This window comes from Triticum urartu, chromosome 6A (genome assembly GCF_056163025.1).
Source record: "Triticum urartu cultivar PI428250 chromosome 6A, HENAU_Tu73, whole genome shotgun sequence".
Taxonomy (NCBI): domain Eukaryota; kingdom Viridiplantae; phylum Streptophyta; class Magnoliopsida; order Poales; family Poaceae; genus Triticum; species Triticum urartu.
The window spans coordinates 580,939,982-581,012,070 of NC_141878.1; the positions used below are offsets into that span (position 1 = coordinate 580,939,982).

General features: G+C 45.4%; 2 protein-coding genes and 1 pseudogene across 2 annotated transcripts; all 3 read left to right on the forward strand.

Annotated features, from left to right (window-relative positions):
* The first annotated feature begins 31,221 nt into the window (after positions 1 to 31,221).
* Positions 31,222 to 33,144, forward strand: LOC125515348 (bidirectional sugar transporter SWEET13). The gene is made up of 5 exons (XM_048680800.2): positions 31,222 to 31,480; positions 31,842 to 31,878; positions 31,980 to 32,352; positions 32,450 to 32,569; positions 32,654 to 33,144. Exons 1-5 carry the CDS (start codon positions 31,429 to 31,431, stop codon positions 32,942 to 32,944), a joined length of 873 nt encoding a protein of 290 aa, XP_048536757.1. The 5' UTR covers positions 31,222 to 31,428; the 3' UTR covers positions 32,945 to 33,144.
* An 8,831-nt stretch (positions 33,145 to 41,975) lies between these two features.
* On the forward strand, positions 41,976 to 45,694 carry LOC147966609 (F-box protein At2g02240-like). The gene is made up of 4 exons (XM_087530888.1): positions 41,976 to 42,044; positions 43,356 to 43,439; positions 44,182 to 44,430; positions 45,572 to 45,694. The coding sequence occupies exons 1-4, from the start codon at positions 41,976 to 41,978 to the stop codon at positions 45,692 to 45,694; spliced, it is 525 nt and encodes a 174-aa protein (XP_087387014.1).
* A 1,272-nt stretch (positions 45,695 to 46,966) lies between these two features.
* On the forward strand, positions 46,967 to 48,644 carry LOC125512973 (E3 ubiquitin-protein ligase PUB23 pseudogene; annotated as a pseudogene).
* Positions 48,645 to 72,089: the final 23,445 nt, after the last annotated feature.

Here is a 72,089-nt window from a genome sequence, read left to right on the forward strand (position 1 = left end):
AGTTTTACAGAAAAGGAATATCAAATGGAGTCCAATTGACGTGCCAATTTTTGACGATTTTTTATGGACCAAAAGAAGACCCCGGAGTAAAAGAGTTGGGCCAGAAGAGTCCCGGGGCGTCCACGAGGGTGGGGGCGCGCCCAACCCCCCCCCCCCCCCAGGCTCGTGGGCCTGCCTCGTGGATGCCTTGGGCACCTCCTTGACGTGAGACCGACGCCAAAATATCCTATAAATACAGAAACCTCAGAAAATTAACCAAGATCAGGAGTTCCGCCGCCAGAAGCCTCCGTAGCCATCGAAAACCAATCTAGGCCCTCTCTGGCACCCTGCCGGAGGGGGCCATCATCACCGGAGGTTATGGAGGAGGATCCCGGAGGGTCCATCATCACCATGAAGGCCAAGGACCAGAGGGAGAACCTTTCCCCATCTAGGGGGAGACCATGGAGGAGGAGGCACAAGGGGGAGAACATCTCCCCCTCTCTCTTGGTGGCACCGGAGTGCCATCGAGAGGGGAATCATCGTCGCGGTGATCGTCTTCATCAACATCACCATCCTCATCACCATCCTCATCACCATCCTCATCTCTTTTACGTGGTCCACTCTCTCACACCCCACTGGAATCCCTACTTGAACATGGTGCTTTATGCCACATATTATGATCCAATGATGTGTTGCCATCCTATGATGTTTTGAGTAGATATCTTTTGTCTTTGGGTTGATTGATGATCTAGATTGGTATGAGTTGTATGTTTTACTTTGATGTTGTCCTATGGTGCCCTCCGTGTCGCGCAAGCATGAGGGGTTCCTGCTGTAGGGTGTTGCAATACGTTCATGATTCGCTTATAGTGGGTTGGTGAGTGACTGAAACACAAACCCGAGTAAGGGGGTTGTTGCGTATGGGATAAAGAGGACTTGATGCTTTAATGCTATAGTTGGGTTTTACCTTAACGATCTTTAGTAGTTGCATATGCTTGCTAGAGTTCCAATCATAAGTGCATATGATCCAAGTAGAGAAAGTATGTTAGCTTATGCCTCTCCCTCAATTCGTATGTAACTTTTCGAGTAGATGATTTTTCATATAAAAAAACTTTTTAATCCGAGTTCGTATGCAAAAGTTATGCCCATTTTACTAAATTCCAGAGAGATTTTGCAAATAAAGTAGAAATTCATATTTGTAAATTTTCCCAACTAGACCACATATCATATGGGAAACTTATTTTCTTTTATTTTTTGACATTTCCATTATTTTCTTTTATTTTTTTAAAACTGAAAAGGCGGTCCAGGGGGGTGCATTTAGCACCAGGGTTACTAATGGCGCACCTGATGTGTGGTGCGCCATTAGTAATATATTACTAATGGCGCACCTAGTGTCTGGTGCGCCATTAGTAGTTTTAAAAAAAATAAAAAAAATTGTTAGTAATGGCGCACCACGGGATAGTGGCGGACTATCCCGTGGTGCGCCATTACTAACAAATTTTTTTTCAAAACTACTACACTATCCCGTGGTGCGCCATTACTAACAATTTTTTTTTCAAAACTACTAATGGCGCACGGTGGGTGTGGTGCGCCATTACTATGTCAACTAGTAATGGCGCACTATACCATGGTGCGCCATTACTAACAAAAATTTTTATTGTTTTTCAAAACTACTAATGGCGCACCAGACACCAGGTGCGCCATTAGTAATATATTACTATTACTAATGGCGCACCTGTATCTGGTGCACCACTGCTAATAGCAGTGGCGTCATTAATGTCCATATCATTTATAGCCCTTTTCCTAGTAGTGTGATCTTCACCTTTCCTTTTTACATTTTATCCTTTGGCAAGCACATTGTGTTGGAAAGATCCTGATATATATATATATCCAATTGGATGTAAGTTATCATGAACTATTATTGTTGACATTACCCTTGAGGTAAAAGGTTGGGAGGCGAATCTATAAGCCCCTATCTTTCTTTGTATCCGGTTAAAACTTTGAACCCATAAATATCACGTGAGTGTTAGCAATTGAGAAAGATTAAATGATAGTTGAGTATGTGGAGTTTGCTAAATCAAAGCTCTGACATAGACTCTTCCTGAAAATAAGATGAATTGCAATTGTTTGATGACTGAGAATATCGTTTGTTAGTTTCAAGAGAGTTTATGATCTATACTTTAACATGTGAATAGCTTGTTACTTGATCATGAAAGTTTTATGAAAATGAGCTACTGTTATGATATATAATGATGCTAGAAAAAGTGATTGGAACTATCATTGATGAAACTTATGAACTTGCTAGCATTCACACTTCATAAATTATTTCTTTTATCATTTACCTACTCGAGCGGACGAGCAGGAATTAAGCTTGGGGATGCTGATACGTCTCCAACGTATCTATAATTTATTAAGTATTCATGTTATTATATTATCAACCTTGGATGTTTTATATGCATTTATATGCTATTTTATATGATTTTTGGGACTAACCTATTAACCTAGTGCCTAGTGCCAGCTTCTGTTTTGTCCTTGTTTTTGAGTTTTACAGCAAAGGGATATCAAACGGAGTCCAATTGAAGTGCCATTTTTGATGATTTTTTATGGATGAAAAGAAGACCCCGGAGTAAAAGAGTTGGGCCAGAAGAGTCCCGGGGCGTCCACGGGGGTGGGGACGCCCCCCCCCCAGGTGCGTGGGCCTGCCTCGTGGACGCCTCGGGCACCTCCTTGACGTCAGACCGACGCCAAAAATTCCTATAAATACATAAACCTCGGAAAATTAACCGAGATCGGGAGTTCCGCCGCCAGAAGCCTCCGTAGCCATCGAAAACCAATCTAGGCCCTCTCTGGCACCCTGCCAGAGGGGGCCATCATCACCGGAGGGCATGGAGGAGGATCCCGGAGGGGCCATCATCACCATGAAGGCCAAGGACCAGAGGGAGAACCTCTCCCCATCTAGGGGAGGCCATGGAGGAGGAAGCACAAGGGGGAGAACCTCTCCCCCTCTCTCTTGGTGGCACCGGAGTGCCATCGAGAGGGGAATCATCGTCGCGGTGATCGTCTTCATCAGCATCACCATCATCATCACCATCCTCATTTATTTTACGCGGTCCACTCTCTCGCACCTCGTTGTAATCCCTACTTGAACATGGTGCTTTATACCACATATTATGATCTAATGATGTGTTGCCATCCTATGATGTTTTGAGTAGATATCTTTTGTCTTTGGGTTGATTGATGATCTAGATTGGTATGAGTTGTATGTTTTACTTTGATGTTGTCCTATGGTGCCCTCCGTGTCGCGCAAGCATGAGGGGTTCCCGCTGTAGGGTATTGCAATACGTTCATGATTCGCTTATAGTGGGTTGGTGAGTGACTGAAACACAAACCCGAGTAAGGGGGTTGTTGCGTATGGGATAAAGAGGACTTGATGCTTTAATGCTATGGTTGGGTTATACATTAATGATCTTTAGTAGTTGCGGATGCTTGCTAGAGTTCCAATCATAAGTGCATATGATCCAAGTAGAGAAAGTATGTTAGCTTATGCCTCTCCCTCATATGAAACTGCAATAGTGATTACCGGTCTTGTTAACGATTGCCTAGGACAATTCCTCACACCGATCCACCATTATTCGACACTCGCTATTTATAATATTTAGTAATATATTCTAACTTCATGATAACAGCACCTACTTTTATATTTTAGCTCTCCGATATCATACAAAGTTATCCTCTTCATACCCACAACATAGTTTTATTTCTCGTTGCTAGTTGGAAGAAAATGTTCGGTATACATAGAGTCGTATCAGCGGCAGATAGGGCTTGAGAGAATATGGATCTTACCTTTAGCTCCTTGTGGGTTCGACACTCCATACTTACCACTTCCACCTTTGGAAATTGCTGCGATGATTCCCTACACTTGGGGACTATCATAGTTGTCTTCGATCGATTTTCCATTAATGTTTCAACTATGAACATAGGAAATGTCTGACGACGAAAAGGATTTCGGTATTTGCAAATACTGCGAAGACGAGCGCAGCCTGTGCGACAGAATCTTCCTAGATGATGATAGGCGCTTCAACATCAAGCTGGACGAGAACTTCGAAGTGGATACAGTAATTAAGCATGACATCTACTTCATTTGCTTCAACTTATAATTTATTTATTTTACTATTCTACTAGCGTATCCCCTGACATGCAAGAGTTTTTGTCTTGGATAAGATAGGTTTCAGTCGTATGAAAACTACTATGGAGGTAAAAAGAGTTTACTTGAAGATCGAGCATGGTTGTATTTTCCACGCAAAATTATAAAACGCAGACACCTACACCTATTTTGGATGCAAAACTTGGCAAGCACTATGCAAGCCTTATGCATTTGAGCCTGATATAGTTATCACCTTTGATATTCGTCCGGAAGATGATATTGAAGGTAATATTGACATCTGGGTCGATGTGCAGACGACTCCAGTTATACCGTTATGTGAGTTTCTCAACCATATTTATGTCTTTGATATTGTTTATTCAAAAATAGTTGACAACTAATTTCTATGGACAGCTTATTTCCGTTCAAGCAAACATGTCCAGCGCTTGGTAGACAGGACCTACTACTGTCCCGGGGCTGAACTAAACTGCGAGGAGATAAGTCATTATGTCTCATGGCTTGAGGATCTTCATACTGTCAAGACAAATTATTTTTCTGGACTTAAAAATCTTAGTACTCAAAAGTGCGACCAATAGTGTTTGTACTGAACTACGGTCACATCTATTTAGGAAAGATGGTAAGATTTTTACTATTTGTCCTCAGTGCATCTTTTGCATATATTATTTTTTAAGCTAAACTTCATTGCTAAGTATGGTACTATACTATGTTCTTCAACAGGGACTCCTGATGAATGTTGTGCCTCATTGGAACAAGACTAAATGTCGCATGAGAATTGTTAGCTTACGGCCAAGATATCCTAAAATGCACTTTAGTGCATTCGGGATTTCTAATAGCGAGGAATGCTTAATAGTGAAAGACTGGAGCAAAATTGTGAACGATCGCAGAGAAGTACTAGGGGCTAGTAATCAGAAGCGCAGGCCACGATTAGGAGACAGATTCATCTGCATGCTCCAACTTGATGAAGCAGGAGTGCTACACATGTTTTATGTTATTTTACCTGAGAGAGAGCAGCAGGAGTGATTAGCTATCTAGAAATGAGTTTAAGATGATGATGTGCTACACTATGACTATGATGATTAAATAGCTAGTGTTGGTGGTAATGACTATGATGATTATTATTACCTAGTGTTGGTGGTGATTAGATAGCTACTGCGGCTAGTGTTGGTGGTGATTAGCTAGCTAGAATGAGTTTGAGATGATGTGCTACACTATGACTATGATGATTAAATTACTACTGTTGGTGGTAATGACTATGATGATGATTAAATAGCTTGTGCTGGCGGATTAGATTCAAGTGGAGGCAACATGTGGTGCACATCGAAAGTACTACTAGTCCAAACTAGATCAAGTTTGGATTGGTAGTATACTTTTGACATGCACCACACATTTCCTCCACTTGAACCTAATCCACCTTCATTTGACACATTGTTATGGACATAATGATATAAACCTCATAATTGGTATTTTACCAAAATTTGTATAACGGCGTATAAATACACTCAAAATGAAAAAAAAAGAATACTAGTAGCGATGGATAGTAAACACGCTGCTATTAGCTAGATTAGCAGCAGCACGGGAGAGAACAAACGTTGCGGCTATGTGTCTTAGTAGTAGCGCGTGTCGCACGCGCTACTGCTAAGTAATAGTTGTAGCGCCTTATTAGTAGCACGGTGTCCCGTGCTACTAGTGGGCATTAAACCCGCGCTACTACTAGGGTTTTCCCTAGTAATGATAGGTACGTCACCTAGCGGTGCATCAAGAACATAATTCTTCTATGCAGCACAGAGGATAATCCTCAGATCAGAAACCTATTCTGCATCATTGCTACTATCATCTTTCAACTTATTTTTCTCTAGGAACATATCAAAAAAATAAAACAGGGAGCTATACGCGAGCTATTGATCTACAACATAGATATGCAAAATACTATCTGGTACTAAGTTCATGATAAATTAAAGTTCAATTAATCATATTACTTAAGAACTCCCACTTAGATAGACATCCCTCTAATCATCTAAGTGATCATGTGATCCATATCATCTAAACCATGTTCGATCATCACGTGAGATGGAGTAGTTTTCAATGATGAACATCACTATGTTGATCATATCTAGTATATGATTCACGCTCAACCCTTCGGTCTCAGTGTTCCGAGGCCATATCTGCGTATGCTAGGCTCATCAAGTTTAACCTGATTATTCTGCGTGTGTAAAACGGGCTTGCACCCTTTGTATGTGAATGTAGAGCTTATCACACCCGATCATCACGTGGTGTCTCGGCACGACGAACTGTAACAACGGTGCATACTCAGGGAGAACACTTATACCTTGAAATTTAGTGAGAGATCATCTTATAATGCTACTGCCATACTAAGCAAAATAAGATGCATAAAGGATAAACATCACATGCAATCAATATAAGTGATATGATATGGCCATCATCATCTTGTGCCTTTGATATCCATCTCCAAAGCACCATCATGATCACCATCATCACTGGCTTGACACCTTGATCTCCATCGTAGTATCGTTGTCGTCTCGCCAACTATTGCTTCCATGACTATCGTTACCGCTTAGTGATAAAGTAAAGCAATTACATGGCGATTGCATTTCATACAATAAAGCGACAACCATATGGCTCCTGCCAGTTGCCGATAACTGTGTTACAAAACATGATCACCTCATACAACAATTTATATAATCACATCTTGACCATATCACATCACAACATGCCCTACAAAAACAAGTTAGATGTCCTCTACTTTGTTGTTGCAAGTTTTACGTGGCTGCTACCGGCTTCTAGCAAGAACTGTTCTTACATACGCATCAAAACCACAACGTGGTATAGTGATTGCTTTTTGATCTTTAGAAAGAACCCTGTTCATTGAATCCGATTCAACTAAAGTTGGAGAAACTGACACCCACCAGCCACCTATGTGCGAAGCACGTCGGTAGAATCAGTCTCATGAACGCGGTCATGTAATGTCGGCCCGGGCCGCTTCATCCAACAATACCGCTGAATCAAGAAGCAACTAGTGACGGCAAGAAATATGTATATACCCACGCCCACAACTCTCTTGTGTTCTACTCGTGCATATAACATCTACGCATAGACCTGGCACTGATAACACTATTGAGGAACGCAGTATTTCAAAAAAATTCCTACGATCACGCAAGATCTATCTAGGAGATGCATAGCAACGAGAGGGGATAGTGTGTATACGTACCCTCGTAGACCGAAAGCGGAAGCGTTGAGTAATGCAGTTGATGTAGTCGAATGTCTTCGTGATCCAACCGATCAAGTACCGAACTCATGGCACCTCCGCGATATGCACACGTTCAGCTCGGTGACGTCCCTCGAACTCTAGATCCAGCTGAGGCCGAGGGAGAGTTTCATCAGCACGATGGCGTGTTGACGGTGATGATGAAGTTACTGACGCAGGGCTTCGCCTAAGCACTACGACAATATGGCCGAGGTGGAAATCTGTGGAGGGGGCACCGCACATGGCTAAGAAATCAACTTGTGTGTCTATGGGGTGCCCCCCTCCCCCGTATATAAAGGAGGGGAGGAGGAGGAGGGCCGGCCACAAGGGGCGCGCCCATGGGAGGGATTCCTACTCCTAGTAGGAGTAGGTTTCCCCCTTTCCTAGTCCAAGTAGGAGAAGAAAGAAGGAGAAGGAGAGGGGGAAGGAAAGAGGGGGCACTGCCCCCTCCCTAGTCCAATTCGGAACAACCCATGGGGGGCGCGCGGCCTCCCCCTTGTGGCCCTTCTCTCCTTTCCACTAAGTCCCATGAAGGCCCAATACTTCCCCCGACGAATTCCCGTAACTCTCTGGTACTCCGAAAAATACCTGAACCACTCAGAACCTTTCTGATGTCCGAATATAGCCTTCCAATATATCGATCTTTATGTCTCAACCATTTCGAGACTCCTCATCATGTCCGTGATCTCATCCAGGACTCCGAACAAACTTCAGTATATCAAATCACATAACTCATTACTACTAGGGAAAACCCTAGTAGTAGCGCGGGTAATTGCCTAGCAGTAGCGCGGGGGCCGGCGCTACTGCTAGGGCGCTACAGCTAACTTTAAGCAGTAGCGCGGGTGGCACCCGCGCTACTGCTACTTCTAGTAGCAGTAGCGCGGTTGCCACACGCGCTACTACTACTTAGTTGTACCGTGTTTCAAGGCCCCGCACTACTACTAACTAATTGAGAATTAAAAAAATCCATCCATGGCGGCTGCTTTTGTTGGGCATAGTCCTCTCCATCCATGGCTGCTACTTATCCTGGAGGGGATGAAGTTGTCTGTGGTGATGGTGCTTCCCCACCCAACTTGTGCCCGTACCTCTCGTCTACTGCTGCTACAAGAGAAGAGAAAATTATTAGAAAGAGGAATAGAGAGAAGTAGGAGGAGGAACTCACCGGTGGCCGCCGGAGTTGGATCTGACGCCCGAAACCCTAGATGAAGCTCGATGACCTGCTGCTGCTTGTCGTGGGACCCTTGACCCGATGAGGAGGTGCAAGTGGCTGTGTCCATGGCGGATCTGGCCGCCGCCATGGATGACGCTCTGCTGGTTTCCGTCTCCTTCCACCAGCGGAGAAGGAGCATGGAGGGGGAGGGGAGGGGTCTGCAGTGCCGTCGAGGATGGATGATGGAGGGGAAGGGGGAGAGGAGGTCGCCGGATTTTTTTAGTGCCGCCGAGGTGCGAGGCCGGCAGTGGCGGTGGGTGAGGAAGGGAATGTCCAGTGGGGGGAGAAGGGAATCAGAAGAGTGTGGGTTTGGATTTGGGCCTCAGCAAGCTATGTGTACATATGTCTTGGTGGGTCGATAGTAGTAGCGCGGGTTTATACCCCTCGCTACTACTATGGCATGTCCCGGGTGGGCACGGTAGATACCACTTAGTAGTAGCGAGGGTTATAAACCCGCGCTACTACTATCAACTTAGTAGTAGCGCGGGTTTATACCCCTCGCTACTACTATGGCATGTTCCGGGGGCGCACGGCAGAGACCACTTAGTAGTAGCGAGGGTTAAAAACCCGCGCTACTACTTGTTGGAAATATGCCCTAGAGGCAATAATAAAATGGTTATTATTATATTTCTTTGTTCATGATAATTGTCTATTGTTCATGCTATAATTGTGTTATCCGGAAATCGTAATACATGTGTGAATACATAGACCACAACACATCCCTAGTGAGCCTCTAGTTGACTAGCTTGTTGATCAAAAGATAGTCATGGTTTCCTGACTATGGACATTGGATGTCATTGATAACAGGATCACATCATTAGGAGAATGATGTGATGGACAAGACCCAATGCTAAGCATAGCTCAAAGATCGCGTAGTTCGTCTGCTGTAGCTTTTCCGAATGTCAAGTATCATTTCCTTAGACCATGAGATTGTGCAACTCCCGGATACCGTAGGAGTGCCTTGGGTGTGCCAAACGTCACAACGTAACTGGGTGACTATAAAGGTACATTACAGGTATCTCCGAAAGTATCTGTTGGGTTGGCACGAATCGAGACTGGGATTTGTCACTCCGTATGACGGAGAGGTATCTCTGGGCCCACTCGATAATGCATCATCATAATGAGCTCAATGTGACCAAGTGGTTGATCATGGGATCATGCATTACGGCACGAGTAAAGTGACTTGCCGGTAACGAGATTGAACGAGGTATTGGGATACCGACGATCGAGTCTCGGGCAAGTAACGTACCGATTGACAAAGGGAATTGTATACGGATTGATCGAATCCTCGACATCGTGGTTCATCCGATGAGATCATCGTGGAGCATGTGGGAGCCAACATGGGTATCCAGATCCTGCTGTTGGTTATTGACCAGAGAGGCGTCTCGGTCATGTCTGCATGTCTCCCGAACCCGTAGGGTCTACACACTTAAGGTTCGGTGATGCTAGGGTTGTAGAGATATTAGTATGCAGTAACCCGAAAGTTGTTCGAAGTCCCGGATGAGATCACGGACGTCACGAGGAGTTCCGGAATGGTCTGGAGGTAAAGATTTATATATGGGAAGTCAAGTTTTGGCCATCAGGAAGGTTTCGGGGGTTACCGGTATTGTACCGGGACCACCGGAAGGGTCCCGGTGGTCCACCGGGTGGGGCCACCTATCCCGGAGGGCCCCATGGGCTGAATTGAGTGGGGAACCAGCCCCTAGTGGGCTGGTGTGCCCCCCCTTGGGCCTGCCCTGTGCCTAGGGTTGGGCAACCCTAGGGGTGGGGGCGCCCCCCACTTGGCTTGGGGGGGAAGCCACCCTTGGCCGCCGCCCCCTTGGAGATCCATCTCCCTAGGGCCGGTGCCCCCCCCAAGGCCCCTATATAAAGAGGGGGATGGAGGGCAGCCGCACCGCTTGCTCTTGGTGCCTCCCTCTCCCTCCGTAACACCTCTCCTCCCCGCTTGCGCTTGGTGAAGCCCTGCCGGGATCCTGCTGCATCCACCACCACGCCGTCGTGCTGCTGGATCTTCATCAACCTCTCCTTCCCCCTTGCTGGATCAAGAAGGAGGAGACGTCTTCCTAACCGTACGTGTGTTGAACGCGGAGGTGCCGTACGTTCGGCACTAGGTCATCGGTGATTTGAATCACGTCGAGTACGACTCCATCAACCCCGTTCTTTTGAACGCTTCCGCACGCGATCTACAATGGTATGTAGATGCACTCCTCTCTCCCTCGTTGCTAGATGACTCCATAGATTGATCTTGGTGATGCATAGAAATTTTTAAAATTCTGCTACGTTCCCCAACAATGGCATGATGAGCTAGGTCTATGCACGAGTAGAACACAAAGCAGTTGTGGGTGTCGATATTGTCAATTTGCTTGCCGTTACTAGTCTTATCTTGATTCGGCGGCATCGTGGGATGAAGCGGCCCGGACCGACCTTACACGTACGCTTACGTGAGACTGGTTCCACCGACTGACATGCACTAGTTGCATAAGGTGGCTGGCGGGTGTCTGTCTCTCCCACTTTAGTCGGATCGGATTCGATGAACAGGGTCCTTATGAAGGGTAAATAGAAATTGGCAATTCACATTGTGGTTTTGGCGTAGGTAAGAAACGTTCTTGCTAGAAACCTATAGCAGCCATGTAAAAACTTGCAACAACAATTAGAGGACGTCTAACTTGTTTTTGCAGCAAGTGTTTTGTGATGTGATATGGCCAAAGGATGTGATGAATGATATATGTGATGTATGAGATGATCATGTTCTTGTAATAGGAATAATGACTTGCATGTCGATGAGTATGACAACCGGCAGGAGCCATAGGAGTTGTCTTTATTTATTTATGACCTGCGTGTCAACATAAACGTCATGTAATTACTTTACTTTATTGCTAAAGCGTTAGCCATAGTAGTAGAAGTAATAGATGACGAGACAACTTCAAGAAGACACGATGATGGAGATCATGGTGTCATGCCGGTGAAAACGATGATCATGGAGCCCCGAAGATGGAGATCAAAAGGAGCAAATGATATTGGCCATATCATGTCACTATTTGATTGCATGTGATGTTTATCATGTTTTACATCTTATTTTCTTAGAACGACGGTAGCTTAAATAAGATGATCCCTCGTAATAATTTCAAGAAAGTGTTCCCCCTAACTGTGCACCATTGCGAAGGTTCGTTGTTTCGAAGCACCACGTGATGATCGGGTGTGATAGATTCTAACGTTCGAATACAACAGGTGTAAGCCAGATTCACACACGCAATACACTTAGGTTGACTTGACGAGCCTAGCATGTACAGACATGGCCTCGGAACACAGAAGACCGAAAGATCGAGCATGAGTCGTATAGAAGATACGATCAACATGAAGATGTTCACCGATGGTGGCTAGTTCGTCTCACGTGATGATCGGAACGGCCTAGTTAACTCGGATCATGTTTCACTTAGATGACTGGAGGGATGTCTATCTGAGTGGGAGTTCATTGAGTAATTTGATTAGATGAACTTAATTATCATGAACTTAGTCTAAAATCTTTACAATATGTCTTGTAGATCAAATGGCCCACGTTGTCCTCAACTTCAACGCATTCCTAGAGAAAACCAAGCTGAAAGACGATGGCAGCAACTATACGGACTGGGTCCGGAACCTGAGGATCATCCTCATGGCTGCCAAGAAATATTATGTCCTAGAAGCACCGCTAGGTGACGCACCTGTCCCACAGAACCAAGACGTTATGAACGCTTGGCAGTCACGTGCCGATGATTACTCCCTCGTTCAGTGCGGCATGCTTTACAGCTTAGAACCGGGGCTCCAAAAGTGTTTTGAGAGACACGGAGCATATGAGATGTTCGAAGAGCTGAAAATGGTTTTTCAAGCTCATGCCCGGGTTGAGAGATATGAAGTCTCCGACAAGTTCTTCAGCTGTAAGATGGCGGAAAATAGTTTTGTCAGTGAGCACATACTCAGAATGTTTGGGTTGCATAACCGCTTGACTCAGCTGGGAGTTAATCTCCCAGATGACGCGGTCATTGACAGAATCCTTCAGTCGCTTCCACCGAGCTATAATAGCTTTGTGATGAACTTCAATATGCAGGGGATGGAAAAGACCATTCCTGAGGTGTATTCAATGCTGAAATCAGCAGAGGTGGAAATCAGAAAGGAACATCAACTGTTGATGGTGAATAAAACCATTAAGTTCAAGAAAGGCAAGGGTAAGAAGAACTTCAAGAAGGACGGCAAGGGAGTTGCCGCGCCCGGAAAGCAAGCTGCCAGGAAGAAGCCAAAGAATGGACCCAAGCCCGAGACTGGGTGTTTTTATTGCACGGGAACTGGTCACTGGAAGCGGAACTGCCCCAAATACTTAGCGGACAAGAAGGCCGGCAACACTAAAGGTATATGTGATATACATGTAATTGATGTGTACCTTACCAGTACTCGTAGTAGCTCCTGGGTATTTGATACCGGTGCGGTTGCTCACATTTGTAACTCAAAGCAGGAGCTGCGGAATAAGCGAAGACTGGCAAAGGACGAGGTGACGATGCGCGTTGGGAATGGTTCCAAGGTTGATGTGATCGCCGTCGGCACGCTGCCTCTACATTTACCTACGTGGTTAGTTTTAAACCTCAATAATTGTTATTTAGTGCCAGCTTTGAGCATGAACATTGTATCAGGATCTCGTTTAATTCGAGATGGCTACTCATTTAAATCCGAGAATAATGGTTGTTCTATTTATATGAGAGATATGTTTTATGGTCATGCTCCGATGGTGAGTGGTTTATTCTTAATGAATCTCGAGCGTAATGCTACACATATTCATAGTGTGAATACCAAAAGATGTGAGGTTGATAATGATAGTCCCGCATACTTGTGGCACTGCCGCCTTGGTCACATAGGTGTCAAACGCATGAAGAAGCTCCATGCGGATGGACTTTTAGAGTCTCTTGATTACGAATCATTTGACACGTGCGAACCATGCCTCATGGGTAAAATGACCAAGACTCCGTTCTCAGGAACAATGGAGCGAGCAACCAACTTATTGGAAATCATACATACTTATGTGTGCGGTCCAATGAGTGTTGAGGCTCGCGGTGGCTATCGTTATGTTCTCACCCTCACTGATGACTTGAGTAGATATGGGTATGTCTACTTAATGAAACACAAGTCTGAGACCTTTGAAAAGTTCAAGGAATTTCAGAGTGAGGTTGAGAATCAACGTGACAAGAAAATCAAGTTCTTGCGATCAGATCATGGGGGAGAATACTTGAGTCACGAATTTGGCACACACTTAAGAAAATGTGGAATAGTTTCACAACTCACGCCGCCTGAAACACCTCAGCGTAATGGTGTGTCCGAACGTCGTAATCGCACTCTATTGGATATGGTGTGATCTATGATGTCCCTTACCGATTTACCGCTGTCATTTTGGGGCTATGCTTTAGAGACTGCCGCATTCACTTTAAATAGGGCTCCGTCGAAATTCGTTGAGACGACACCGTATGAATTATGGTTTGGGAAGAAACCTAAACTATCATTTCTAAAAGTTTGGGGATGCGATGCTTATGTCAAGAAACTTCAACCTGAAAAGCTCGAACCCAAGTCGGAAAAATGCGTCTTCATAGGATACCCTAAAGAAACTGTTGGGTATACCTTCTACCTCAGATCCGAAGGCAAGATCTTTGTTGCCAAGAATGGGTCCTTTCTAGAGAAAGAGTTTCTCTCGAAAGAAATAAGTGGGAGGAAAGTAGACCTTGATGAATTATTATCTCTTGAACCGGTAAGTGGCGCAGCTCAAGAAAATGTTCCTGAGGTGCCTGCACCGACTAGAGAGGAAGTTAATGATGATGATCATGAAACTTCAGATCAAGTTACTACTGAACTTTGTAGGTCCACGAGGACACGTTCCGCACCAGAGTGGTACGGCAACCCTGTCTTGGAAATCATGTTGTTACATAACGGTGAACCTTCGAACTATGAAGAAGCGATGGCGGGCCCGGATTCCGACAAATGGCTGGAAGCCATGAAATCCGAGATAGGATCCATGTATGAAAATGAAGTATGGACTTTGACTGACTTGCCCGATGATCGGCGAGCCATAGAAAATAAATGGATCTTTAAGAAGAAGACAGACGCGGATGGTAATGTGACCATCTATAAAGCTCAGCTTGTCGCTAAGGGTTATCGACAAGTTCAAGGGGTTGACTACGATGAGACTTTCTCACCCGTAGCGAAGCTGAAGTCCGTCTGAATCATGTTAGCAATTGCCGAATTCTATGATTATGAGATATGGCAAATGGACGTCAAAACGGCATTCCTTAATGGTTTCCTTAAGGAAGAATTGTATATGATGCAGCCGGAAGGTTTTGTCGATCCTAAGAATGCTCACAAGGTGTGCAAGCTCCAACGCTCGATTTATGGGCTGGTGCAAGCATCTCGGAGTTGGAACATTCGTTTTGATGAGATGATCAAAGCGTTTGGGTTTACGCAGACTTATGGAGAAGCCTGCATTTACAAGAAAGTGAGTGGGAGCTCTATAGCATTTCTCATATTGTATGTGGATGACATACTGTTGATGGGAAATGATATAGAATTCTTGGAAAGCATAAACGACTACTTTAACAAGTGTTTTTCAATGAAGGACCTTGGAGAAGCTGCTTATATATTAGGCATCAAGATCTATAGAGATAGATCGAGACGCCTCATTGGTCTTTCACAGAGTACGTACCTTGACAAGATATTGAAGAAGTTCAAAATGGATCAGTCAAAGAAGGGGTTCTTGCCTGTATTGCAAGGTACGAGATTGAGCACGGCTCAATGCCCGACCATGGCAGAAGATAGAGAAAAGATGAGTGTCGTCCCCTATGCCTCGGCCATAGGGTCTATCATGTATGATATGCTGTGTACCAGACCTGATGTAAACCTTGCCATAAGTTTGGTAGGAAGGTACCAAAGTAATCCCGGCATGGAACACTGGACAGCGGTCAAGAATATCCTGAAGTACCTGAAAAGAACTAAGGACATGTTTCTCGTGTATGGAGGTGACGAAGAGCTCGTCGTAAAGGGTTACGTCGATGCTAGCTTCGACACAAATCTGGATGACTCTAAGTCACAAACCGGATACGTGTATATTTTGAATGGTGGGGCAGTAAGCTGGTGCAGTTGCAAGCAAAGCATTGTGGCGGGATCTACATGTGAAGCGGAGTACATGGCAGCCTCAGAGGCAGCACAAGAAGCAGTCTGGGTGAAGGAGTTCATTACCGACCTAGGAGCCATACCCAATGCGTCGGACCCGATGACTCTCTTCTGTGACAACACTGGAGCTATTGCCCTTGCCAAGGAGCCCAGGTTTCACAGGAAGACCAGGCATATCAAGCGTCGCTTCAACTCCATTGGTGAAAGTGTTCAAAATGGAGACATAGAGATTTGCAAAGTACATACGGACCTGAATGTGGCAGATCCGTTGACTAAACCTCTCCCTAGAGCAAAACATGATCAACACTAGAACTGCATGGGTGTTCGATTCATCACAATGTAACTAGAATATTGACTCTAGTGCAAGTGGGAGACTGTTGGAAATATGCCCTAGAGGCAATAATAAAATGGTTATTATTATATTTCTTTGTTCATGATAATTGTCTATTGTTCATGCTATAATTGTGTTATCCGGAAATCGTAATACATGTGTGAATACATAGACCACAACACGTCCCTAGTGAGCCTCTAGTTGACTAGCTCATTGATCAAAAGATAGTCATGATTTCCTGACTATGGACATTGGATGTCATTAATAACGGGATCACATCATTAGGAGAATGATGTGATGGACAAGACCCAATCCTAAGCATAGCTCAAAGATCATGTAGTTCGTTTGCTGTAGCTTTTCCGAATGTCAAGTATCATTTCCTTAGACCATGAGATTGTGCAACTCCCGGATACCGTAGGAGTGCCTTGGGTATGCCAAACGCCACAACGTAACTGGGTGACTATAAAGGTACATTACAGGTATCTCCGAAAGTATCTGTTGGGTTGGCACGAATCGAGACTGGGATTTGTCACTCCGTATGACGGAGAGGTATCTCTGGGCCCACTCGGTAATGCATCATCATAATGAGCTCAATGTGACCAAGTGGTTGATCACGGGATCATGCATTACGGCACGAGTAAAGTGACTTGCCAGTAACGAGATTGAACGAGGTATTGGGATACCGACGATCGAGTCTCGGGCAAGTAACGTACCGATTGACAAAGGGAATTGTATACGGATTGATTGAATCCTCGACATCGTGGTTCATCCGATGAGATCATCGTGGAGCATGTGGGAGCCAACATGGGTATCCAGATCCCGCTGTTGGTTATTGACCGGAGAGGCGTCTCGGTCATGTCTGCATGTCTCCCGAACCCGTAGGGTCTACACACTTAAGGTTCGGTGACGCTAGGGTTGTAGAGATATTAGTATGCAGTAACCCAAAAGTTGTTTGGAGTCCCGGATGAGATCACGGACGTCACGAGGAGTTCCGGAATGGTCCGGAGGTAAAGATTTATATATGGGAAGTCAAGTTTTGGCCATCGGGAAGGTTTCGGGGGTTACCGGTATTGTACCGGGACCACCGGAAGGGTCCCGGGGGTCCACCGGGTGGGGCCACCTATCCCGGAGGGCCCCATGGGCTGAATTGGGTGGGGAACCAGCCCCTAGTGGGCTGGTGCGCCCCCCCCCCTTGGGCCTGCCTTGCGCCTAGGGTTGGGAAACCCTAGGGGTGGGGGCGCCCCCCACTTGGCTTGGGGGGAAGCCACCCTTGGCCGACGCCCCCTTGGAGATCCATCACCCTAGGGCCGGCGCCCCCCCCCCCAAGGCCCCTATATAAAGAGGGGGGATGGAGGGCAGCCGCACCGCTTGCTCTTGGCGCCTCCCTCTCCCTCCGTAACACCTCTCCTCCCCGCTTGCGCTTGGCGAAGCCCTGCCGGGATCCTGCTGCATCCACCACCACGCCGTCGTGCTGCTGGATCTTCATCAACCTCTCCTTCCCCCTTGCTGGATCAAGAAGGAGGAGACGTCTTCCTAACCGTACGTGTGTTGAACGCGGAGGTGTCGTTCGTTCGGCACTAGGTCATCGGTGATTTGAATCACGTCGAGTACGACTCCATCAACCCCCTTCTTTTGAACGCTTCCGCATGCGATCTACAAGGGTATGTAGATGCACTCCTCTCTCCCTCATTGCTAGATGACTCCATAGATTGATCTTGGTGATGCGTAGAAAATTTTAAAATTCTGCTACGTTCGCCAATACTACTATCAACTTAGTAGTAGCGAGGGGTAAAAACCCGCGCTACTAGTAAGTAGCAGTAGCGAGGGTTATAAACCCTCGCTACTAGTAAGCGTCTGCCTATAAGCTTTTCCCTACTAGTGCATAATACAAAACGTCATCGAACGTTAAGCGTGCGGACCCTACGGGTTCGAGAACTATGTAGACATGACCGAGATAAATCTCCGGTCAATAAACAATAGCGGAACCTGGATGCTCATATTGGCTCCTACATATTCTATGAAGATCTTTATCGGTCAAACCGCATAACAACATACGTTGTTCCCTTTGTCATCTATATGTTACTTGTCTGAGATTCAATCGTTGGTATCACCATACGTAGTTCAATCTCATTACCGGCAAGTCTTTTTACTCGTTCTGTAATGCATCATCCCGCAACTAACTCATTAGTCACATTGCTTGCAACGCTTATAGTGATGTGCATTACCGAGAGGGCCCAGGGATACCTCTCCGACAATCGGAGTGACAAATCCTAATCTCGATCTATGCCAACTCAACAAACACCATTGGAGACACCTACAGAGCATCTTTATAATCACCTAGTTACGTTGTGACATTTGATAGCACACAAGGTGTTCCTCCGGTATTCGGGAGTTGCATAATCTCATAGTCATATGAACACGTATAAGTCATGAAGAAAGCAATAGCAATAAACTAAACGATCATAGTGCTAAGCTAACGGATGGGTCTTGTCCATCACATCATTCTCTAATGATGTGATCCCGTTCGTCGAATGACAACACATGTCTATGGCTAGGAAACTTAACCATCTTTGATTAACGAGCTAGTCTAGTAGAGGCATACTAGGGACACTATATTTGTCTATGTATTCACACATGTACTAAGTTTTCGGTTAATACAATTCTAGCATGAATAATAAACATTTATCATGATATAAGAAATATAAATAACAACTTTATTATTGCCTCTAGGGCATATTTCCTTCACTAAGAACCCCAACTGACTTGGTTGGGGCGAAATCATTAGGAGAGTATACAAACTTCATGAAATATCGCTTATCTCAAAAAAAAGGAAACGCTTGGATGATTTATTAATCAGATTGCATAAAAAGGAAAACCTTGAATGATTATTAATCAAATTACATTGCTTTGTTAGAACTTTGTGTGCTCAACATAAAAAAACTTCTTGCTTTTGGAAGGATATTACACACCTTCCATTCCAATGTAAGTATAATGATAATCTTACCTTAGTTTCCGATGTTAAGGGAGAATATCATTATTATGATATAGAAAAAATTGAAGAATTTGCTACCTTTAGTGGTGCTTATGAAATTGCCTCTTTGCTTGAGAATGTTGGAAGTGGTGATGCTACTACGAAATCTGAAAATTTTGCTATACTTTGAAAATTTCAATAGTAATCCTTATCTTACTAATGAGATCAAAAGGATCACCTCTATTAGAGGAGAGACTAATGTTTTGCAGGAACCAATGGAAGAAGAAAATATTATGAGCTCACTAGATGAAAAGGGGGAGGGGAGTGAACAACAAAAGGAGGAAGAGCGGATTAGCTACCCATGCCCACCTCCCGATGAGAGTAACTTTTTAACTCATATGTTGTTTGATCATTCCCTTTTTGATGGTGTTGATGCTTATGGAGATGATGCCCCTCTGAATGATACCTATTGGTATGAACTTGTTATTTTTTTTTTGAGGAACCGGCAGGAGCACTGCCTTTTCATATAAGAAGGAGAATAAAGTTTATGTACAAGAGTGTTCCGGTTTTCCGAGAGAAACCGGACAAAAACCCATAGAAACTAATCAACCGATACCGGCTGCTACCTGTGCTCGGCCAAAGGCCAAAGTCCTTTGCTTGATGTCGTCAAAGGCAATAGCTGCTACCTCTAGGTGCGTGAGGCGAGTTCCATTGAAGATGCAGCGGTTTCGCTCCTTCCAGATGTTCCAGATGGTGTAAAGGAAGCGGCCGCTCCGCCTTCTTCCGTCGTCCTTGGGCAAATTGGTGGTGAACGAATCCCACCAGTCCTAAATCCCCATCGAAGGGGGCAACGTGGGCGTGGCACCAGAATCCTCTCCCGTCCACACTTGGACGTGAGACCAAACTGCGGCGGCAAACGGGCAATCCTTACAGAGATGAGTGGCCGTCTCCGGTGCCCCAAGGCAAAGGGGCAGCGAGGGTCGTGCGGCCAGCCACGAACAGCTAGCATGTCGGCCGTGAGGATTTTTCCGTGGAGCACAAGCCAGGCGAAGAACTTGCATTTTGGCTCAGCGTGTGCCTCCCAAATCTTGGCTGGGGAAAACCTAGGATATGATGCAGAGAACTGGGCCGCGTAGGCCGAAGCAGCAGAGTATATGCCATTTGGGGTCCACCGCCAAGTGATGGAGTCCTCCCGGTCCGGGTTCAACTCAACCTGAGAGATAGCTGATGCGAGGGCAATGAACTCCTGCAGATGGGTAGGCGATGAAAGACGGGCCACCGATCTGATCCAGTTCTCCTCCTGGAGCTCCTTCATCACAGTTCTCCTCTTCCTGGTGGCAATTTTGTACAGCTCCGGGAAGGCCCGGGACAGGGGGGCCCGTCCTGTCCAGTTGTCATGCCAGAATAAGGATTTTCTCCCATTTCCCAAGGAGATGGTGGTAGAAGCCCTGAAGAGCAACATATCCGTCTCATCGCAGGGCACCGCAGAGCCCACCCATTGGCGGCCAGGATCAGTCCACATAAGCCAAGGCCAGCGCAGACGGAGCGCCCGACCAAATCTCTCGAGGTCAGTGATTCCCAGGCCCCCCATGGGCTTAGGTCGGCAGACAGTCTTCCAGTTGACCAGAGAATGTCGGCCAGACGCGTTTTCCGAGTCTTCCCCGCACCAGATGAAGTTACGAGTGATCTTACTAAGCTTCTGGATTGCCCAAGTGGGAAGCGAGAGCGCAGTGAGGTGATGATTTGCGATGGCGCACAATACGGACTTTGCAAGGGAGACCCTGCCCGGTCACGCCAGGTTCTTCCCCTTCCAGCCCGGCAACCGGCCCATTGCCTTGTCTAGAAGAGGTTGGAGGTCAACCCTTCTGAGCCGCCTGGTATGTAGTGCGAGACCTAGGTATCGGCCGGGGAATGAGGCCAGCTTGGCCGGGAAGGCTGAGAGGATTGCCGGGAGATCAATGTCCTGGCAGCGAATGGGGAACACCTCGGTCTTGCTGACGTTTGTGACGAGGCCCGATGCATCCCCAAAACAGGCAAGGATCCTAGCGATGGCGTCGATCTCTTCTTTGACCGGGTTAGCAAAGATGCCCGCATCGTCTGCGTAGAGAGAAACCCTGCAGGAGGCCGTCCGCGCCCTGATGGGCTTGAGGGTCCCGGCCCGGGAAGCCGCCCGAAACATAAGTTGCAGAGGATCGATGGCCAGAATGAAGAGCATAGGTGACACCGGGTCGCCCTGGCGAAGGCCTTTTCCATGTACGAATGGGGTTCCCGGCTCCCCATTTAACAGCACCCTAGAGGAAGATGAAGCGAGGGTCATGCAGATCCATTCCCGCCAGCGCTGCCCAAATCCCAACTGTTGCAGCACCTCCAGGAGGTAAGCCCAGCCCACAGAGTCGAAAGCCTTGGAGATGTCGAGCTTGAGGAAAAGGCCTGGCGTTGAAGAGCGGTGCAATTCTTTGATCAAGTTTTACACGTGTAGGAAATTATCGTGGATGCACCGTTTCTGCATAAAGGCACTCTGGCACTTGGAAACCAGCGACGGAAGAAGAGGGACTAGTCGGTTAGCCAACAGCTTGGAGAAGATCTTGGAGATGCTGTGTATCAAACTGATTGGGCGGTAGTCGCCAATCGAGGATGCGCCGGCTTTTTTCGGGAGCAGAATAATGTTGGCAGAATTGATCAGGCCAGCGCAGTTGCCTCTCAGGTTCGCGAGCTGCATCACCACAGCCACGACATCCACTTTGATGATCTCCCAGCATGATTTGAAGAAGGCGCCGATGAAACCATCAGGGCCCGGGGCCTTGACCGAAGGTAAGGAGAATACCGCCTCCTTAATCTCCGCCTCGTCGAATGGAGCGTCCAGAGCTGATAGGTCGTGGCGCTGCATCCCGATGTTCTCCCAGACAATGGACTTGGTGCGCAGGGCAGGTGTGCCGATGTTAGCCTGGAAGTGGTCCAGAAGGGCCCGTTCCTTGTCCTATCTAGTAATTGCCAGCCCCGAGGTGGTGGTGATTGTCTGGATGAAGTTCTTACGCCTTCGTCCGTTCGCTCGAGCATGGAAAAGCTTTGTGGTGGCATCCCCCAGTCGGATCCAGTTGAGCCGAGAACGCTGTCTCAGCTTGATTTTCTGAATGGCGAGGAGCCCCAGGTACGAGGCCTTAAGTTGTTTACGCAATTCCCTCTCCAAGTCCGAGAGCGGTCTTCCCTCCTCAGCAACATCCAGGCGCCAGATGATCTCCTTGGCAACTGCGATCTGGGAGCCAAGCATCCCGACCTTTTCCTTTTGCCACTTGCGCAGGGCCTTCGCGGTCCGACAGAGCTTGATATGAATCTTGCGGATGGCATCCCGGGCCTGAACAGGTTTGCTCCATGCCAAGGCAACGGTGTCCTTGAAGCCCGGGAGACGAAGCCAGAATTCCTCGAATTTAAAGGAAGGCTTTCTTAAGTCGTCGACGCACCCCTGAAGATATAATGGAGCATGATCTGAGCAAGCTGTGGTGATAGCCTGAAGGTGCGCATTGGGAAAGAGCATGTCCCAATCGTCAGAGTGGAACACATGGTCAATCTTGGTAAGGACCGGGTTGGCCTGCGCATTTGACCAGGTGAAACGGCGCCCGCCTAGGTGAAGCTCCTTTAGCTGCAAGAAATCAAGAGCCCCACGGAACTTGCCCACCAGGCGGCGGTTGATGTTGGTGTTGCTCTTATCCGCCGCTTTAGTGATGAGGTTGAAATCCCCCAGAAGGAGCCACTCGCTTCTGGCCATGGTCTTGAGAGTCCTCAGCTCCTCGATGAAGGCCAACTTGTCTTGCTCGCCTTATGGTTCCTTATATTAAGACTGAAATTGTTAATGTTGCTCCCGCACCTGATAGTCCTATTATCTTTTTTAAATCTCCAAGTTACACTATGCCTTTGTGTTTATTTAGGATTATATTGAAGGGTTGTGTTTCTTTTATGCACATGATGATTTTAATAAGAATAATATGCATATGTTTGTTGCTCATACTTGCAATTATTATGAGAGAGGGACTTCTTCTCTCCCTCTATATGTCTACAGTCAACTAAAATTGCAAGAAGCTGCTTATACTATGTGTTGGCCTTTACCGTGTTCATTAATTGTTCTCTTACTAGATGACCCGTTGCTACTTGGTTGGCGGGCTTTGTGTACGGTCGGGTCGGCGGGCTGCACGAGCGGGTGCCACGTGACGCTTTTACCCGGGCCTTGACTACCTAGATCCTTGCCGTCGCGGAGAAAAATGATTAGAAAGTACAAAGGAAGGACAAGAAAGCACAAAATGACATCTAAAAAATAAAATTACACCGAAAACCATAGAACTTGTCTTCTTCATCCGAATGTTTTTCGCTCACCGGAGCTTGAAAAAAACATTGAACATGTAATAAGGGATAAAGACACATGCAAATGCCCTTGCTATATAAGGATTTGCAGACCGTAATAGCCACTCACAGCTAAGAACAAAATTTAGTAGCCACTAAACGAACATAGGTTGGGGCAGGACCCCACGCAGCGCGGGCTTGCAATCCTTCACCACCAATCCATATGGTTGTAGAAACTGGACCTTGCCGTAGAAGCTTCTGGCATTTGCACATCTAAACCGCGTGTGTGCATCAGGCATCTTAGTACTGCATGCAGAAGCCAAGTGTGAACTCATTTTTCTTGTATTTATTTAATGTGACTTCTATCCGTCAATAAAAGGGCCCATTGTGTTGTTGGAAAAAATAACATCGATACCACTCTAACTCTTGGTTATAGAAATTGTTGAAAATACAGTAAATGCTTTAATTCCTTGAATTATCAAGGAGTGCAAAGTACAATATTCTGATGATGCAAAAATTATAGCTAGCAGTAGACATATCATATCATATCATGAATCACCATCATAAAAACGTGCAAGGTCTCTCTTTGAACTTATAGAGATTTAATTCTTGTAGTCGAATAAACCCCGTGCAGGTTCTTATGACGTTACTCAACAAAGGAGGAAAAAAGAAGGTGGATGAAATTCAAATATTAATTTGGGCAATCTTCACAAGTCATCATGTGGAAATTCACATAAAATCCGATAGTGGTGGCTGTGTGAGTATCACAAGTCCAACTTGTTTCTAGTATGCCAGTTAAAAAGTTCTCATTGATCTTGTATTTCTTTGATGTATGATTGGGACTGTTTGTGGGATTTCAAACGTCGGGACCAATTCATAGGCATTTTATGACTAGCGTTGGAGGCCTAAAAGTGTCCGTCCGGTCATTTCTGAATATTTTGGTGACCCACGTTGAAGATTCTCTAACAATGGTTGACTGGGATACCTATCATATAATAATGTTAAGCAAAGGGTAGATTTTTTATCGGACTTTTGTGTGGTGGGGTGTATGTGCGCGCGCCGGGGGGGGAGGGGAGGGGGTAAAGATACCAGAGTACCTTTTGATACGTTCGCAAGGACAGTAGATACTCTTGATGACAGCAATAATTATCTCCCAACCAATTCAAGTGATATATAGTAGCTGTAGACTACCAGTTCCATACAGCAATAGCAAGAAAATAAAGTTACATACTAGACTGAAGAAAAACATATCGGAGCAAGCGATGCAAGACTGAACGTGCAATGGATGAATCTTCAGGGCTCAGGGTTAGAACGAATCGAAGAACAATTCTGCCTAAATTCAAACCAGGGCATCATATTTGCTCCTCGAGAGTCGTGGTGGTATGTGCCCTTGTATGGATTGACTAGATGGAGAAACAATATTGACCATGAATCTCATATGAAACACACGCTTTAATTTTTGAGGGAAAGACGGTGGGAAGGATCCTCACCCTGAAAATCACGCGCTTTGTGAACGTGTATATCAGTGACAAAAGCCACAAAGGTAGTCAAATTTCAGTGGACCTGATTACATCTGCGACGGCTTTCCAAAAGAGAGCAACGGCATCCGTTCTTTGCTAGCCGACCCAAATCAACAGCTTTCATAGCCCTCAAACAAAATATCAACAGCTTTCGCGTGCGTCCAACTCCAATCATGGGTCCGCCGTCCGCATCGTGAAGCGCAAAATATTGTTAAGAGAACCTCTACCAAGGTTTTTTGTTTGTAGGAATCAGGATGACAACAGTGAGCATGCAAGGTCTTCATATAGGAAGAAACTTTTTATTTAAGTCATATATGAAGAATCTAGGCCGGGCATCTCCAACGGCGACCCGCAAATTTTCTCGCGCATCCATCCACGGACACGGATGGGGACACAGATGCGGGAGGCCGTCATCCAACACTTCCCGCATACATTTCAACATATGAACTAAATGGATGAAATTAGTATAAACACGACGGATTTCATATAAATCTAACGTCATTCATGCAAACACGGCAGATTTTCATTACATTTCAAACATTTAGAACAAAAAAAACTACGGTGGCCACCGGCGTCCAAACCCTTGTTTTTTCCTTCCTGGGACCGCCTGCTTCATCCACCGTCTCCATGAGCACCGGCGATAAGACCGATGACGTGAAGCTGCGACCTCCGACGAGGAAGAGTAGTAGAACACGGGGGATGGACGGGACCAGATGGGACACAATGCACTGCCGCCTCCCGTGCCCTACTCACCCTCGGAGGAGTCCGCGCCTTGTCCATCGCCGGTGGATATGAGGTCCACGATGGAAATGGTGGCGCTCGCGCTGTCGTCTTCCTACATGGACGCCTGATAGTTCATCAATGGCACATAAGAGGTGCAGCTGGCCTTGTTCTCCTCCACGATCGCATGTAGCGGCTGCTTCCTGGCAAGCGGTGGTTTGAGCGCGGACTGCCTCGTAGATCGCACACTACTCTGCAACGTAGTTGGGGTTCGCCACGGCCGGGGCCGTCATGACCTCCTCACTCGCCGTCGATTTGGCCCTCCGCCAGCCGGTGCTGCTCCAGAAGAAACAAGTTGCACCGATGTTCCCCCTGCATCTGCTGGAATGCCGACATAGGCGCCGGCGCAGGCTGCACCTCCATCATGGCGGCGTGGTAGCCTGCTCCATGGTGAAACTGGCGTGCACAGGCGTGCTCTAGCGCGGTGTTGTCGGAGCCCGTCTCCATCGTGGGGTCACACTCGTCATCGGAGACCTCGAGCAAGTTGGCCGGCAAGCCGGCCTTTATCCTCTTGGCACGGCAGCTCTGCCAAGCGGCCGCAAAGGCGGCCACCTTGTGCTTCATCTCTATGGAAAGACTCCCCCACAGAGCTTCGCCTCCTGCAGTCATGGTAGATGCGGTGCAAGCGAGGAGGATGTGGAGCGGCTTGTGTAGTAGCGTGAAGTTATCCAGGTGTGGCCGCTTTTAAATAGTGGATTCCGGTGAGGCCAGGCGTTCGGGTGCATCAATGCGCGGCGCCGGAGTGGGTTTCTCAACCGGCGAGCCTTCTTAATGGCAATATAAGGACGGATGGGGCACTGTAGGGGCGTGGTAGATATCCATTCTGTCCCATCCAGTAATGCGTCTTCGGCATTGAACAGGCGCGGACACCGAAGACTCATCGCGGGTAGTGTCCTCGACCGGCGTGCCGCTTCATTGGCGGAGCTAGTGAGAGGTCTCGTCCGCTCTAGGCCGGTTTCAATGTGGAGTGGCCGCTCTATGCCGGTATGGATGCAGGCAGCTGGCGACGGGAGGAACACGCGCGGATGAGGGAGGGTGATTTTGGATGGGTCAGGATGGTCAGAAGTGGGCGTGAATGTAGTCCGTATGTCCACAAAGCCCCTCGCATTTGTCTCCGTTTGCGGAAAAAATGCATCTGTACTATTCCATGGACCGATACAGTACCACCTTGGACGGCACAATACGTCCAAACTAGGCGGTCCGTACGGATACGGGTAGTTTGAGGGTCGGAGCTGCCCTAACTAGGATTATTGATTTACTCACTCTACATCCGTACCCAATTCTCAACCAAACAGCACCACGGGTATAGTTTTTTAGTTCTTTTTATTAAATATAAGGTGCACTTCCTTAGTCTCTTACGTGCCTAGAGGTAAGACATACTTGTAATCCTGACCGTCCGGTGGACAAGGATAGCATTGTACTTCGTAAAATTTTATTACGCTGCTGCATTTAGGATGTTATATGTCACCCATTAGATCATATAAAAAGTTAACAGTCTATACCAATTTGGGGCATTGTAAAATTTCACATGGTTCTTAGACAGAGTTTGTGAGTGCACATGTCTAGCGTGTACCGTATACTGGACAAGCGCCCACACACTTCAGTTGCATTATCTTTTAGAGAGAAGACCAGTTGAGTCAGATTGATTAGCAAGCCAAACATCATTTGCATTGTAATTTCAGCAACTTGAAACTAGCTAGCATAGTCCCTCGTATCAGCACCAAAGAACCACTTAGCTAGTTGCACTATTAATAGAAGGAAACTGAGAAGCAAATGCTTAGTTTGTGCTTCTCACCCGCAAAAAAAGTTTGTGCTTCTAAAATTATGTATGGTGTGCTAAATAGGAAATACCTGATGGAGCTGGAGCTCCTTGGAGCCCTTTATTTGAAAAGAAAAACAATTTTTTAAAATTTTAAGTCTCAAAAATTCTGAATAAAATACACATATACATATGGATGTATACTAGTACTTGTCTGTGAAGCTTCATGACGAAATACGTTTTCATGTGAGCTACACAAAAATGACAAATTTGCGTATTTATAACACGTGTACTATTCACTATGAAATCACATGATTATTTTTTGTTGAGGCCACACAAAAATTATTTTGTGATGAAATTTCACACACACTTAATAAACATCTATAAGTACTTGTGTATTCCTTTTTTTGTAATTTAGACACTTGATTTTGGTATGTTTGAAAATAAAGGGCTCCACGGAGCCTGAGAGCAAAAAATCCACTATCATACTAAAAAAAAATTTGAATTTTCAAAGGGGGGGGGGGGGGGTGGAGAAGAAATCCTCCCCACCTGAATTGTATTCATTTGTTGCCTATAGGCTTTGCAGCCTAATACAAGATAGGGTTCAAGTGAACCAGAAGTACAGGGGGACAGGAAGGAGAAATAAAGTAAAAACACAAACAACACATGGCGAGGAGGGACACAACACAACAGAGGGGCACCACGGGCGTTCGAACTGCAGCGGCGAGCCGAGACTAAACCATGACACTACACATCGACGCCATCAAAAAGCACCGGGCAACCAAGACTGCACAACGCCGTGACACCACCTATGTCATGGGGTACATTCGAACGGTCACGCCGGGCCGAGACGACGCCACGGCACCTGTGTGCCACCGGTGTAGTCGGAGGGCATCGCCAGGCATAGAACTCCACAGAGCACACACAAAACATCACAACAAGGGGCACCACAGGCGCTCAAACTGCAGCTACGAGCCGAGACTAAACCATGACACTGTGTCATCGATGCAGTCGAAAAGCACCGGGCAACCAAGACTGCACAACGCCGCGACACCACCTGTGTCATGGGGTACATTCGAACGGTCACGCCGGGCTGAGACGACGCCACGGCACCTGTGTGCCACCGGCGTAGTCGAAGGGCATCACCAAGCATAGAACTCCGCAAAGCACACCCAAAACATCACAAGACCGGGGGATGAAGACAACGCCATCAAGATGGAAATGACGGGAAGCGTCGTCGCTATCTCGGCCAGCAGAAGGATTGACCAAGGATTTCTCCCCATCCCTGGTCAAGTCTGCCACGCGACAAGTCACAGAGCAGCCGCCAATAGCGCCGGGTAGCGCTGAAATGGCGGTCCCAGATCCAGGTGAATCCAACAAGCGGAGCGACGCCGGAAGGCACCCTTGACGCCGAGGGCACCAGTGAGGACCACCGGTGCGGCGCCCCCAGCGGAAAAGCCACGAACAGCGGCAGCCCATAGGGGGGAACTAGGAGGTGGAGGGCTCCAGAGCCGCAGGAGCCACGACGCCACCTTCATTGGCGAGCACGCGTAGAAGCACAACGACGACGGAACAGGGGGTGGTGGAGGTGGGAGACGTGGCGGCAGAACAGCAGTCGGCGATGGCAAGCGGATGAGGGCGGGAGGCGGCGGAGCTCGACGCAAGGACGCAAAGCAGGGGGCGGGTGCAGCACCCGGAGCAGCAGAAACGGAAGATGGGACCTCCGCCGAGGCAGCCACGAGGACCGGCCCCCACAGCCGCCCGGGGGCGTCGGGAGCCCGCAAACAGCGGCGCAGCAGCCGGATCTAAAGGGATGGCGATGACCGACACCAGGGGAGCGACCGAAAGGAAGCCTGACCCCAGATATGGCGGGGCTTGACGCGGAAGAGGGCGGGCATCAGGGGCAGCACACGCGCGGGACGGATCCCGCCGCTGCCAGCCGTCGCCGGGCTTTGCCGGACGTCGTATTTGCCGCCGCCGGCGGGGGCGGTGGCTGGTGGAGGGGATGTACCGGCAGCCAACGGGGTGCCCGCCTGAGTCGCCTCGGAGAGACGACACGCGGGGGGGGGGGGGGGGGGGGGGACGGACGGACAATATATGTAGTTATAGTTATCGAAACGACTGTGTGTTTAATAGAATAAACATTCAAAAAAATTGCAGGGCCTTATGGCTTTTGGTTGCAACCGATGGGAGACAGTACGTAGCACGGGATACGTACAACTGGTTTGGATGACGGTCCAATAATAGATTATGTGTATAGGCATTTTGGTTGTGGCATTTTGTCATTGATTTTTGCTTTATTTCTACTGGATCTGTTCGTGATACTTTGGCACTTGGTTCATTTTAATAAATAACTATCTTTTGATGTAGAGGCCGAAGTAATCCTCCTTTTAGAGAAAAATATATAGTTATAGGTCAGATTTCTCTTTGCTACAGGTTATCTAGCAATCTACATACTAGCTTCGTTTGTAGTCTATTCTTTAGCGATCTGAACACCAACAAGTGTTTATAGCCGTGTGTACGCAGATGGAACAGAAGGACAAGGATGTTTTTGCCCGACATGGTTGGAGGCTTAGTCTGAGCCCCCCCTCCCCCTCGCCTTAGTTATTGTAGTCTCAGACAACTTTGTTTTTGTCAGCGTTATTTAGAGTGTGTGTGGTTGTGTGTGTATCTTTGCCACGTAGAGAATGGATGTGAACTTGTTTTGATTGTATTCCACTGATGCGACATTTTGAGTCAAAAAACACCCTTTTTCGAAATTTTTGTGGGTCATAATTAAACAACTAACTATTCAAGCGATAAAACCCACAAACTTGATCTCAAACATCTTATTATAATCTACCGCAATGCTATCACGGTCTAAGACATCCCGACCTTATATAAGCAAGCTAAAACACTTCACTACTATTTTTCACAAATTGTACAATAAAACGGTTCTAAGAGTCAATTCGATTGGAAAGTTAAACTGCATGACCTTCTTTTTTATGGATTTGACGATCAAGGTATTGGTTGCATCATTTCTAGGAACTAATCTTTTGAGGACTATGGTACTTGCACAATCTAATACATTATTGGATTATATTTATATGAAATGAGGTTAAGGTGACTAACACTATTTGACTGTATGTGCAATTGCATACTTCTTTAAAGTTATACCACCTCCGTAAGATGAGTATTCAATTAGTGCATTCATTACTAGAAGTATAATTATGTTGGTACGTTCGATTAATAACTCTTTGCTTACATTTTTAATACGAGAAGCTGTTAAATTAATTCAGTTTTGGACACTATGTTTATGTCTAAACACTGACGAAGAAAAGAGATATAGCATATAAACATTATTATTTTTTCCTGTAAGACATTTCATTTGGAAAATTCAGTGAACTAAGGATCTGAAGAGTCCTCTCAGTTGGAATGTCTCATTTGGTTCGCACTTCTCTGGCGGCTAATACCACACCCCAAAGATCTAGGTTGGGAAGATTGGAAGAATGACGTAGTGCAACACAATTCGGAGTGTACAACAGTTTCAGCAGCAGAGGCATTATGCACACTAAAGCTAAAGAGTGCACCAAAGCGACAACTTTATAAAATTTCCATCATTATCTCTATCAAGCATAGCACATTAGATAAGCTCAATTATGCATTGCTGGAAACCTTTTTTTTTCTGGAAAGCCAATCATTAATTTTGTGTGGCATATGTGTGATCGGACAGCTTGCATACGCCAAGCAGTCATGTCTTCCTGCCTATATAAAGCACCCCATTACCAAGCTTACAATTCAGGCTAAGAGTTTCAACCAACTTAGAGAGCTCTCCTCTCCAGACCTCGCCCTTCTCTCCGCCAGGAGTCTAGGGTTAGAGAGAGAGCGAGACGAGCAAAAACAATCTCTCGCCCCACTGTTATACCAAGTTCGCATCCACCTCACTGTTATACATCTTTGTATCACAATGGGTGGCCTATCCATGGAGCACCCTTGGGCATTCGCCTTCGGCCTACTAGGTATATTATTCTCACCACGAACAACAGATGCCCAACAATTACCCCTTGTATTATCATAGTTTCTTATTACAGCTACTATTTGTTAGTGCAGTACTAGTAGACTACTTTGTGTCGTTTGAGATCACCCTTTTGCAGCCTCTATCTATATATCTTATCTTTGCCACTGATTGATTAATTGATGGGTAGTCTAGTACTAGCTGTAGTGACATCTAGCTCAGTGCCCAAAACCCCAAAAGAAACAACAACAAAGCAAATTGCTTATGTTTTTTCGAAAAGGATAAAGCGCATAAAAGAAAGATGTAAATGTGTCATACAATTATCACAACTCATCGCTAACTTTGCTAAACTTTGTGCCTTGCAGGCAACGTGATCTCTTTCTCAAGCCTCCTGGCCCCGATGTAAGCGACTGTCTATGTTGGTTTTTGTTTCATTTGATCCTGTTAATTGATACGTTCTCCCATAATAACTAACTAATGTACTCACAAAAATAAAATATTAGACCAACATTCTACCGGATCTTCAAGAGCAAATCCACGGAGGGGTTCCAGTCGGTGCCCTACGTCGTGGCCCTGTTCAGCGCGATGCTGTGGATCTTCTACGCACTGGTCAAGACCGGTGAGGGCCTCCTCATCAGCATCAACGCTGCCGGCTGCGTCATCGAGACCGTCTACATCGTCATGTACCTCGTGTACGCCCCTAGGAAGGCCAAGATTTTCACAGCAAAGATCGTTGTCCTCCTCAACATCACCGGCTTCGGGCTCATCTTCCTCCTCACCCTCTTCGCCTTCCACGGTGAGACACGCGTCGTCTCGCTCGGCTGGATCTGCGTCGGCTTCTCCGTCTGCGTCTTCGTTGCCCCACTCAGCATCATCGTGAGCCCTTTTTGACCGACAAACCTCCTACTTGAGCTCATGCATGGCGGGACCTCTTGTACGCGCGTCAACTAACTTGATGTGTTCCTTTCCCCAGGGACGAGTCATCAAGACCAAGAGTGTGGAGTACATGCCCTTCACGCTCTCCCTCACGCTCACCCTCAGCGCAATCGTCTGGTTCCTCTACGGCCTGCTCATCAAGGACAAATACGTCGCGGTAACTACACAAACAACCCTTTTGGATACGCATACATACAATTCTCTCAAGCATGAACACTGACGATTAAAATTATGTTTCCAGCTCCCAAACATCCTTGGCTTCACCTTCGGGGTGATCCAGATGGTCCTCTACGTGTTCTACATGAACAAGACGCCGGTGGCAAGCGAGGTCAAGGAGGGGAAAGAGGCATGGAAGGCGCCCGCAGAGGACCACGTCGTCGTGATCAACGTCGGCAAGACGGACAAGGGCTCGTGCGCCGAGGTGCGCCCGGTCACCGAGATGGCCAGCGCCGTCGACGTCCCCAGGAGATGCGCTGCTGAGGCGGCGGCGGCGCCGGGGGTGGACTTTGCCCGTTCTGTCGACGTGGTCTAGATTCACGCACGCACGCAGGCATGCATGGCTCATGCATGAGCCGAGCAACCGTTAATATTCGTACAACTTTATTTTCTTTTCCAAGAAAAAATAATATTCGCACCACGGTCTGCAGGTGCATGTACCTATTGTATGTAAAACAAACTACGTATGATGATTCGGCGTGGGTCGTAGCTAGGATTGGCAGCCCACTTATTCTATGATGTGTTTATAGACCACGCTCCAGCCCATAAAGTTCCCAAAGATGTTTAATGAATTTATCAATCGAAATTATATATATATACTACTATCTATAAAAAAAAGAGGAATTCTTTTTTATTCCCTAGTTTCATGTTTGTGATATACTGTATATATTTTACCTCATTTAGCAAAATTCTCTGTTTTTACCTTTTTTGTGAAATTCACAATTTTTACCAAATTAGTGAAACCTACAAAACAAATTACCTCCTTCTATTTATTTTCTCATTCTCTGCTGATTGTAGATGCCACGTTCGTGGTCTAGTTAATTAGTACCATGAGTTTTTTCTGGTTTACTCCATTTTTTTATGACCGAACTGAACCCAAAAACGGTGCTTGACTACGGCAGGGAACTCCCTCGATCGGCCGGGCTCAGATCCAGCCACTATGCCAGGCAACCTACCTGGCCTGTTCTATTCCCTCCTCGTTGGTGCCATGGTTGTTGCTCGATCCGGCTGACCCGGTGCTCCTCTTCCACAAACACGGGAGGGGAGGCGGAGCTCACATCAATTGAGACCTTGAGGTCCGCGCAAACTGGTGAGGCAGCTGGCGAAGACGAGCGTGTATTGGCCGGCTCGGAGACGCAAAAAAAAACATGGATGGAGGAGTAGCAGGCAACCTCGACGTCCGTGGAGTTGGAGGGCGGGCTGAGGCGGTCGAAGGAGTAGACGAGCTTGACGAGGTTAGAGCATGGTTAATGGTATAGCCAACTGCTGGCTATAAGCCATTGTCCTGTCATCTATAGCCCATCTTATAGCCAATATGTACAATAGTTGATTGAAAGAGTGTACTACATTTTTATTATATGACCCACCTTTCACTCTCACAAAGTGCCTAGGAGCATGTGCTAGAGCTGGCTCTTCATCAAGAGCCCGCTTACCTTCTCTCTTCTCTTTTCTTTCCTTCAACTAAGCAAGAATATACTAGTTTATTTCTTATAGCCAGCTGACTCTGCTCTATTGTACTTGCTCTTAGATTGGAGCTTGGGAGGATGTGGAGCTAGGTGGAGAGGAAGAAGCCAAACTGGGAGAGGTCGATGTCAGGCGCATCCTGTCTGAGGCGACTGGCAATACCACCGTAAAGTTTGAAATAAATTCGGAAAATATGCAAGCACAGGTGTAAATTGTAGGATTTAAACCTGGATGGATTGGTTCCACCACAAGGAACCTAACCGTCTAAGTTAGACTCAGTTTGTGGTAGTTTTTATCATCATGAAGCTTAATTATGATTTTTTTAAACAAATATTCATAGTTTGTCGTATTTTATTTTTGCTGGAATAAATATATGTGATATTCTGAAACTTACCTAGCAAGCTAAATTTGTGTGATTCTTTTAGTACTTGCTGCTAGGCTAAATCGTAAATCCTGACAAGATTGTACACCGGTGGTTGCACATTGAGATTCTATTTTCTTTTCTTCAATGGTCATAAAAATCCTTAGTCCTTAACCTCTAGCAGTTGGGTGGGCATCCAAGGGCACACATCCATCAAATGTAAAATAAGGTGAAGATGGGTCATGCTTTCTTTTTGGGAAGGCCACCACGGCGAGCTTTATTGATGATCAAGCAAGAGTTGCATCGTCCACGAGATTACGAACGACAGAGCCAGGGGGATTTAGAAACAATATCCTATCCGATCCTACGAGCTGTCTCAGACGTCGCCTCCCCGCAAGTTGGATCCCGTCTTATTTCCATCGGGGGTCTACTTTTGTACTACATCTACTCGCCACTTTTAATTTCTTTCTATCATTTCCCGCACTAGCTGCATGATGTCATCGGACCGGATCAAAAGGGTTTCTGCGCCATCTTAGCTCGTATGCAAATGGATGACGTGTATAGCATTAGTTCCATGTAATATCTATGCGTGGTCCAGCACTCAATGGTAAGTAGTTAGGCACGTAGCCTGAGATTTGTGTACATGACTTTGCCAAAAAAGAGAGCTTGCTTTGTGTACATGATATACACGTGTGAGCTTTCTCTTTATCGCCTGCGCCGCGACATTTGCAGCTTAGGCGCCACCACGTAGAAGACGTGTATACAGACCTTCATCTTTTTTACCAATCATCAAGCTTTGTTTGCCCACCAAGTACGCCACGTGGCGTCTTCAGTTTCCGCAGGGGTGGTGCATGCAGCGACGTAAAGTACGTGGGGTGAGCAATCATTCATGCATAAAAAGAGCTTTGGTGCAGCTACAACAAGGACGTCGCTGGTGCAATGTATTAAGATACACCAAGTATTTGAAGGTCACACGGTTGGATTGACACCTTTCAATCCGTGCTTTTGTTGTAGCTTTCGTTGCGCTTATTATTGCCAAAACAAGATAGCTTAATTAGTGCGGCTTTGTCAGGATCTTGATTGTGCCATGTAATACTAGCTGTTATGCTAATTGATTAGCACCAACTTGTCACAATCTTAACTCTATCATCAACGCTTTTACATTTAACATGTTAAATCGACTAGCGTGCAGAATAAGTCAACTTTACTTTTCATAATAATCTCAACTTTGAAGTATTTTTTACATATGGACTGAGTTTGAAGGCTCGCGGGCAGGCCGGACATATGCAGATAATTTGGTTCGGTTGGATAGGTTTTTCCTTCTGTCCTGTCTGAGCACTGTCTAGGTTGTCCGCTAAGACAAATAGGGAGGTAGTGGGGATCCGAGTAGCGGTGCTCTTAAGAAATATCAAAGCTTCTTGAGTAGCAGTGTAAGAGCATCTACCTAAAGTCTAAGAGTCTTGTTCATATGAGTGCTTAAAATTTTTGGGAGCATTTTTGTGCATGTGTTGTAATGGATTACCTAAAATTGGATTGTGCGAGTTAAATACCTGGTAGGACACCACTGTGGACGTCGTGACATCTTTGGTTCCCTTGCTTCATCCCCAATACCCTGCTCTCACATATGTACCACCCTCCATCTACCAGTATTTACTCTTTTGCCTCAATATATTTTGTTTCGAATGTAGTTAAATATAAAGTTCTAGAGAACCAGTAGGAGACTATAGGAGCACTGACCTTTTTGAGCTCTCTCACGAAGAGAGGCATGAAATATTTTCTCTGGGAATGGAGTAAAGTTTGTTTATGTCACATTAGCAACCTCAGGAGCACTGGTAACCAAGGCCCAAGATGGTATGGCGACTAATCGGGCCTACTTGCTCGCTTTGAGCGCGTCTTAGCTATTACTAGCTACGTGCGCAAATTATATCATTTTTTAGGATCGCGCAAATTACATCTTGTCGTGGTGATGGGGAAGCATACGTCTCGCACACTCCAACACCAAATGACGCGTCGCCTCAAAGAGGTTGTAGTAGCCGGCCGATTAGTTGTTACATCATTAGTTTTATTCATTCATGTGTTTGTTTCGGCTTTTTTTTCCTTTCTATGTCTTTCTTAACTTCTGGTTTACACAAACTTTTTTATAAAAAGAAAAATACATAGAAGTAAAAACTTGTTCACCGCACATTCAAAAATATGTTCATGAAATGTAAATATTTGTAAGCATTCTCCAAAAAGATCATGTCACTCAAAAAAATTGTATCAATAAAAATTGCTCACAAGTTTACAGAATATGTTCATGACTTAAATTATGTCAATAAAAATGTAAATCATTGCTCATGTAATTTGTAAAAAAAATTGTACCACTCAAAAAAACTATCCATGAATTAAGAAACATTGTGCATTCACAAATAATATCATGACATTTTCAAAGATGTTCATGAAATGTAAAAAAATGTTTTGCCAATTTTAGACAAATGGTGATAACAAATAAAATATGCTCCATGCGATTTCAAAAAGTTGTAACACATAACAAAATATTACATGTTTTTTAAAATGTTTGTGACATTGTTGAAAAAAAAATTTAATGTGCACCATGTCTTCAAAAAATGGTCAATGTGCATTTTGCTATTTTTCAATATGTAATTGCATTCATCATATATACATAAAAAATTTAATGTGCATTTAGAAAATTTGGCACAAGTTTGAAAATAAAAAATCAAAATAAAAATAAGAAACAAAACCAAAACTGTAGAAAAACGAAATTAATAGAAAATAAAAAATAATAAGGTATACATACGAAACCCAAAACAAAAATACAAAAGATAGGCCTAATAGTCCACGTGGGCGAGCCAGGAGCAGGGTTGGGCCTATAGTTGTGCACAATGTGCTGCCCGCACAGGGCCCATCAATTTGGGGCGCCCAAAATTTTTCCATAGGCCTAGTACCGAAATCACTAGTTAAAGAGTATTTATTGCAAAGATTACTCCAACTCTTCATGTTGTGACAAGTGGCGCACATCCAGCGCGTCACTTGTCGCAACCTGAGAGATTTTCCTTTTTTTTCATAGATCCGTTTATTTAAAACGTTTTATCTCTCAAACCGTGTGTCCAAATCTCAAACCGCTTTCACCGTTGGATTCCTCGCGTCGAGATTTTCAAAATTAGATCCTATGTTGATAGGTTTTGATAAGCTTTTTTCATGAAAAAACCGACCGAAAAAAATCAGACGAAAAAACCGAATTGGGAGCATGGGTTTTTTTCCTCTCCAAAAGAGGCACGCCCGTGCCTCTCACGAAATCACAACCGTGCCTCTCGCGGAAGCAAAACCGTGACTCTCTCGGAAGGAAAAAAAAGAAGAGAAAACGTGTTTTATTTTTCGTTTCCGAGGAGGCACGGCCGTGACGCTCGCAAAGCACAACCGTGCTTCTCGCGGAAGCAAAACCGTGACTCTCGCGAAAGAGAAAAAAAATAGAAAACACGTTTTTTCGTTTCCGAGAGGCACGGCCGTGACTCTCGCGAAAGCACAACCGTGTCTCCCGCGGAAGCAAAACCGTGACTCTCGCGAAAGACAAAAAAAACAAAAAACCCGTTTTTCTTTTTCGTTTCCGAGAGGCACGGCCGTGACTCTCGCGAAAGCACAACTGTACCTCTTGTGAAAGCAAAACCATAACTATCGCGAAAGGAAAAAAAACAGAAAACGCGTTTTTCTCCATTTTCGAGAGGCACGGCCGTGACTCTCGCAAAAGAAAAAAAAATGTGTTTTTTCTCGCAAAAAACTTTTTTTCGAAATATTTTTTTGGTCGAAAAGCTAAGGAAGATCAATGGAAAACCAAAACATTGAAAAAAAACGTTCAAATGGCCGAAAACGCGTGCGAAAAAATAAAAACAAACAAAATCCAAAGGGAACGCCCAGAACGCGACACATCGCGAATGACTGAGAGTGTGCCAAGTGCGCTGATCGTTGTCAGGCTCCCAAAGAAGCGCTCGTTAACTGATGGCTCCCGCCTAATACGTATTTAGATATTCCTGGGCGCTGGGCCTCGCATGGTGTTGGGCCGCTGCCCTTCCGTGTGAGTCGAGGTCGAGCGGCCACTACTCGATCGATCGGAAACGCCCCCCAAAAAAAGATCGATCGGAAACGGTATCGATCGCAGCATGCACTCCTCAAGTACAGGAAACGGGATCGTCGATCGAAAAGCGCTCGCGTCGTTACAGCCTAGGATACAGGATTGTCGATTGCAAAAGCACTCGTCGTTACAGCCTAGGAATCGGGATCGTCGATTGCAAAAGCACTCGTAGTTACAGCCTACTAGGACACTGACTGGATCGTCAATCGATCGACCGTAGTCCTTGGGCTGCTGCTCGATTGGAAACGGGGTCGTCGGATCAATTGGCGGCAGTTCCAGACGCCTGCAGGGCACCGGCGGCAAGCGACCCGAGCACACGGGCGAGAGGATTGACAAGGGCACGCAACGACAGCTCTCACGGCTTCGATCTTGCGAGTGCTTCATGGCTTCAAAACAGGTAGCCTGCCCTTGGTGAGCCCTCCTTTCTCATTAACTTCTGCCCTTACTCTTGATTCCTAACTAATGTTTAGCAAGGATCGTTAGAAATCGATAATTGCTTCCTCCGTTAATGACCGCAGTATAGCAGTTCAATTAGACTGGACACGAGACTAGATGATTTAGAGCGTTCATCTAATCGCCAAATATTGATGTATAATCTTCAATTGATATCTTTAATCTTAATTTATTCATGCTTCGTATATTGTATTTCAATAATACAAATATAAGTGAGATAGGGCCCCATTTTTAGGTTCAGCACACGGCCTCAGATTTTACCGGCCGGCCCTGGCCAGGTGAGAAGCAAAATGTACGTACCGAACCAGAAAAAATCCAGCGCACAAAACAAGAATCACGCAGGGAAGAATGAAGTATATGGACTGGCCCAGTCACAACACGGGACGGAACCTTTGAGGCTAGCGGCCAGTTCTTTTGGGCTATTCTACCAGAATCGCCCCCCTTCCCAGCTTCTCCCAGAATCACTACTCCATATATTTTTTACAATCATAGCTAATTAGACCTTAACTAGATAGGATTGTAAAAAAAATATGGAGTGGCGATTCTGGGAGAAGCTGGGGAGGGGGGTGATTCTGGGAGAATCGCCGAAAAGAACTGGCCCTAGATGGTGTTCTATATCGCGGTAGGTGAGATATAGCACTCATGCCTAGTGAGAGCCAGGCGAGATGCAAAATCTACATGATGATTTTTCTACTATTTTTTAATACATGATGAAGATTTTTTAAATTCATGATAACCAATATAAAATGGGTGGTGAACATACTTTTAACACATGATAAACATTTTTATTAAAAAATTGTTCAAACTTTAAAAATGTTTGCATTTTATTATAAAAGTGTTAATGCTTTTCCTTAAAGTTTTAATACTATTCTTATTTATCAAAAACTACATAATTTTGAGAATCTAGTATATAAAACCAATTTTGTATATAATGAAAAGAGCAAAATAAGAATAATAAGGCGTGCCATTCTGTATCTTTTACCGGTTTCTTTGATTTCCAGTGATTTTCATTTTTTTTCTCTTACATATATTTATACTCCCTACATTCCCTTATACAAGGCCACTTTGTTTTTCGTGTCAAATTTTGACTCATAATTTTGGTCAACAAAATATGGATTATATGTCATAAAAAATATATCATCAGAAAGTTTTTTGAAATGTGCATCCAATGACATACTTTTTGCGGCATATAACTCACTTTTTGTTGGTAAAATTAATGATCAAAGTTAGATATAAAAATATGAAATGGCCTTGTATAAGGGAATGGAGGGAGTATTTCAAAATGCTCTAAGATATGTTCGGTGAATTTATATTTCTGTGACATTTGAAGAAATGGTTTATTTTAAAGCACAAATGTAGTAAGATGATTTATAGTGGGCATCACGTTGATTTCAATCCGAAAGAGGAGGAGGTTGCAACCATGTTTGTTGGGATGAAAGGATGCGTTATAAACAACTTCTGTGTCCAGCTAAAAAGAAAAACTTCCGTGTGACCACCCAAGCCCCAAAAGACATCTTCGTTGTGGCCTCCCAAGTTGTCTTGCATGTTTTTCCGAGCTCTCACATGTTCTAATGCATTATGACCAAAAAGATACAAAGAGAAAACAACACGAACACAATTCTGAGCGTAAAAGTGCGAGATTCCGTCCAAAGCTCCTCGTTGAAACTGTAGAACACTAGAATCAGTTGATGCCCGTTCGTTTTTGTTATTATTTTTGACTGAGCAGTTCGTCCCCTTTTGTACGACTGGGTGGCTATTGTGGAAGAGCTGGTCGTAGTTTTTTTTAACACAATACAAACACAAGCGCTCATATACATACGCATACACTCACTTCTATGAACGCGCACATGCACACCATACCCCTATGAGTACCTCCGAAAGACTAAGCCGGCATATCATCTTGAAATTTACGAAGTCACCGTAAGCACCTCGTCGTCGACGGAAACGTCTTCTCCTACTGAATGCGCATCGCCGAAAATCTTGAAATAAATTCAGGAATAAATGCGAGCATCAGGATTTGAACCCAGATAGGCTAGGGATACCACAGTCCCTCTAACCATCCAACCATAAATTGGTTCGCCCTGGTCGACGTAGTTAGGTCATGGTCGATCTAGTTAACACAGGCTCCTTAAAAAAATATAGTACATAATAAAATACTGACAATATATGCTGGGTCGCTTTGTGTACGTAGTAATAGTGGAGTTTGTTTGTTGCCCTAAAAAATGCAATTTGTTTGCGGTCGATTTGGATTACGTACATAATCGGAATCGGAAGAGCAGGAAGGAACCTTTGGACGTGACGGAACCGACCGGAGAACGGAACATGCATGCACGTAGTAGCTTGGCCCGCAATCCGTCTCTCTCTCCCACTCCCACGGCATATAAATTCCAACTTGAAAGCTCGGGCAACAACATCCCAACGACGTACTCCCTCCGTCTTTGAAAAAGTATACTTCTAACAAAGTTAGAGGATCAAACTATCTCAAAGTTTAATCAAGTTTGTGCAAAAGTATATCAATGTTTGCGAAACCAAATAGTATATGATGAGAATATATTTTATCTTGAATTTAATGCTACTAATTTGATGGCATAAATGTTGATGTATTATTGTATAAATATGGTCAGATATAAAAGAGTTTGACTTTCCAACAAAGTTAGAAGTACACTCTTTCAAAAATGAAGGGAGTAACCATGAACACGCCCGTAGCGGCCGGGGATTGCAGCATCTGTGATCCCTCATCCATGCACACGGCGTCCTGTGAGATCGGGCGCCTGCCGGGAGGAGCTACTTGTGCGCGTGATATCGCTCACCTCGCTGGTGGCCGCCTGCCATGCAGCTGTTGTCTCCCGGGCCTTTCGAGCCACCGCCGACAGCGACACCGTCTGGTCCTGCTTCATGCCACGCGAGCTTCCGCGCTTCGCCAAGAAGCAGATTTCCCCATCGATGGCGTCCAAGAAGGCGGTTTTCCAGCGCCTCTCCTGCCTGCCCTCCTTCCTTCCACGCAAGCTCATGGTACGTACTCCTTCTGTTCCAGATTACTCGTCATGGTTTTAGTTCAAATTTGAACTAAAACCAGGGCCGGTCATGAGATTTCGGGAGCCCGGGGCGAAACTAAAACCTTAGGGGCCCTCAACATAAACATCAAAATAACAGGCTATGAAGAAAGTATACAACAGTGCGTGATGCAAAGACAGGTTTACTGTCATGCTTGAACTACATCTGTAGGAGTATATTATTTTAGGTACCAAAAGGGACAGAAGACTCCAAGAATGGTCCTAAAACAATTTGCATCCTAAATGCATTGTTGAATTCAAAATTTGAATTCTCATAATGAAAATGGTAGAATCTTACCATAAATAGGAGTATACATGAGAAATTAGATAGATGAGTAAATCCATATGACTGATGTGGAAAATACTTCTTCATAACTTCAAAACTTAGATACCTTTATATCTTCAAAATCAAATCTATGGTGATGTGGTAGTGCAAAGATACTCCCACCTAGTTATGCAAATCATTAAATCAAGAGTTAATTACCCAATTATGCCGTCATTGCTCAGGTCATATATAAACTAACAGCCGTGAGCAGCATCCGGAACCTCTTCCTTGCCTTGACAATTGAATCTATAGCACCACATGAACATCAGTATTAAAGCACAGAACCAGAATGATCAATTGTGCAAATAGTGGAAGATGCCGTCCAGCAATACTCACCTCTATAGACGAAACACAGCAGCACCGATCCGCCGCTGATTTCCGGCGCAGACCACGTCTCTAGATCGGCCACAATCTAGGCGTGAGACGAAAAGGCGGCGCCGGCTGCGTTCGTGAGGGCGATGCACGCGTTTGGTCATCGATCCTGCGAGTGAATGCGTGAGTTATGCGGATGTATCCGATGTATCAGACTTTCCATCTACAATTTTCGCAAAAAAAAAAGACTTTCCATCTACAATAGCTGCTACCACTTTACCCATGGGCCAGCACAGATGAACTTTTTTACTGCCTAAATGCAAAATACATATTTGGGGGCCCCTCCACCTTGGGGGCCCGGGCGGCTGCCCCCCCCCCCCCCCCCCCCCTCCCCTTTAAGGCCGGTCCTGACTAAAACCTCGACGAGTAATTTGAAACGAAGGGAGTACTATGTAGTATTACCGTCATCAAATTGCTACTGAATTTTTGCATAAACATATAGCTAGCTAGGTTTTTTCTTCTAATTCTTCGACCGGCATGAGAGATGTTTCCATATGGATCCATGCACTAATAGGTCGGCGTTTTTTCTTTTCTTTTGCTGCACATATACCTACTAACGTACGTGTGGTGCAGCACATGAGGCTCGACAAGGCTACCGGCGCCAAGTGCTTCTTGCTTTCGGCAGAGATACTACAGGTCACCAAGTACCAGCGCTACGTATGGGACTTGACTCCTAGCGAGGCAAATTTTCGTGTTTTGACCCTTTTCTGAAACCTATTTGAGATTTGACCCTAGTTTGAAAAAATTTCAAGATCTGACCCTTTTGCTACCGTCAGAGTCCATGGCGGTAGGGTCTAACAACCTACCGCCAGGGACTTTGGCGGTAGAAAACATCGCAACCGCCAACCGGGCTGGCGGTAGCCTGCACAACCCTACCGTCAAGGTGCTTGGCGGTAGGCACGAGCACGAACTGTGTTCAATACTTAGGAGGTTTTTGACAGTAGGGCATGCAACCCTACCGCCAGGGACCTTGGCGGTAGGCTGTTATACCCTACCGCCATGGTCCCTGGCGGTAGCAAAAGAGTCAGATCTCAAAAAAAATTAAACTAGGGTCAAATCTCGAATAGGTTTCAGAAAAGGGTCAAATCTCGAAATTTAGCCTCCTAGCAGTTTTGACTACGAGACTCTCAACGCTAGCAAAAGGTTAAAACCGTACATTTCCATATAACGAATTCCATCTACTGCTTAATTTGTCTCACTACTATAATATTTGGAGTGGCACAAATCTTAATTATGTCTATATTTCGTGCCACATGTCGTGACATTAAGGAAGTGTGGCAAAATAGATATCCGCGGGAAGATACACTGCAGGATGCTCTCCGAAAACGTAACGTATGCCGCTTACATGGTGTTTAAGCTACAGCCCACTTAATTCTATGGGTTGGATCATCCGTTCCAGGAGGCTTCAGTTAGCGTAGGAGAGGGACGTGAATCAGTCTCGCAAGTTTGCCTGCAAAGTTGTGTGGAGGATGAGGGCGGTGCTGGCGAGTCACCACATATACATGTCTTGGAATCACCTGCATATGGTCTAGAATGGGAAATTACTCTTGGAGATGACATGGCAATCCCTCGGAGGAGGGACGACGGTTGGATGGAGGTGGAGTTGGGTGAGTTCTACAACGAGGAAGGCTGCGACTGTGAGGTGTTGGTTAGCCTAACAGAGACGACACTGACCAACAAGTGTGATCTTATGTTGTTTGGCATTGAGTTTAGAAATAAGATACAAAAGCCAACGAGGTTGCCGTGTGTAATGTAAGAATATCTAGCCGTCTGGTGAAAAATATACATATAGAAATATTAGGACAAATTATAAAGTGAAGTAAAAAAATGTATTGTAAAGGTGCAAGCTACCATTTCTTTCCTTTTTAATTACCCAACCCCAATAAGCTAAGTGCATGTAAAATTAAGGACACCATGTGTAAAATGTTACTGGTCTTGATTATCATGAGAGACAAGCATTTTTTTCTATTTGAAAATGCATTGAGAAGATAGAAGTACACTTTTTTGTGGACAAATTTTAAAGCCAAACGTGCACTCTTCACCGAACGGAGGGAATAGGAGCAAAGAAAGTTTATTTCTGCATTTTTGGTTATATATATCAAAAACCGCCAAGAACTTGAGTAATCAGAGAGGGGGCGCACAAAGTGCGGTCATTGTAACAACATCCTTTTTCGGAAAGAAGAATAATGCCGAAATTAATGGATTGTACTTTGTACCCCCTATTGTATACATAGCTGATGAAAAAGGCTAGAAGAAATAATAAATGTACAACAAATTTATTGTACAGAAATGATTGGAAATGGATGTATATAACCAGATTTTGAGTATCGTCGGATTCGCCTTCACCGTCGCCTCCCAAGTCAATCTCCCGGCATGTACTTTCTAGCTCTCGCATCTTAGCACAACAAAAGACCCTCGCTAGGCTGGGTGTAGAAGTGCGAGATTCCGTCCAAAGCCCCTCGCTGAAACAGTAGAACCACTAGAACAGTTCCTTGTCTTTAATACGACGGGTAAGAGAGCTGGTCGACGTGGTTAGGTCATGGTCGATATAACGCAGCGCTCGACCCGGTTGGTCACATACAATAGCAATAACGTACTCTCAATATCTGCAGGGTCGTTTGGTGATTTGATCATGGTTGACGATCGATTTGGAACTTCAATGCGACGGGAACCGGAGGCCGGAACATGCATGCATGCACGGTCGGCACGTGACGAATATACAAAGGCTAGAGCATACAAGTACTAGTAGTAGGACAAAATGCGCCTAATTCTTTTCCATTTTAAAACAGCACGTGGAAATTGTTTACGTCTTTACGAGCGCGTGCGTTGAAGAATCGCCGGGGCGGTCAAACCGCGCCAACATGTGGGGCCCGGTCGCATGCGGCCGGAAGCTGCTGCGAGTGGCTGGCTGAGTGCTGTCTACCACGCGTGGCTAGCAATGATCGGTGGCCTCCTGCCATGCATGCATCCATGCATGGCCCAGTCGGTCAGCGGTAGCATCAGCTTGAACCTTGAATGCTCCGATTGCGGCTGAGGCGGCGAATAGTAGCTTTCCTTTTGTTTTGTATGCAGGAAAAAAATGTTTTCTTGATCTAATTTGGCTGTAAACGACACACGTATATGCCACCGATCGATCCGGCACTTCGTTGTCTGCTGCGGCAGCAATAGCACGACCGATCGACCGCCTACCCACGGTCCCACCCCGGTAGCCCACAGTATGCAATGACATGTGGATGTGGTTTTAGTTGGTTATCCATTAGATTTTGGACCTGAAAATTGGACTATTTTTATTTTGAAAATTTCAATCTATTCGTCAAATAGTATGAGAGTAAAATTGACAACAGAATTAACAGAAATTACATCCATGCTCGTAGACCACCTAGCGACGACTACAATCACTGAAACGAGCTGAAGGCGTGCCGCTGTCATTGACCCCTCCCTCACAGGAGCCGGGCAAATCTTATTATAATAGACAGTTACAAAATCATTGTGTTAAGACACCAAATGACCAACACAACTATCGTGAATGAAGAGCAACATCTATCGAAAGAATCGAACCTATAAACAAACAAATGCAGACGAACGAAGACCGAATCCATCAAAGACAAACATTGACCGAATCCTGCGAGACCCATCGAAGAACACCTCCACAAGCCCTCCCACAATGCTGGACGAATCGCCGGGATGAGGGCTAGGCGGGAAGAATCTTATTCCATTTTCACGGAGCCGATGCCACCTAGCTTACTGTGTAACTACCCTGTCCAGGTTTAAGTCCAAGACTCAGGTGCTCACATATTTCTGTATTTATTTCAATCTTATTAGGGTGGTCTGTATTGTGTTTAAGAAAAGTCAAAATATATAGCACACCAATCTATGCATGCAACTGGCTAAACTTCAACGGTGTTTCATGCCCACAGAAACGGAATCTTTCAAGAGCAAGGGGTTGAAGAACAGAAAGGACCAGGCAAAGGGGTCGATCGATAATAGAAGGATGAATCACAAAGTCAAAACGTGGAGCCACTCTCATCTCGTGGTCAGCTCCGGGGGCCAGCTCAACACCGACCGCCAGGTCAATCCAGCCCAACCCAACCCATTTTACTGTGTCATTCCACGCAATTAATCTCTAGCTAATCTCTTGTGAACTTCTTCGCATCCCCGACACCACTATAAAACGCGCACCCGCTTCCTCTCCCGTTTGTTCAACTCCACGGCAACTTGGTCTGCTTTTCTTAGCTTCTTCATTCGCTCTCCACCAGTTCCATTCCACGATCAATCTTTCGCGAGCTAGCTTCTTCTTCAATCGTACAGCAGGCTATGGCGATGGAGGGGCCGTCGGTGGAGGTGCCGCCGTACTTCCTTTGCCCGATCTCGCTGGAGATCATGCGGGACCCCGTCACGCTCGCCACCGGCATCACCTACGACCGCTGCAGCATCGAGCGCTGGCTCTCCGACGGCCACGCCACCTGCCCCATCACGCAGCAAAAGCTCGCGGAGGCCGATCGGGAGGCCACGCCCAACCACACGCTCCGCCGCCTCACCCAGGCCTGGTGCGCTCTGCACGCCGTCGAGCGCTTCCCCACCCCGCGCCCGCCCCTTGACGCCTGCCGCGTCGCCGAGATAGTCGAAGAGGGACGCGGCGCCGGCCGGCAGAAGGAGCTGGCCGCGCTCCGGGAGATCAAGGACATCGTCGCCGAGAGCGACCGCAACAGGCGCTGCGTCGAGGCCACGCCCGGGGCCGTCGAGTTCCTCGTCTCTGTCGTCAGGAACCATGCCACCACGTCCAAGTCGGCAGAAGATTTGTCAGAACTGTCGCTGGATTCCCCGACGTCCACGAGCTCGCCGGAGGAGGAAGCGCTCAGCGTCATCTGCTCGCTCAAGCCGTCCAAGAAAAGCCTTGTCCGTATCCTCGAGGAAAACGTAGACTTCTTGGACACACTGGTGTGCATGCTGCGGCGACCGAGCTACCGGTCCCGCTGTTACGGCATCCTCCTGCTGAAGGCGATGGTCTCGGTGATGGAGCCAGCGCGTATCATGGCGGTGAGAACCGAGGTGGTGCAGGAGGTGGTGCGCGTGGTGTCCGACAGGGTGTCCGCCAAGGCGGTGAAGGCCGCGCTGAACGTCTTGTGCCGGCTGTGCCCGTGGGGCCGGAACCGCGTCAAGGCCGCGGAGGCCGGCGCGATGACTGTGCTGGTGGAGCTGCTCCTCGACGACGGTGGGCGGCACCCGACCGAGCTGGCGGTGGTGGCTATCGACCGCCTCTGCGGCTGTGCGGAGGGGCGGTCGGACCTGGTGGCGCACCCGGCGGGGCTGGCCATCATGGCCAAGAAGGCTATGCGGGTCTCACTGACCACAACCGAGAGCGCGGTGCGCGCTCTGCACGCCGTGGCAATGCATTCGCCGACACCAGCCGTGCTGCGGGAGATGCTGGCCGTCGGGGTGGTGGCGAAGCTGCTGTTGGTTCTACAAGTGGACGCCGGCGAGCGAGCCAGGGCCAAGGCCAAGGAGCTGCTCAAGATGCACGCTAGGGTTTGGAAGGACTCCCCATGCTTGCAAGTGCACCTCAAGGCATATTACCCTTGCTGATTTCATCACGCCGATCGTCGTTTATTAGGCTGGTCATAGGTAGGGTAACTTAGCTAGTAAGAAAAATTTGCTTATGTGACATGTAGTTAATGACAAGAGAGGTGTTAATGCAATTCAAAGCAAATTGAGTCTACAATCTAATAAATGCAATCATATATATGATATTACTTTTCAGATGTTACTTTGCACAATGAAGGTAGCAACATGGACTAGTGCTATATGCATGACACTAATCTAAGTTACTCCCAACTCTATGACTAGCCTAGGAGAAGCATATTGCTCTCTTTTAATTTATGTTGTAATTATCTACAAGAATTGTCATCAATGATTCACATTGCTTAATTGATTGTAAATAACATTTCATCAACAGGAGGAACACATTGCACCCCATGAGTGTTTGCATGTAGTTTAGAAACTGCATGTAATACTTGTTTATTGCAGACAATTATAAAATGAAACCGCCTCTGTGAGAAACACAACTGTTGTTGCTATTTGGAAAATGCCTCCAATGTTTGTTACACTGACCATGAGTTCAGTGTGAGAGTTTCCATTCGCCCCACTTGTGACTGTTTTGAGGGGAGGAAAAGGGGGGGGGGGGTTGCTGCTGATGGTCAATGAATTGGTATGGAGGGTTGTCGCTGAGCACCATTTTGAGAGGGATCACCAATTTGAAGTGGAGGGTGGGCACCATTTAGAGAGGGCGGGGGGGGGGGGGGTTGCTGCTGATGGTCAATGAATCGGTATGGAGGGTTGTCGCCGAGCACCATTTTGAGAGGGATTATTGCTGCCGGGTCACCAATTTGAAGTGGAGGGTGGGCACCATTTTGAGAGGGGGGCATGTTATTCCTCTGTACCTGAATCGAAGCTATGTACTCCCTTTATTTTGATGTACTCTGCATAGTGTAGTTTTGGTGAAGCTACTGCAGATATTAATAAATATGGCTACTGTTGGGTTTCGTAGTAATTTCAAAAAATTTCCTACGCTCACGCAAGATCATGGTTATGCATAGCAACGAGAGGGGAGAGTATGATCTACGTACCCTTGTAGATCGACAACGGAAGCGTTTGGTTGATGTAGTCGTACGTCTCCACGGCCTGACCGATCAAGCACCAAAACTATGGCACCTCCGAGTTCTAGCACACGTTCAGCTTGATGACGATCCCCGGACTCCGATTCAGCAAAGTGTCGGGGAAGAGTTCCGTCAGCACGACGGCGTGGTGACGATCTTGATGTACTACCGTCGCAGGGCTTCGCCTAAGCACCGCTACAATATTATCGAGGACTATGGTGGAAGGGGGCACCGCACACGGCTAAGAGTATGATCACGTGGATCAACTTGTGTCTCCAGGGGTGCCCCTGCCTCCGTATATAAAGGTTCAAGGGAGGGGGGCCGGCCGGCCAAGGTGTGGCGCACCAGGAGGAGTCCTACTCCCTCTGGGAGTAGGACTCCCCCCTTTCCTAGTTGGAATAGGATTCGTGGGGTGGGAAAAGAGAGAGAGAGAAGGAGGGGGGCGCCGGCCCCCTCTCTCCTTGTCCTATTCGGACTAGGGGTGAGGGGCGCGCGGCCCAGCCCTGGCTGCCTCTTCTCTTCTTCCACTAAGGCCCACTAAGGCCCATATACCTCCCGGGGGGTTCCGGTAACCTCCTGGTACTTCGGTAAAATCCCGATTTCACCCGGAACACTTCCGATATCCAAACATAGGCTTCCAATATATCAATCTTTATGTCTCGACCATTTCGAGACTCCTCGTCATGTCCGTGATCACATCCGGGACTCCGAACAACCTTCGGTACATCAAAATGCATAAACTCATAATATAACTGTCATCGTAACCTTAAGCGTGCGGACCCTACGGGTTCGAGAACAATGTAGACATGACCGAGACACGTCTCCGGTCAATAACCAATAGCGGAACCTGGATGCTCATATTGGCTCCTACATATTCTACGAAGATCTTTTATCGGTCAGACCGCATAACAACATACGTTGTTCCCTTTGTCATTGGTATGTTACTTGCCCGAGATTCGATCGTCGGTATCCTATACCTAGTTCAATCTCGTTACCGGCAAGTCTCTTTACTCGTTCTGTAATACATCATCCCGCAACTAATTCATTAGTTGCAATGCTTGCAAGGCTTAAGTGATGTGCATTACCGAGAGGGCCCAAAGATACCTCTCCGACAATCGGAGTGACAAATCCTAATCTCGAAATACGCCAACCCGACATGTACCTTTGGAGACACCTGTAGAGCTCCTTTATAATCACCCAGTTACGTTGTGACGTTTGGTAGCACACAAAGTGTTCCTCTGGCAAACGGGAGTTGCATAATCTCATAGTCATAGGAACATGTATAAGTCATGAAGAAAGCAATAGGAACATACTAAACGATCGGGTGCTAAGCTAATGGAATGGGTCATGTCAATCAGATCATTCAACTAATGATGTGATCCTGTTAATCAAATGACAACTCTTTATCCATGGTTAGGAAACATAACCATCTTTGATTAACAAGCTAGTCTAGTAGAGGCATACTAGTGACACTCTGTTTATCTATGTATTCACACATGTATTATGTTTCCGGTTAATACAATTCTAGCATGAATAATAAACTTTTATCATGATATAAGGAAATAAATAATAACTTTATTATTGCCTCTAGGGCATATTTCCTTCAGCTACAAAGTTGGGCAAAGTTCGGAAAAAATATTCATAAGCCAAAGTTAGTATGCAGAGCAAAACAAAACAAATGTGCTAGCTAAATGTTTCAATAATATAATTATGATAAGCAGATAATTTCTTGTAATAGAAGGTTATTATTGTGTTACTTTTGTTATGTTGCAGAGGTGGATCGAGCTTGGATGTATGTCAACAATAGTTTGAGCAATGAGTTCATGGATGGGTTGTTAGTTTTTTCTTTTTCTTTTTTGGAAGCAGCTGACTGAGATAGATTGAGAAGGAAAGTGAAATGGATATGTTTCCCATGTTTCGTGTGTCAATATTTGCAAAGTATGAAAAGCACTACAGAGATCCAGACACATTTTATCAAGAGGAGATTCGTGTTGGGATATGAATGTTGGAGTAAACATGGTGAAGGGATAAATGTGCATGGTTGTGAAAGGCCAAATGTCGTGAACATCACACATGATGTTCTCATAATCACTATAATTGATGAGTCCATGCAGGACTCTCGTCATACAGAAGATACATAATATGATAATGACACACCGACGGATGATGATGACACACCGAAAGAACATGCGGTGCCCCCATGTTTGGTTTTGGTAATTGATGACAATCTCTATGGTCTAATGGTTGCCTCGAGTTATATTTGAAGGTTTTGTCCATAGGCTTTTCTTGGAGTACATGTGTTGGTTTCAAGGAGAGTTTGTGTCGACCAAGGTGCTATTCAAGGAATTATCCAAAGATTGGTCATGTGAGTGTTGAGCTTATTGCAAGCATGTTTTGAAGAAGAAGATTGTATGATCATTCATGTTTACCTTCAAGACATCATCCAAATGAAGAGAGTTGGAAAGATTCAAGGTTGACCAAGACTAAGTCAATAGTGAATCAAGTTGATCAACTCACAAAGCGTAGAAGATATACCGAGAGGGATCAAGTGATCCCATGGTATGGTAAGCGTTGTCCATTAAGCTTTGTGTACTAACCCATGGTCTATGTGAGAGTTCTATGTGGGTTTAGGTATGTGCCCATGAGATAGCATAAAGAGGAAGATATCATACAACCCATGGAGAGGATAACACCAAGTGGTGATCGTCATCAAGATTGCCGTGTGCAAGTTCAAGTGGAGCATCACGAAGAGATCAGGTGCTTGAAGCTTGATGCCCATTGTGGTGAAAATGGACTTGTGAGGATGTGCGGAAGAGTGGCTCACCCATAGTGGCTTATAGGGGAGCAATCAACTGGTCTTCATCGACCCAATGCAATCGAGAAAGGTGGTCCATCTTGAGGAGGAAAAGATCGTCATCATCTAGCTCAAGTGGATCTTGCGCAAGGAAAAGGTTTGCCCTTGATAGGTTTTCTATTTTACCGGTCTCATGGTGGTAGCTGGGAGACCTTATAGGATCGATTGCCGTACTATCAAGGGGGGCTTTCGATGAGTAGCTTTATCATATCGTTCGTAGAGAGCTCAAACCATTGCATCCTTGCATCATCTTTCTTGGTTCTTGTTTGGTTCTCTTTGTGAGTTTTGGAGCTTATAGTCATCTTGATGACAAGCTCGAGTTTCATCGAAAACGGAGTTCTCTTGCATCTTCTATGATATTTTCGATGTTGGAGGTTATGCCCGTTCTTCTCTATTGGAGGTTTCACTCCTCCATTTGTTAGGCATACCTCCCCTGCCTCTTCTTACTATAACCAACAAGTTTGAGTTTGCTCAATTCGGAGCTCATCTGCAGAAGTTGTGACCGTTTAGGCTTTATTGCATCCTCTGTGTTCTCTGTGGTGTACTTGAAAGCCTCTCGCGGTAGTACCGTGGCTAGGGCGGTAGTACCGCTGGTACTACCGCCCCTGTTGTGATCTCGACTTTTTCGTGTCCGGTTTTCGTAAAAGACCATGCAGGGGAGCGGTAGTAGGGACGCTGGTAGTACCGCTTGTTTAAGCGGTAGTACCGCTCCTACATTCGCTCCAACTGCCGCACAGCTCGTTGCCCTCCTCTGTTTTTCCAGCGGCTGTAGGGTGCAGCAGTACCGCTCACTAGCGGTAGTACCTGATAACCCGCAAGTATAGGGGATCGCAATAATTTTCGAGGGTAAAGTATTCAACCCAAATTTATTGATTCGACACAAGGGGAGCCAAAGAATACTCTCAAGTATTAGCAGCTGAGTTGTCAATTCAACCACACCTGGAAACTTAATATCTGCAGCAAAGTATTTAGTAGCAAAGTAATATGATAGTAGTGGTAACGGTAGCAAAAGGTAACACTAGTAAAAGTAATGTTTTTGGTATTTTGTAGTGATGATAACAATAGCAACGGGAAAGTAAATAAGTGAAGAACAATATATGGAAAGCTCGTAGGCAATGGATCGGTGATGGAGAATTATGCCGGATGCGGTTCATCATGTAACAGTCATAACCTAGGGTGACACAGAACTAGCTCCAGTTCATTGATATAATGTAGGCATGTATTCCGAATATAGTCATACGTGCTTATGGAAAAGAACTTGCATGCCATCTTTTGTCCTACCCTCCAGTGGCAGCGGGGTCCTTACGGAAACTAAGGGATATTAAGGCCTCCTTTTAATAGAGTATCGGAACAAAGCATTAACACATAGTGAATACATGAACTCCTCAAACTACGGTCATCACCGGTAAGTATCCCGATTATTGTCACTTTGGGGTTCACGGATCACAACACATAATAGGTGACTATAGACTTGCAGGATAGGATCAAGAACACTCATATATTGATGAAAACATAATAGGTTCAGATCTGAAATCATGGCACTCGGGCCCTAGTGACAAGCATTAAGCATAGCAAAGTCATAGCAACATCAATCTCAGAACATAGTGGATACTAGGGATCAAACCCTAACAAAACTAACTCGATTACATGATAGATCCCATCCAACCCATCACTGTCCAACAAGCCTACGATGGAATTACTCACGCACGGCGGTGAGCATCATGAAATTGGTGATGGAGGATGGTTGATGATGACGCTGGCGACGGATTCCCCTCTCCGGAGCCCCGAACGGACTCCAGATCAGCCCTCCCGAGAGGTTTTAAGGCTTGGCGACGGCTTCGTATCGTAAAACGCGACGAATTCTTCTCTCTGATTTTTTTCTCCCCAAAACACAATATATAGAGTTGGAGTTGGAGTCGGAGGAGCTCCAGGGGGCCCACGAGGTAGGGGGCGCGCCCCCCACCCTCGTGGACAGGTGGTGGCCCCCTGGCCTTCATCTTTTGCATGTATTTTTTATATTTTACAAAAAGTTGCTCCGTGAAGTTTCAGGTCATTCCGAGAACGTTTGTTTCTGCACATAAATAACACCATGGTAATTCTGCTGAAAACACCGTCAGTCCGGGTTAGTTCCATTCAAATCATGCAAGTTAGAGTCCAAAACAAGGGCAAAAGTGTTTGGAAAAGTAGATACGACGGAGACGTATCAACTCCCCCAAGCTTAAACCTTTACTTGTCCTCAAGTAATTCAGTTGACAAACTGAAAGTGATAAAGAAAAACTTTTACAAACTCTGTTTGGTCTTGTTGATGTAAATATGTAAAGCCAGCATTCAAGTTTTCAGCAAAGATTATAACTAACCACATTCGCAATAACGCTTAGGTCTCAAGTTTACTCATATCAATAGCATAATCAACTACCGAGCAATAACAATAAATCTCGGATGACAACACTTTCTCAAAACAATCATAATATGATATAACAAGATGGTATATCGCTAGCCCTTTCTGAGACCACATAACATAAATGCAGAGCACCTTTAAAGACCAAGGACTGGCTAGACATTGTAATTCATGGTAAAAGAGATCCAGTCAAGTCATACTCAATGTAAACTAACAATAATGAATGCAAATGACAGCGGTGCTCTCCAACTGGTGCTTTTTAATAAGAGGATGATGACTCAACATGAAAGTAAATAGAAAGGCCCTTCACAGAGGGAAGCAGGGATTTGTAGAGGTGCCAGAGCTCGGTTTTGAAATAGAGATGAATAATATTTTGAGCGGTATACTTTTATTGTCAACATAACAACCAAGAGATGGCGATATCTTCCATGCTACACACATTATAGGCGGTTCCCAAACAGAATGGTAAAGTTTATACTCCCCCTTCCACCAACAATCATCAATGCATGGCTTGCTCGAAACAACGAGTGCCTTCAACTAACAAGAGTCCCAGGGGGAGTTTTGTTTGCAATTATTTTGATTTAGTTTGCATAAAGCATGGGACTGGGCATCCCGGTGACCAGCCATTTATCTCATGAGTGAGGAGCGGAGTCCACTCCTCTTGAGAATAACCTGCCTAACATGGAAGATACGGACAGCCCTAGTTGATACATGAGCTATTCGAGCATACAAAACAGGATATTTATTTGAAGGTTTAGAGTTTGGCACATACAAATTTACTTGGAACGGCAGGTAGATACCGTATATAGGTAGGTATGGTGGACTCATATGGAATAACTTTGGGGTTTAAGGAATTGGATGCACAAGCAGTATTCCCGCTTAGTACAGGTGAAGGCTAGCAAAAGACTGGGAAGCGACCAGCTAGAGAGCGACAACAGTCATGAACATGCATTAAAATTAATCAACATCGAATGCAAGCATGAGTAGGATATAATCCACCATGAACATAAATATCGTGAAGGCTATGTTGATTTTGTTTCAACTACATGCGTGAACATGCTGTTGGAAATATGCCCTAGAGGCAATAATAAAAGGATTATTATTATATTTCCTTGTTCATGATAATTGTCTTTTATTCATGCTATAATTGTGTTATCCGGAAATCGTAATACATGTGTGAATACATAGACACCAACATGTCCCTAGTAAGCCTCTAGTTGACTAGCTCGTTGATCAACAGATAGTCATGGTTTCCTGACTATGGACATTAGATGTCATTGATAATGAGATAACATCATTAGGAGAATGATGTGATGGACAAGACCCAATCCTAAACATAGCACAATATCGTATAGTTCATTTGCTAGAGTTTTTCCAATGTCAAGTATCTTTTCCTTAGACCATGAGATCGTGTAACTCCCGGATACCGTAGGTGTGCTTTGGGTGTACCAAACGTCACAAGTAACTGGGTGACTATAAAGGTATACTACGGGTATCTCCGAAAGTGTCTGTTGGGTTGACACGGATCAAGACTGGGATTTGTCACTCCGTATGACGGAGAGGTATCTCTGGGCCCACTCGGTAATGCACCATCATAATGAGCTCAAAGTGACCAAGTGTCTGGTCACGGGATCATGCATTACGGTACGAGTAAAGTGACTTGCCGGTAACGAGATTGAATGAGGTATTGGGATACCGACGATCGAATCTCGGGCAAGTAACGTACCGATTGACAAAGGGAATTGTATACGGGGTTGCTTGAATCCTCGACATCGTGGTTCATCCGATGAGATCATCGAGGAGCATGTGGGAGACAACATGGGTATCCAGATCCCGCTGTTGGTTATTGACCGGAGAGCCATCTCGGTCATGTCTACATGTCTCCCGAACCCGTAGGGTCTACACACTTAAGGTTCGGTGACGCTAGGGTTGTAGAGATATGAATATGCAGTAACCCAAAAGTTTTTCGGAGTCCCGGATGAGATCCCGGACGTCACGAGGAGTTCCGGAATGGTCCGGAGGTGAAGAATTATATATAGGAAGTGCAGTTTCGGCCATCGGGAGAGTTTCGGGGGTCACCGGTATTGTACCGGGACCACCGGATGGGTCCCGGGGGTCCACCGGGTGGGACCACCCATCTCGGAGGGCCCCATGGGCTGAAGTGGGGAGGGGAACCAGCCCATAGTGGGCTGGTGCGCCCCCTTGGCCCCACCCCCTGCGCCTAGGGTTGGAAACCCTAGGGTGGGGGGGGGGCACTTGCCTTGGGGGCCACTCCACCCTTGGCCGCCGCCCCCCTAGGAGATCCCATCTCCTAGGGACGGCGCCCCCCTTGGGGAGCCTATATAAAGGGGGGGTAGGGAGGGGTAGCCGCACCCTTGACTCTTGGCGCCTCCCTCTCCCCTGCTACACCTCTCCCTCTCGCAGAAGAACGACGAAGCCCTACTGCGGTGACTGCTGCATCCACCACCACGCCGTCGTGCTGCTGGATCTTCATCAACCTCTCCTCCCCCCTTGCTGGATCAAGAAGGAGGAGATGTCACGCTGACCGTACGTGTGTTGAACACGGAGGTGCCGTCCGTTCGGCGCTAGGATCTCCGGTGATTTGGATCACGTCGAGTACGACTTCCTCATCCCTGTTCTTTGAACGCTTCCGCGCGTGATCTACAAAGGTATGTAGATGCAATTCGATCACTTGTTGCTAGATGAACTCATAGATGGATCTTGGTGAAACCGTAGGAAATTTTTTGTTTTCTGCAACGTTCCCCAACACATGCGCCAAGTCAAGTCACTTAAATCATTCAGAGGAGGATACCACCCTATCACACCACATCATAATCATTTCAATAGCATGTTGGCACGCAAGGTAAACCATTATAACTCATAGCTAATCAAGCATGGCACGAGTACTATGATCCTTAGTTGTCATTGCAAACATGTTCATTCATAATAGGCCGAATCAGGAATGATGAACTAATTATATTTACAAAAACAAAAGAGGTCGAGTTCATACCAGCTTTTCTCATCTCAGTCAGTCCATCATATATCGTCATAATTGCCTTTCACTTGCACGACCAAACGATGTGAATAATAATAATAGTGCATGTGCGTTGGACTAAGCTGGAATCTGCAAGCATTCAATAAACAGGAGAAGACAAGGCAATATGGGATCTTTTGTTAGATCAACAAGTATGCATACAAGAGCCACTTCAACAATTTAATTATGGTCTTCTCCTATCGACCCCCAAAGAAAAGAAAAGAAATAAAACTATTTACACGGGAAAGCTCCCAACAAGTAAAAGAAGAACATGAAATATTTTTGAGTTTCCTTTTTAATTACTACTACAAGCATGGAAATTAAAACTAGCTAAAAGCTACAACTAATTTTTTTGGTTTTTCTTAAGGTTTATTAAACACACAAGAAGAAAGCATAAAAAGGAAATAAACTAGCATGGATGATACAAATGAAAAATTATGAGCACCGACATCTAGCAATGAGTGTATGAACATAAATGTAATGTCGGTGGGAAATACGTACTCCCTCAAGCTTAGGCTTTTGGCCTAAGTTGGTCTATGGCCACGGCTGGCCTGGCGGGTATCCATAATAATAGTTGGGGTCGTACTGAGAAGAAGAAGAAGACTCTGATTGCCACTGGCTGGCGATCATCTCCGGATCCCACTGGTAATTAGACTGTCGTGAAGGATCAACTTGTGGTTCCGGCTCTGGCTCCATGGCTGGTGCAGGGTTCCGGTAGGCGTGAATAGCCTTTAATAGAACAAGGTACTGGCCTGCAGATAAATCAAACAAAGAAGGAGCAGGCAGGGTAATAGTCTCAGGATGATGTTTATCAAAGAACAATTTGTATTTAAGCTCTCCTTCCCTATTCTTAACAATAAAATCATGTGCCACCATAATTTTATAATCTAAATAAACACGAGGCAACACTTTTTCTTCCTTCTCATAATGCCTAATAGGTATGTTAAAATGTGCAGCTAGGCGTGAAGCATAGATGCCTCCAAAGATGGGGCCCTTGGTACGGTTCAGACTTAACCGTTTAGCAATAACGCCGCCCATACTAATAGAGTTATCACCGTATAAACCATGGAGCAAAATAATAATATCGGGGATTCTAAGGTTTCCACAGTTTCCGCGACCAATTAAACAACGACTAGCAAATAATGCAAAATAGCGTAAAACAGGAAAATGTATGCTAGTGATTCGTGCATCGGAAACCTTCCTTGTTTCCCCTACAGTGATAGTATCAATAAACCCGTCCACATCCTCGTGATGTGGTTCCTCTGTCTTGCCCTCGAAAGGGACCAAACAAACCCGACAAAAATCATAAAGTGACATCTCCTTATGCTCATCATATAAATAAAACTCCACCGTAGGTGGTGAGCTCCTAGAATGGAAATGAAAATTTTGCACAAAAATATTTGTGAGTAAGAGATACTGATCGCATTGGTCGTGGAGGAAAGCGGCGCGGCCTGCATTCTTAGCCAATTCATGAAAATCTTCATAAATCCCGGCTGCTCTCAAGAAATCATCGGAAGACCATTCACACGCCCGAACCTCCGCGGTGCGAGGCAGATTATACTTAGGCTTCGGTGCCTTTTCCTTCGAGCTTCGGCTCGATGAGCCCCTCAAAAGTTTCTTCATCATTTTCTGAAAAATTCTGAATTTTTTAGTAACTTCAAAATAAAAGTAAACCAAACTCAATAATATTGATGACAACTACTCCTACAAGTGCCTAGAGCCTATATCATGCATCAAAACTACTTTTGACCATATAAATTTGACATGCAAGCTCAAGAACGTGGTCACCTAAGCAGCAAAATTTGCAATGAATAAAGCACTAGAACAAAAACTAATTGGACCAATGAAGGAGTCACATACCAAGGAACAATCTCCCCAAGCAGTTTTGTGAGAGGTGCTTTGAGCAAGGAGATCAAAAATGGCAGCAAAACGAGCTTGGACTCGGTTTTGAGCTGGTTATTCGTGTTTGGGGGATGAAGAAGGAGTGTGTGGGTGAAAGGATAAGTGGAGGAGGGCCACCGTGGGCCCACGAGGCAGGGGGCGCGCCCAGGGGGGTAGGGCGCGCCCTCCACCCTCGTGGGCAGGTGGTTGACCCCCCTGCTGTGTTCTCAGTGCCAAATATTCTCAAATATTATAGAAAAAAATCATATTTAAATTTCAGGGCATTTGGAGAACTTTTATTTTCGGGGTATTTTTATATTGCACGGATAATCAGATAATAGACAGAAAAATATTTATTTATATTTTATTTAATATAAATAACATAAAGCAAAAGTGGGATACAGAAGGTTGTGCCTTCTAGTTTCATCCATCTCATGATCATTAAAAGGAATCCACTAACAAGGTTGATCAAGTCTTATTAACAAACTCATTCCGAATAACATGGAACCGGAGAAATTTCGAATAACACTATATTACCTCAACGGGGATATGCACATGTCCAATAATAAGAATATCATATTTCTTTTTGATAGTAGGAAGAGAAAATTCGAAACCTCCAAATATAATCGATGGATTTTTTCCAATAGAATTGATATTGTGGACTTCAGGTTGTTTTCTCGGAAAGTGTACCGTATGCTCATTACCATTAACATGAAAAGTGACATTGTCTTTAGTGCAATCAATAACAGCCCCTGCAGTATTCAAAAAGGGTCTTCCAAGAATAATATACATACTATCGTCTTCGGGAATATCAAAAATAACAAAGTGTGTTAAAATAGTAACGTTTGCAACTACAACAGGCACATCCTCACAAATACCGATTTTTTTTAAGTTTACGAATTTGAAAAAAAAATCATAGAACCAGGAAGAAGAAAGAAAAAAAACAGAAAACAAAGCACAAAAAAAGGAAAAAGGAAAGAATAAATCAGAAAATATTGATAAGACGTAAGTGATCAGGGAAGGTGGCGTGATGGTTACTACAGCGCACCTTCATGCGGAGGTTGCTCCGCACGCGCGGGGGCGCGCGGGAGGGGGGGTGGGAGTGGAGGGGATAGGAAACGACAGCCCATGTGCAGAGCGAGATGCCCCTATTTTGTCAGTCTGTTTTGCTTTCTTGGCTTTATTTGTTTTCTTTCAATTCTTCTTTTGCTTCTTTAGAGAAAAAAAGGGGTTAAAATTTCTTGATTTTAAAAATGTTCATGAATTTTTCGGGATTTCACAAAAGTTCATACATTTTACATGTTTTTCTAGTTCAATTGTTTTTCACAAATTTGAAAATGTTACCAGATTTCAAAAGGTTCATGAATTTCAATTAATATTCATAAATTTTAAAAGGTCAACAAATTTTACAAATGTTAATGAGTAAAAAAATTATTAATTTGAAAATATGTTTTGATATTCATAAAATATTGGTGACTTTCACAATGTGTTAACCAATTCAAACAAATCACAAATATAAAAACTATTCCTAAATGTGAAAAAAATATTATGAATTTGAAGTATGTCTATGGATTTCAAAAAATGTTCGCCAGTTCAACAAATTTGAGCAAATTTAAGAAACTGTTAACTGAATTAGTCATGAATTTGAAAAATGTTCATGAGTTTAGCTTTGTTTAAAAATTTCCAAAAATGTTCACAATTTTTTTGCGAATTATATAAAATAGTTGGAATTTGAAAATGAAAAATGCAAAGAGCAAAAGAAAAAGGAAACAAAAATACCAAAGGAAAAAACAAATTAATGTTCAAGAATTTAATGTGAAAAAAATAATTCAAAATAAAAATGAAATTGGAAGAAACAGTTGAGAAAAAAGGCAAGACAAAAAAAGTAAAAAACACTGGTTCATAGATTTTTCTAGAACTTTCCCAGAACTGGCCGGATAAAGACTCGGACAAACCTCGTAATGGGCTGGCCCATGTACCGGTTTATGCTGAGTCCGGTGTGCATGTTTAGTCGGTATCTATTGCGGTATGCAATAAATAAGATTCCCAGGCGAGATATAGCTCTCGCGGTATAGCAGATCCCTGTATCCATATGCATATACGTTTCCCAGGCGAGATTTTCAGGTTGTTCATCATCTTTATTTTGGTGGCGGCGATGGTGGCACTGAATAAAGTTTCTTCAGATCCTACTCCCACGTGGCGATCGATCCTATGGTTGGGGATGGATTTGGAAATCCGTCTGTTCAAGCAAGCATGGCGTGGCGGCGGCAACATCCTTGTGGTGTACTTGTGTCCTCGAGCTCCGCCGTTGTGACGGTGTTTGCTCCAGCGTCGGCGCGGAGCTTGGGAGGTAATCCAGGAGTAGATGCAGATTGTGTTCTGCATCGACGACATCTGAAAGATGGTGGACCATGTGTTTGGTCCGTGATACGTAGATGGCAAGCTTGGTTTTCTCTTCTGGCGTCTTAGTTGTGTGGGGGTGCCAGATATGGAGTTTGATGACATGTTCGGGGTGTTTCCCCGGTCTAATTCATTCAACGGTAATGGTTTCACTTTTGATGAGTCACATTGGACATCCGCAAATCTGCATATCAGCGATGGAGCCGCTTCGAGGTCAGGTGTGAAGGTGATCCGTCATTTTTTCCTTTGATGGCTGCTATGGTGGTTCATTGGTTCTAGAGGCAGGTGACAGACAAGGAGTTGGTTGCCCGAGAAAAGAAGTTGACGACCCGTAGGCCTTCCACCTCCACGCGGCATTGCTCCATCAGGCTTTCGCCCATTGCAGAAAATTCCCCACTGCTGCCTCCCGTAGGAGTCTGGGCCGTGTCTCAGTCCCAGTGTGGCTGATCATCCTCTCGGACCAGCTACTGATCATCGCCTTGGTAAGCTATTACCTCACCAACTAGCTAATCAGACGCCGATTCAATAAGAGTAAAAATAAGGATTTTTTTAAGAAGGATTACATTATCTATAAATATAGAATTTAGATGGGACGGGAAAGGGATATAACTTAGCGGTAGAGTGTCACCTTGACGTGGTGAATTCTTGTATTGCTCTCCCACAACCCCGTTTTCACGGTTTAGGCTGCTCCCATTTCGCTCGCCGCTACGGAGATTCCCAAATAGGTCAACCTTTTAAACTGCCTGCTGAATCCATGAGCAAGCAAGAGACAACCTGGCGAACTGAAACATCTTAGTGCCTAATTGACACCAACGAGTAAAATCTCCGGTGTGGAAGTTATAATTGTAAATAAACCAGGATCGGATCTATGGAAGCATTGAAATTTTGAATTATTTTTTACTTCATTTTGTCTAATGCGGATAAGACAACAAGAATTTTTTTAACATTTTAGACCGCCTAATTGACACCAACGAGTAAAATAATCGCGAGTGAACCAAATCCAAGTTGGTGAAGATCATGATTTGGGCTGGCACGGGGATCGTTTGATCGATTTCCTTGATTTGATCGCTACTTAATGGGCGTGCGCTCAAAGGATACAAATAGGGATTCACAAACAAAAAGGGGAATTCGTAGTCACTTTTTCCTGTCGCGTAAAAAAAAGTCTTTACGTGAGAGCAATAGAGGTTGGGATACATCTATCTCTTCTGAGCAACCTCTTTTGGATTCTTAAGACCACCCTTGCAGTAGGATACCATCTTCTTTGGGTTCTTTATTATCTCCTTCGAGGGATTTTTTGGATCGTGCATGATATATATATTTAGTCTATTTTGGCTTTTACTGTCTACTTTTCTCAGGGAGATGGTTAAGGACCTCAGAAGATAGAGGAGAGCGCCAGGCCCAGATTTCTGGAATACTTCTACGAGGAATGCTCATTGAATGAGCATTCTCCATATTACGCCTTGAAGAGGACTCGAACCTCCACGCTCTTCAGCATGAGATTTTGAGTCTCGCGTGTCTACCATTTCACCATCAAGGCTCCTCTTCCTGCTGAGCCCCCTTTCTCCTCGGTCCACAGAGAAAAAAATGTAGGACTGGTGCCGACAGTTCATCATGGAAGAAAGAACTCACAGAGCCGGGATCGAAGACTCGAAGGATAGCGAAGATTTGAAGGATAGCGAAGATTTGAAGGATACCAAAGATTCAAAGGATTAGGTTTTTATTTTTTTTCTAGGGTAATAAATTCTAAGTTCTAAAATTCAAGCGAAGAGACTTATTTTTTCCGAACTATCTCACGGCGTTCTGAACCCAGCTCACGTACCGCATTAATGGGCGAACAGCCCAACCCTTGGAACCACCTACAGCTCCAGGTGGCTTAAAGCCCAATTCGCATCATTGTGCTCAATAAAAGGAATGAGAGAACCCCCAATAGAAAAATATTGGAAAGGAAAAATACTTCTAACATGAATCTGTTACCGACAGAAAAAGATTGCAGTCAGGTTGATAATATATGCTATTGAAAATTCGTTCCTCTAGCAGTTCCGGTTTGAGCATTCCGTTCCCTTTTTCAAACTCCACTTCTTTTGCCGGAAATACTAAGCCTACTAAAGGCACGAAAATAGAAGGTAAGTTTAAATCCGTCATGGAATAGGTGTCTCAATTCAAATATAAATAGATTTAAATGAGAAACCCTTCAATATATTCTATATTATTAAAAAAAGTATAAAATATATAAAGAAAAAATGTTAAAAGGGAATTTTTTTCTAATCCATATCTCTCTCATTCCTTTCTTACAAACAAAAGAGTTTTTCTTATTGAAGGCTGGCGTTTCCAATTTGTACTCCAACTCTTGCCGTTTCCGGCGTTAAGTTATGTTATTTCCTCGGGCTCGGGTCTTTGTCTCCGTGTGTTGTTATCGTTGTCATGCATCTCATATCATGTCATCATGTGCATTGCATTTGCATACGTGTTCATCTCATGCATTCGAGCATTTTCCCCATTGTCCATTTTGCATTCCGGCGCTTCGTTCTCCTCCGGTGGTCATTTCTAGCTTTCTTTCGTGTGTGGGGATTAAACATTTCCGGATTGGACCGAGACTTGCCAAGCGGCCTTGGTTTACTACCGGTAGACCACCTGTCAAGTTTCGTATCATTTGGACTTCGTTTGATACTCCAACGGTTAACCGAGGGACCGAAAAGGCCTCGTGTGTGTTGCAGCCCAACACCCCTCCAATTTGGCCCAAAACCCACCTAACCCTGCTCCATCGTCTAGAGCATTCGATCACGATCGCGTGGCCGAAAACCGCACCTCATTTGGACTCTCCTAGCTCCCTCTATGCCTATAAATAGGTCCTCCTCGAAAATCTCGGATCCCCCTCCCCGAAACCCTAATTTTTCCCTCTCCGCGCCGGCCGGACACGTCCGAATCCGACCGGACGTGTCCGCGCCGCCACCGCCGCCCAATTGCGCGCCGCCACCTGTCCCACAGCCGCCGCCTCCCACCGCGTGGCCCGGGAGCCCGGAGCCGGCCCCCGCGGCCCGCTTCCCGCGCCGCCTCCCGCCGCCGCCGCGCCGCCCCGCTCCGCCTCTCGCCGCCCTGCCGCCGCCGCCGGATCCGCCGCCGCCCGAGCCGCCGCCGCCGCCTCCGCAGCACCGCCCGCCGCAGCTGCCGCCGCCGACTCCGCCCCGGCCGGATCCGCCGCCGCCGACCTCGGCCGCCGCCGTCCTCACCATCTCCGGCGAACTGCGCCGTCGCCTCGGTTTGCGTGCGTGTACAGTAAACCCTAGATCCCGCGAGGTGTTTTTTTCTCTAAGTCCTCAAATCTCAGATTCAAGTGCTCCTGTTCACGGCTCCGTAACTTTGCATCCGTAGCTCCGATTCATGCATATAGCATATCAAAATGTTCATCTCAGAGAGTACATCATTTCATTCCATTGCATCATTTTCATTTGAGTTCATCTTGATGCCCGAAATGCTGTTAGAAGAGGGCTACTTGAGATAATTGTCAGATCTGCTACTCCATTTAGCTTTTTGTCATTTTTGCCATGATTAATGTGTGCATGTTATGCCTTGATGTTCTACATGTGTTTTGTTAAGGGTTTTGTCATCTCTCCAGAGGTGCAACCCATGTATTTTTAGGATGTGTGTGGTGACTTGTGCAAGCTTGCAAAGAGGTGCACTTGCTAATTCTGTTTTCAGGGACTTAATGATTTCACTAAGTCCTGGAGTTGTGTATCTCATGATGCCATATGTTCATGTTGTTTCCTAGTGATCCGTGCCTCTTTTGAGGATGATTAGTAAGGGAGTTTTCTTAATTTTGTAGTACTCTATCCATCCATGTCTTTGTTTGCAATTATGGAGCACCCCAGCTTAAGTCAATCGAGCTCTACTTTTGCTACTTTGTGAATCTGGACAGATTGTCAACTTGTTTGCAATTTTGCCGGTGATGTTGTAGTTGATCCGTGCAAGCTATGCTTTTGTTTCTTGCCATGTCTAGCTTGAATTTTGTGCCTTCTTGATGGGTGTATGCTTGTCTTGCCATGACTTGCACCGTAGTGAGTGCATCGAGCTCATAAACATGCCTACTTGAGTTATATTTCAGCATGTGCCAGTTTTCACTAAGTCTGAAAACTGATTATGTTTTTGCTATGTTCACATGCTTGCAATTGTATTTTATGATCCTTTTTGGCTAAAGGTCACTAAGGGACTTTTGTTAAGCTCTTTGAGTAGCTCCATGCCATGCTTTACTTTGCCATGTTCAGGTCCTGTAGCATGTAGATTTGTTGCTCCGAAGCGTGCTACCTGATCTGAAATTCCAGACAAGTGTTAATTTCACTAAGTCTGAGATTTGTTTGTCATTTGCATTTTTACCATGCTTGTTTGAACCTGTTAATGGATGAATTAGCCGTAGCTCAGTGCTAGACTTTTGTTAAGCATCTTGTGTGCATACCTGCCATGTATTTTGTTGTCATGTTAGGTTGCTGTAGCATGTTCATTTCGTTGCATTTAGATGCCTACTTGCTGTAAATCAAAGACCGGTGTCATATTTGAATCGCTTGCCATTTCCAAACCGTAACTCCGATTCCGGCGTTCTTTATATCGTTTTCAAGCGATTTCATATCTTCTTTCCAGTGGAACACTTGGTTTTCCATGTTGAGGCCAGGTTCCTGCATTTCCTGTCATATCTTGCATTTTGCATCCCGCATCGCATCCCGCATAGCATATCATCTTTGCATCGTGTTGTTTGAGTTTGCACATGGTTGATTGTATCCTTGTTGCTTGTTTGTCTTGTTTGGGTAGAGCCGGGAGATGAGTTTGCTAACGAGGAGCCCGTTGAGTTTGCTTTTGAGGATCCAGTCAACTTTGACAACTGTGCAGGCAAGATGATCATACCCTCGAAATCACTACTATCTTTGCTATGCTAGTTTGCTCGCTCTTTTGCTATGCCATTGCTACGATTCCTACCACTTGCTTGCAAGCCTCCCAAATTTCCATGTCAAACCTCTAACCCACCATGTCCTAGCAAACCGTTGATTGGCTATGTTACCGCTTTGCTCAGCCCCTCTTATAGCGTTGCCAGTTGCAGGTGAAGATTGGAGGCCGTTCCTTGTTGGAACATTTATTTACTTGTTGGGATATCATTATATTACTTTGTTATCTTAATGCATCTATATACTTGGTAAAGGGTGGAAGGCTTGGCCTCTCGCCTAGTGTTTTGTTCCACTCTTGCCGCCCTAGTTTCCGTCATATCGGTGTTATGTTCCCGGATTTTGCGTTCCTTACGCGGTTGGGTTATAATGGGAACCCCTTGACAGTCCGCCTTGAATAAAACTCCTCCAGCAATGCCCAACCTTGGTTTTACCATTTGCCACCTAGCCTTTTCCCTTGGGTTTCGCGGACTCAAGGGTCATCTTATTTTAACCCCCCCGGGCCAGTGCTCCTATGAGTGTTGGTCCAACCTAGAGCACCATGCGGGGCCGTCCCTTGGCAACTTGGGTTACGTTGGCTCCCATACGCTTAGCTTATCCGGTGTGCCCTGAGAACGAGATATGTGCAGCTCCTATCGGGATTTGTCGGTACAGCGGGCGGTGTTGCTGGACTTGTTTTACCATTGTCGGAATTGTCTTGAATTACCGAGATACCGAGTCTGATCAGAACGTCTTGGGAGGAGGTCTATTCCTTCGTTGACCGTGAGAGCTTGTCATGGGCTAAGTTGGGACTCCCCTGCAGGGATTGAACTTTCGAAAGCCGTGCCCGCGGTTATGGGCAGATGGGAATTTGTTAATGTCCGGTTGTAGATAACTTGAACCTTAATTAATTAAAATGAATCAACTGAGCGTGTTACCATGATGGACTCTTCTCGGCGGAGTCCGGGAAGTGGACACGGTGTTGGAGTAATGTTTGCGCAGGTTGCTCTCTAGATTCTCGCTCGCGCTTTGCCTCCTCTTCTCGCTCTCTTTTGCGAATAAGTTAGCCACCCTACTTGCTAGTCGCTTGCTGCAGCTCCACACATATTTTTACCTTGCCATACCTTTAAGCTTAAATAGTCTTGATCGCGAGGGTGCGAGATTGCTGAGTCCCTGTGGCTCACAGATTACTATTACACCAGATGCAGGGCCTGATGATTCCGCTCCAGCAGACGCGTATGAGCTCAAGTGGGAGTTCGACGAAGACTCTCAACGTTACTATGTTTCCTTTCCCGATGATCAGTAGTGGTGCCCAGTTGGAGGTGAACGGGACCGTTGTCGCATGTTGGGTTCTCTTTTATTTTGGCGCTGTAGTCGGGCCATGAGTGTTTGGATGATGTAATGTTATTTTTGTACTTGATTGACGTGGCGAGTGTAAGCCAACTAGGTTATCTCCCCTTTTATTATTATATTACATGGGATGTTTGTGAAGATTGCCTAACTTGCGACATATGCCTTCAATGCGATTATGTCTCTAAGTCGTGCCTCGACACGTGGGAGCTATAGTCGCATCGAGGGTGTTACAAGTTGGTAATCAGAGCCTTCCCCAACCTTAGGAGCCCCATTGCTTGATCGTTTTTAGCGGCCGAGTTGTGTCTAGAAAAATGTTTTGAGTCTTTTAGGAATTATATATCGGAGAGTTTAGGAATTCTTTTTTACTTCCCAGTCTCCTCATCGCTCTGGTAAGGCATCCTGACATAGAGTTTTGACTCTTCTCTTCTCAAATTTCACTAAAAAAAATTTTAGGATCACGCGGGTATCTTGGAATCGTTCTGATGGTTTTATGATGAGAACATTGTCTTGGTGCCTCCTGTCAGGGGTTTAGTGGAAGTGTCCCGGGGAGTTGAGCTCTGAGGTGTTGTCATCATAATTTTATCCTTGCAGTTCTGAAATACCTGAGTTTAGTACGCCGACATCGAAAATCTCTTTTATGCAGTTCGTTGGTGAGATAACCTCGACGCCACCCAGTACTGGGGGGGGGGAGTTCGGGAGTATCGCCATAACTTGTATAACAGATACTTTTCGAAGGTTGAGGTAGATGGTTTCCGAAGGTTTCCTGGTTATGTGTTGAAGGATGGATACAGCTGGATGTAGGAATTGCTAGTTTAGGTGAGATATTATGCTTCCCCTGTATCCCCAACACCTGATTGCATAACCGGAAAGGTTCGGGAGTTTCATAGGTGGGAATTCTAGTAGCTCTAGTTCTTCTTCCACGGATATTGGTTTGAGATTGGGATTTCTTACCGATTATTCATTCTTGATCCGTACCTTGTTGATTTATTTCTCTACCTAAATTCTACGTGGCTTCTCAATTTATGGATATGTGACCATTTCAAGAGGAATGCATTCGTTCATTTTGTTCGGATGTGAAGACTATATGTTGCAATTTTCATTCCATTGGATTCAGCTTCAATATTTATCTGTCAATGTGCTAATGGTGGTCAACCTCTTCAGGATGGCTCCTCCAACGCGCACGACTCCGAATCCTGATCCGCCACCACCTCCACCTCCTTCGGGGGCGTGGCAAGCTGTGATGGCCGCAACCAATGCAAACACACAGTTGATCATGCAAATTCTTCAAGAGCGCAACCAAGGGAATCAAGGCAGCAATCAGAATCACTTTGCTACACTCAACCAGTTCCTTGCTAACGGGCCAAAGACTTTCAGCAATTGTGTTGAGGCAACCGATGCTGACAATTGGCTTGTGGATCTGTGTAAGCATTTCGAGTGCAGTAACGTCAGGCCTGAGGACTTTGTCAAGTTCGCTTCCTTCCAACTCAAAGATCAAGCTGCAGAATGGTTCCAGCAGTACAAGGATTCCAGAGGTGGACGTGTTATCACTTGGGATGATTTTCGTCGAGATTTCCGAGCTCATCATATTCCCCAGAGCGTGGTTGAAAGCAAGCGTGAGGAATTCCGCAACCTGAAGCAAGGCTCTTTGTCTATCTATGACTACAACAAGTTGTTCCAGAAGCTCGCCCGCTTTGCCAAGCAGGACGTGCCTGATGAGAAGAGCATGTTATACGAGTTCAAGGGTGGTCTCAGAGAAGAAATTCAGCTAGCTCTTGTCCTCTTTGAGCCCTTGAGATACGATGAGTTCTACAACATGGCACTTAAGCAAGAGGCTGCTCAGTTGAGGTGTGATGCTTCCAAGAAGCGAGTCAGAGATGTTACTCCTTCTTCCTCTACTCAAGTGGCCAAGCAACAGAAGTTTTGGCTTCCTCCTCCTCCGTTCCATCAGCCGTATCAGCAGAAGAGCAAAGGTGGCAGTGGTTCTTCCCACCCACCCAACCCTGGCTTTCAGAACAAGACTTCGTCTCAAGCTCCAAGATCGAGTGCTCCGTATCACCGTCTGCTTTCAGAGGTCACGTGCAACAAGTGCCAACAGAAGGGTCACTATGCCAACAAGTGTTTCAACCAGAGGCGTCTTCCTCCTCCTCCTCCTGTCAGATCGGCAAGTACAGCTATAGTCAAGCATAACCCCAAGCATGCCAAGGTCAACTTGCTGAATGCAGCTCAGGCAGAGGACTCGTCAGATGTGATCATGGGTAACTTTCCAGTTAACTCTTTTCCAGCAAAATTTCTTTTTAACACTGGTGCATCGCATTGTTTCATGTCAAGATCATTTGTTTCCAAGCATGACTTCGTTTCACAAATGTTGGGTAAACCTATGGGAGTGGTTTCTCTGGCTAAGTCTATGAGGGCTACTTCAATAGTCCCGGATGTTTCTATCATGATGGGTGATTTCAAGTTTCTGGCTTCTCCAATGGTTCTTGGTAACTCGGATATTGATCTTATTCTCAGGATGGATTGGCTTTCTAAGCACAAGGCTCAGCTTGATTGTGCAGCCAGGCAGATTCAATTAACTCATTCGTCTGAGGATGTAATTGTCTTTGCCGCGAATGACGATACCATCTGTCTGTTTTCTCTCAATGAGAAGGGTGAACTCGATGCTATCTCGCAAATTCCAGTCGTTTGCGAATATCAAGACGTCTTTCCAGAAGAGCTCCCAGGAATGCCTCCGCACCGGCCAATTGAATTCGTTATTGATCTTGAGCCTGGTACGGAACCTGTGTGCAAACGTCCTTACAAGCTCGGACCTGAAGAGTTGAAGGAGCTGAAGAAGCAACTCGATATTCAAGAGAAAATGGGTCTCATCCGGCCTAGTTCTTCTCCGTGGGGTTGTGGTGTTCTTTTTGTGAAGAAGAAGGATGGAACGGACCGACTTTGTGTTGATTACCGTCCAGTGAACAAGAAGACCATCAAGAACAAATACCCACTTCCCAACATCAATGAGCTATTCGAACAACTCAAAGGTGCCCAAGTATTCTCCAAGCTTGATCTCCGTATGGGTTATCACCAGATTCGCATTCGTGAAGAAGATATTCCCAAGACAGCATTCAGAACAAGCTTTGGTTCATATGAATACACTGTCATGTGTTTTGGCCTCGCCAACGCTCCTCCGACGTTCTCTCGCATGATGAATTTCATCTTCAACGCCTACACCAATGACTTCGTTTTGGTCTATCTCGACGACATTCTGGTTTTCTCAAAGAACAAGGAAGATCATGCCAAGCACTTGCGTTTGGTTCTTGATAAGCTCAGAGAACATCAGTTCTACGCCAAGTTCTCCAAGTGTGAATTTTGGCTTGATGAGGTTCTTTATCTTGGTCATATCATCTCTGCCAAGGGCATTGCCGTGAATCCTGAGAAGGTGTCTGCAATTGTGAATTGGGAACCTCCTCAGAACGTGAAGCAACTCCGCAGTTTTCTCGGTCTCGCAAGCTATTGCCGAAGATTCGTTGAAAACTTTTCTAAGATCGCGAAGCCTCTCTCAAATCTTCTTCAGAAGCACGTCAAGTACGTTTGGTCTCCGGAGTGTGATATTGCTTTCAACACTTTGAAAGAGAAATTGATCACTGCTCCAGTTCTGACTCCGCCTGATGAATCCAAGCCGTACGAGGTCTTTTGTGATGCCTCTCTCCAAGGTCTTGGCGCAGTATTGATGCAAGAGAAGAAAGTTGTTGCTTATACATCTCGCCAGTTGAAGCCTAATGAGAAGAACTACCCCACTCATGATCTCGAGTTGGCGGCAGTTGTGCATGCTCTTTTGACTTGGAGAC

What these genes read in the sequence shown, in the direction of transcription:
- LOC147966609 (XM_087530888.1), top strand. Translation starts at nt 41,976, where the DNA reads ATGGCGTCCAAGAAGGCGGTTTTCCAGCGCCTCTCCTGCCTGCCCTCC. An exon ending in TCCTTCCACGCAAGCTCATG is followed by an intron (nt 42,045 to 43,355) that starts GTACGTACTCCT and finishes CGTGTGGTGCAG; the next exon opens with CACATGAGGCTCGACAAGGC. An exon ending in TCACCAAGTACCAGCGCTAC is followed by an intron (nt 43,440 to 44,181) that starts GTATGGGACTTG and finishes CATCCGTTCCAG; the next exon opens with GAGGCTTCAGTTAGCGTAGG.
- LOC125515348 (XM_048680800.2), top strand. Translation starts at nt 31,429, where the DNA reads ATGGGTGGCCTATCCATGGAGCACCCTTGGGCATTCGCCTTCGGCCTA. An exon ending in ATTCGCCTTCGGCCTACTAG is followed by an intron (nt 31,481 to 31,841) that starts GTATATTATTCT and finishes TGTGCCTTGCAG; the next exon opens with GCAACGTGATCTCTTTCTCA. An exon ending in TCAAGCCTCCTGGCCCCGAT is followed by an intron (nt 31,879 to 31,979) that starts GTAAGCGACTGT and finishes ATAAAATATTAG; the next exon opens with ACCAACATTCTACCGGATCT.